General features: G+C 35.9%; 2 protein-coding genes and 3 long non-coding RNA genes across 9 annotated transcripts; 3 read left to right on the top strand and 2 right to left on the bottom strand.

Annotated features, from left to right (window-relative positions):
• Nucleotides 1–12,602: 12,602 nt before the first annotated feature.
• Nucleotides 12,603–15,002, top strand: LOC114271861 (peroxidase 44). Its single transcript, XM_028213505.2, has 2 exons — nt 12,603–13,099; nt 13,997–15,002. The coding sequence occupies exons 1-2, from the start codon at nt 12,902–12,904 to the stop codon at nt 14,771–14,773; spliced, it is 975 nt and encodes a 324-aa protein (XP_028069306.2). The 5' UTR covers nt 12,603–12,901; the 3' UTR covers nt 14,774–15,002.
• A 9,343-nt stretch (nt 15,003–24,345) lies between these two features.
• LOC145804177 (uncharacterized) lies at nt 24,346–26,561 on the top strand. The gene is made up of 3 exons (XR_014345803.1): nt 24,346–24,575; nt 25,497–25,549; nt 26,314–26,561. It is a non-coding gene; the product is annotated as an uncharacterized LOC145804177 (long non-coding RNA).
• A 21,986-nt stretch (nt 26,562–48,547) lies between these two features.
• Nucleotides 48,548–51,845, bottom strand: LOC114303688 (histone H3.3). Of its 4 annotated transcripts, none has more exons than XR_014346535.1 (8): nt 51,320–51,832; nt 51,042–51,118; nt 50,851–50,941; nt 50,639–50,720; nt 50,406–50,512; nt 50,129–50,268; nt 49,723–49,851; nt 48,548–48,833 (listed from the first exon to the last, which is right to left on the bottom strand). XR_014346535.1 is itself a non-coding variant. In XM_082898882.1 (8 exons), exons 2-8 carry the CDS (start codon nt 51,389–51,391, stop codon nt 49,842–49,844), a joined length of 579 nt encoding a protein of 192 aa, XP_082755008.1. In that variant the 5' UTR covers nt 51,392–51,430; nt 51,527–51,663; the 3' UTR covers nt 49,402–49,841. The 4 variants fall into 4 exon arrangements, 3 of the variants coding, with proteins under 3 accessions (XP_082755008.1, XP_082755006.1, XP_082755007.1); XM_082898882.1 differs by lacking the exon at nt 48,548–48,833 and having other exon boundaries at nt 49,402–49,851; nt 51,320–51,430; nt 51,527–51,663; XM_082898880.1 differs by lacking the exon at nt 48,548–48,833 and having other exon boundaries at nt 49,821–50,268; nt 51,320–51,430; nt 51,527–51,845.
• Nucleotides 51,846–52,947: 1,102 nt separating this feature from the next.
• LOC145804549 (uncharacterized) lies at nt 52,948–53,690 on the top strand. The gene is made up of 2 exons (XR_014346536.1): nt 52,948–53,147; nt 53,264–53,690. It is a non-coding gene; the product is annotated as an uncharacterized LOC145804549 (long non-coding RNA).
• A 3,718-nt stretch (nt 53,691–57,408) lies between these two features.
• Nucleotides 57,409–62,018, bottom strand: LOC114271860 (uncharacterized). 2 transcript variants are annotated; one of them, XR_014345802.1, is made up of 3 exons: nt 61,934–62,018; nt 60,943–61,072; nt 57,409–57,953 (listed from the first exon to the last, which is right to left on the bottom strand). It is a non-coding gene; the product is annotated as an uncharacterized LOC114271860 (long non-coding RNA). The 2 variants fall into 2 exon arrangements; XR_014345801.1 differs by lacking the exon at nt 57,409–57,953 and adding an exon at nt 59,758–59,928.
• Nucleotides 62,019–72,089: the final 10,071 nt, after the last annotated feature.

Raw genomic sequence — 72,089 nt, 5'->3', positions numbered from 1 at the left:
CGCTCGAGCGACCAGACACAGAAAACTCTCGCTCGAGCCAAGAAGTTCTCGATCGAGCGAAGAAAAACCCAGACCGCTCGAGCCACGAAAAGCTCGCTCGAGCCAGAAACTACAACTCTCAGGTCCAGAACCGGGGCAACACTACTCCTCGCTCGAGCGACAAACTCCTCGCTCGAGCGAAGGACCAAAAATCTGGGCAGCAACACTAGGCTCCCAAACGCAACCAACCTGTAACAAACCTGCCCAACACATCCCATAACTCAAAATACAAAGTAAAGAGGATGCAAACTAGGAAATAAACAACTACCAACCTTCACGGACACATGTCCGGATCACTGTACAACAAGGGTAAACCCGGGATCGCTATAAGTCTTGTCTTATTTGGTTTGAGGCCGTAGGTAATCTCGTGATTATTGGCCGGTTATGGTCTTAACCCATAGGGGCGGGTTCGGGTCGCTTTGACAGAGTGGTATCAGAGCACGAGTTAATAACTCACACACTTGTCCAAAAAGAGCAATAAGTGTCTAGATAAGATCTAGGATGCATTCATGTGATAAATATAAATCTGAAGGCATCAAGAATATGCTTAAGTGTTTCAATATGAACAGTTATGTGTTATAAATTCGTGAATTGCTTGCATTGTAAACCATTGGAATATGTATGCTCTCTAGTATATGCATACTTGTGAATCTTTTGTATAAAGTCTAATGCAAGTTTAATCAAATGGTGAACTTTATTTATTTTCTAATGATATGAAATGACAAGTTCCCTGAAATACTATGTTTTGCATGAGTGAATGACTGTCTAAATTTTCTTCGAATGCAATTGTAGTATCCTTAGTAGAAGCCCTCGCCCGGGGGAAACAATACCGTGGCTTATGAATGAGATATGTTACCCGGTACCGAAGGTTCCATTATGGAACTTGTTATGCCTGACCAACATGATATGTTACGCTAAAGGAAATACCACACATGATTTGAATATGAGATATGAATTGTTATGCTACTGTGTACAATAAAATTTGTTTTGTTATAGTGCACGTACATGAACATATGAACCATGAAAAGTTGCTTATGTGCATTCGATTCTGCTAATGGGTGCCTATGTGAAACATGAACATGATTTGAGTATATAATTACTTATTAAATGTTCAGCATGCGATATTTGATAAGTATGCAATTATCTGTTACGTATGTGATTTATTGCGTACGATATGTGAAATGAGAATATAACAATGTGCCTATGTGCAAATGTACCCATGTGTATCTGTGTTTATTTTGTATTGGACATCCCAGTAATTGGCAAGGTTTAATGAGAGTTTGTGTAGAGGGTGGTTAAATTAAGGGCATATGAATTGGAAAGCTCTTCCACAGCTCGATTTGATAGACTGGGAAGAATGGTACAAGAAATGACAGAGATCTTAAGACAACAACATCAGTTGCTGCTATGGCAAGAACTTTTGCCACCACCAGTGTAAGAAACGCCGGGGGGTCATTGTTGAATTTCAGGAGCTTGTTATAGGTGTGGTAAAATGGACCATATGGTAAGGGATTGTTCCCGAACTGAGCAATGTGAATAAATGTTCTGCCTCAGCTAAATTCGTACCAGTGGTAGAAATTACTACTTAGGATAGAGTAATTACACTCATCCTAGAAAGCACTCAGAATACTATGATTGTTATCCCGGGTATCTATATTGTTTACAAACGAATGCTTGTGTGTTGATTGATTTTGAATTAGTACATGTGTACATCTTTGCTTGATTCGAATCGGCATATCCTTTCGTATCTGCTGCATGTGTATTTAGATTGGTTGGACCCACAAGATCGAGACTGTATTCATTGAATGTGTATGTCCCATTTGGGGAAATTTGTGAAATGCGTATTGGGGTATCGATTAACTCTGCACATGCACATGTACATCTGAACCTATGCTTAGGGTGATTTGTTATATTACTGTTTCAATGACTAAACCACTGGAAGTATGATTCTGTGATCGTGTGACTGAGTTGAGCACCCTAAATGATGAACTCTATAATTGTGAGACCATGTGTTTTGATTGGTAGAAAGTTGACTGGATTACGTGACTACATTGGGCTCAACTCATAAACCTATGTTTTTGTGGCTAATTTGGAACTTTTGCGTAACAATCCTATACTATGTGTACCTGAGGAACTCTGTTTAATGTGTTACTGTGCACCATGTTCTTGCATATAAGACTTATTTGAGAACTGCTATACTAATTATGATACGTACCTCCCGATACAAATAACTCTATGCATATGTGACTACCCCCGAATTTATGTAGACAATACCGTATTGTACCTGATTTGAAACACTTTGATATGAACTATTGTGGTGAATGATTCTGATATGACCTTGAGAACTGATGAACTTAGGGCAGTTGAGAAACCATCACCCATGTACCTAAGCAGACGAAGTATGCCTTACAGAACTGAATGTGCCCTGTTTGAGAAAATTTTTATCTGATTCGATCTGATAGAACCTTTGTTTGATTTAATTTGGCAAGGCCTGTGTCGGGATTGGTTTGATAAGACCCTCTATCTAATTTAATTTTGTAAAAAGAGATTGAGGATTGCTTGTAAATAAATAGCCAGAATATTCTTGGCAGAAAAACTGATAGACCCAAAACTTGAATTTGTTTAGAGTACTTGACCTATTTGAAAGACCTTTTGTGGGCTATGACAGATTGATCTAACCATGAACACCATTGAGAACCAACCCCCAACTATCGAGGACATATGCGTTGAAAATGAGCCGAATTGTACAAATCCCGTGATTAGGTGTCTTAAGGAACGATGCTTGTGTATTGTCCCATCCTTGTTGGTTGACGCTATGGGGACCGATGATGGCAGATTGATTTGATTATAAGCAGTACTGAATATTTGTCTTTGACTGATCAGAATATGTTTTGTAAAGGAGAGTAGTTGCTTCAATGTTATCAGATTTTGGGAAATCAGGTTAAAGTAAATGGTATTATGTTTGTTTTAATGACATTCTTGGAGCGTCCCTTCGTGCTAGGGGACATTAAGCCTATGTAGCACCCTTGTTGAGATATCTCTTTTGCCACCGACGATCTTGTACGGGTGGGTTTGTCTAATCGATCTCGGGCCGGCCACCGACGGTCGTGAACAGGTGTGCTTTGGTCCCGAGGCGATTATTTGTTTGCTTTGTCCCAAATGTCATCTCTTGAGATCATGTAGATGTTATTAACATCCAAAGAAGCTTTGAAAAACCCTGATTATTCGAAAGTGTGTGGATTCAGTACGTCTTGTGTAAATAACTGCTCAGTGCCATTATATTCTGCAATTGGGGCTCTGAGAATGTGTAAATTGTGTTTAACGCGTGTTTGACTATTTTTAATACTACCTTTGACGCCGTGGGGATTAATACGTGAATTGCCTTATGCTTTCGATAACTATCAGATAATATGGAGAGACTTGATGGAACGGGGAATTGAATGAATTGAGAACACGTGTATTGTGTTAAAAGTTGACTGCTTCGATGTTCTTGTGCTTTACAATTGGTGCTATGGGGATATATGAGTTACGTATGTCGTGTGGTGGATTGTTTTGTTGTTATCCTTTGTTGGTTCGGGAATGTGTATCTGGATCCACTTTGTGTTCCTGAAAAACTTTTGATTGACCTTGGATGACTATGATGAGTCACTAAACTAAGTACTGAATTGGGTTGTAAATTGCGGGATTATTGAAGAACGAATTGAACTTCTGTGACAAGGAAATGAACCGAACTTCTAGGGTAAAGTTAGTTAGCATTAGAAATAAATATGTTGGCGACCTATTGTAAAGAAGAAATTGTTGAATTAGTGCCTAAATGTTTTCGGTGCCAACAAGGCAAAGTTGAATAACAGATATTGGCAGAACTACTACAATCTCTGCCTCTATTTCGGAATGGAAATAGAAATATGTGACTACAATTTCGTTGTGAGGCTGCCTTGGACGCCCAAGTATAAGTCCCGTTTGGGTTATTGTGTACAGAATTACTAAGTTTGTTCATTTCCTCCCTGTGAAATTTTCGTATGATGCTTGTAGACTAGCCACTGTTTACATCAATAAGGTTGCTTGTTGTATGGGGTCCCAGTATTTATTGTTTAGACAGAAATCCTAAAATGTGTTTGAATTCTGTCAAGCCTTCAAAAGGCGATGAGAACTAAACTGGGATTCAGCGCTACTTTCCATCCATAAATCGATGTATAATCAGAAAGAGCTATTTAGACTCTAAGAGAAATGCTCCAAATGTGTATTTTAGATCTTCGGGAAATTGGAAAAATCTATCCATCATTGGCAAACTTTGTTTACAACAATGGCTCACACTCTAGTTTCGGTATGGCACCATACAAGCCTGTATGGAAGAAAAGGTAAGTCCTTGACTGATTGAGAACAGAGTGTTGCTCGATTTTGAGACTAAGTACATGGCTATCAAAAAGGATTGGAACCGTTGAATGAAAGGAGTTCCGAATTGTGTTCGACTAAAGGTAAAATAAGTTTGAGGGACCAAACTTCCTAAAGGGGGGAAGACTGTAATACCCCTGTTCTGTAGTATGCTAATTGGTCCTTAATACGAGTATGATGATGTGTTTAATATGATTTTATGTGCCATTTTGTGAATATATGTGATTTCGAAGTTCTATCTGTTCACCGTAGGAATATCTGTTCGAATAATCTGCTTTGGAAATTAAATTGGAGGCCTTATCGGCCACAAAACCTGAAATCGATTACGCCATTGTGATTGGCATAATTTTTAGAACCTACGGTGAAATTTAATTGAAAATAATTCGGGTCAGATTAAATCGATTAAATTGATGAATTAAATGCCCAATTATTTTATATTGAAATAATATGTTGAGTGGGATTAAATAGGGACCTTATTATAGTCAATTCTCCTTCCTTATATCATTTTGGCTGATGCTGACTCAAGAGTGAGAAGAGAGGGTCGGCCTTAGGAAGAGAGAATGAGAGAATTGCATAATTTGACTTAAAGCTTGGAAATTTTGGAGATTTAGCTTAAGAGTTGACTAGAGCTTAGAAGATCAAAGCTTCTAGGTGAGTAATTCTTGGATTATAGTTTGTAATTTTATGTGTTCAAGCTAATTTGGTGATCAAGTGTAAGATTGAAACGAATTTGTGTTGGATTTGTTGAATTGGAGCTTAATATGTGCATGCATGTAAGAACTTACTTTGAAATTGCATGTTTGAACACAATTGTGTATAATCCATGTGAAATGTTAAAGGAAACCCATGTTTTGATCACCATTTGTGTTATCTAAGTTGGGAATGTGGCTAATTCATCACATGCATGTACAATTTGAGAAGATATGAGCTTGAATGCATGAGTTTGTTATGTTGGTGTTGAGTTTGACATATTTTGGGACATGCATGTAGATAAATCAAGAAATTGAGCTTCATAATGTTATAATCTTGCATTGGCGCCATGTTAGTATAATTATATTTGAGATTTGAGCCATTGCATGCAAGAAATGTTAACTTGAAGGTCGAATTGAGCTCAAGAACACAATCTGGGAAACCCAGAATTTTGATGTCCACTCGAGCGGGGTAATGGACGCTCGAGCGGGAAAAACGTGCTCCCAGTACTTTTTACAGACTTGGTGTCCGCTCGAGTGGGTTAGTTCACGCTCGAGCGAGGGAGCTACGTAGACAGGCTTTCCGCTGGAGCTCCCTAACTCACGCTCGAGCGTAATTTTGAAGTAACCAGTACTTTTGCAGGCCTCTTGGGTTCGCTCGAGCGGGGTAATGGACGCTCGAACGGGGACCCTGTTCTCTGAAATTTTGTATGCTTGTTCTGTGTTTCGTTTTTCGTTCTCTTTCGCTTGTAAGCACTCTTAGGCATATGTTAAGCATTGTAAATGAGTTAATGAGATAAGAATAAAGCCTAAAAAGGAATATGTGAATCAAAGAACGGATTGAACTGTTAGTGACCCCTTGTGTGTTCATGAAATGTGTAGGGTCAAGCTCCAGGGCAAATCCACAAGCCGATCACTGTGAGTAATATCGATATTTGAAAGCTTGTCAATGTCCAATTGTTTATTTCCCTTATAAGCTTTATGAGTTGTTAATTGGGATTGTGGACAAAAGTTTGACATGATAGAAATGAATGGACCGAAGGTCGTTTTGATAGAAATGAATGGATCGAAGGTCGTTTTGATAGAAATGAATTGACCGAAGGTCGTTTTGACATGAATGAGTGGGCCGAAGGCCGTTTTGACATAAGTGAATGGACCTAAGGTCGTTTTGACACGAATGTATGGGCCGAAGGCCGTTTTGACGTAAATGAATGGGCCGAAGGCCGTTTTGACATAAATGAGTGGGCCGAAGGCCATTTTGACACGAATGTATGGGCCGAAGGCCGTTTTGACGTGAACGAATGGACCGAAGGTTGTTTTGACAGAAATGAATGGACCGAAGGTCGTTTTGATAGAAATGAGTGGACCGAAGGTCGTTTGGACATGTATGAATGGACCTAAGGTCGTTTTGACATGAATGAGTGGGCCGAAGGCCGTTTTGACACGAATGTATGGGCCGAAGGCCGTTTTGACGTAAACGAATGGGCCGAAGGCCATTTTGACAGAAATGAATGGGCCTAAGGCCATTTTGACATAAATGAATGGGCCGAAGGCCATTCTGACATGAATGAAAATCTGAATGGGCCAAAGGCCAGAATGTTTGGAACTACAGTCACTTGATTTGAATTTCGTATAGTTATATATCTGTTAAATAGAAATATGAATTGGGCCCAAGGCCGTTTGGAACATGTTGTTCTACATTGTTATGTAACTTCTGTATTTGATTTGATATTATTCACTGGGCTTTCGCTCACGCTCATTCATGTGTTTGTAGGTAAGCCAAGAGAAGTCCAGACCCAGCCTCAGTGAAGTCTGTATGGAACAACTAAGGTTTTGAGAGAATCAGCCCTTGTGTCTCACGTACGAGACCCGCCTTCACCTTTTTATTATGTATTTACATTTTGTCAAGTTGGCGAAGTTTTGAATACATATGTATATAGTTTTCATGGGTTGACTTAGAATGGATGATCCTGTCTGTATAGAATCTTATGTCATTACACTTTCTGTTGTGAGTTATTAACATATGTACATATGGAATGTTATGGTGTGCATATAAGCACGGCTCTATGGACAAAGTTTTAAATTTGCTTCCGTTTGGCCCCTTTTACTCTGATGAGTCTTGTCTTATTTGGTTTGAGGCCGTAGGTAATCTCGTGATTACTGGCCGGTTATGGCCTTAACCTATAGGGTCGGGTTCGGGTCGTTACAACCAATGTATATTTGGTTTCTCTCCCAAACAACTTTGCTGGTTTCCATCAAGAAGGATAGTTGTTGTAATATTTGGTTGTACTCTCTCTCTCTCTCTCTCTCTCTCTCTCAGTGGGGGTAGAGGAAGAATCGTTGATTGTAATTTAGAAGCTATAAATAGTGCTTTATAAGTTCTGAATATTCCAAACTTAAAGCCTGTTCCTTGGTATGGAATCAATTTAAGACCTTTTTGGGAATATACATGTTACTTGTCCTCTTAGCTAGGATATATCATTTTCTTATTTCTTTCTGCCTCATCCCCCATTACAACTGCTAGAGGCAACTCTTAAGCACTACTTGGTGCAGTGTCCGTTGGTAGGTGTCTATTAACCCCATTCTCCTTTCCTCATCAAAGTATCCTATGTAAAAATGATGTAAAAGAATTAGCCGCTATGTTGGTTGGTCATAACACTAACTGTTTGGTTCTGCCCCTCTCTTATGCTAGGCAAGCCTATGGTAGTAACTTTTCGGGCCTACTCCAAGAATTAGATCATCTTGATTCTTCAGCAGACGCTAAAGGTAATTTTTGGGCTCTTTCTATTAACAAACAAGTGTCCTGTTTAGTCATGCAATAGCTTTTTATTATTTCAGATTGAATCGTAAAAAGATCAAGTGCTAAACCCTAAGAAAAAGAAAATCACTTTGGATGTAGCTGTTCTCAGTATGGTTTCACATTTGAATGTATATATGCATTGACAATTTTGATTTAACATGTTTTATTCATTGCCAGTCAAGTTGGCCAAAGAATCCATGTTTCCCCCCTAGAAAAAAAATATAACGTTTGAAAATATGAGAAATTACACATTTGGTAAGAAGAATTTTATTCATAACATACTAAAACTTATACAAACTTCGATTTACATATTCACTAAACAAACTAAGATCATGCAATTGAAGAATTAAAATATGTGTACTCTTTATCTTCAAGTAGGACTTGTGACAATTGACGGAACGTAATTCGGACCCGTAGGTAGAGAGTTAGAGCCGAATATGCCTTAAACTTACTCAAAAAAGAGCTTTCCGGGAGAAAAAAAATTCAAAACAGTCCCCAAACCACTGTGTGACTCTCATGGACAGCTTCCCCATAACAAATAGGACTTGTGACAACTGATGGAACGTAATTCGGACCTGTAGGTAGAGAGTTAGAGTCGAATACGCCCTAAACTAAGTCAAAAAAGGACATTTTGGGGGCAAAAATTCTAAACAGCCCCCCCGAACGACCGTGTGACTCTCACGAATAGCTTCCCCATGACAAATAGGACTTGTGACAACTGACGGAACGTAATTCGGACCCATACGGCGCTAAATAATTGGCTTTTGGCGACAAAAAAATTGGTCAGCAAAAATATATTATTTAATTAATTTTCCAACCTATTGGCGACTAAATATTTAGTCGGCAAAGGTATACATTTGGCGACTAAATTAGCTTTAGTCGGCAATTAGATTTCCCGACTACTCTTTCGCTACTAATTTTCTGACCAAAAAATTTAGTCGCTAAAGACTACAGGCGACAAAAAGATGACTTTTGGCGACTAAAATTTAGTCGCCAAAAGTGAAAATTCTTGTAGCGAGTAGTAGTGGTGATGGTGGTGTGGCGGTGGTAGCAGTAGTGTAGTTGTAATGGTGATGGTAGTGGTGGTGGCATGATGGTGATGGTTGTGGTGATTGTGGTGATTGTGGTAGTGGTAGTGGTAGTGGTAGCAATATGGGTAATAGTAGCGGTGGTAGTGGGTTCAATAGTACATATTAGCACTTATGTTTAGTATTTATAAATTTAGTCAGAATTAAATAAGTTTTATATGATTTAAAAATTTTCTTAACTTCTGGCTTACATTTTAGGAGGCATTTAAATTTTTAAGTGATATTAAACGAGCTTAATTAATTATCACTTAATACATTCAATTTTAAATATATAATCAGGTTATCAAACACCTCCTCAATTTAAACATGAATTTTAAAAAATTTAAGAGAGTCATTGGGTGTATTTTCAGTGTTGTTTTGATAATCTAAACTAATATCATTTATGAAAAAAATTAAATCAATTTAATAATCTTAATATTTTTATTTTATCGCATTATCTAAAAAAAAAAAATATAGATGACAGATATGTTTTTAAAAATAGGTCATCTAATTTTATTTTGATAAACACCATAAAATGAAAATACTACAATTATTGGATGATATATGTAAAGAGTATTACAAAATGAACGATTCAGATTATCGAAACATGACATGTGATGGACTTCACATGAAAATTTTATGAAGTTCAAAGTTGCACGAAACTCAACCCTTTTTTAAACTCTAAAAATTTCTACCAAATGGATTTACCTTTTTGTTTTTCCTTTTCTGTATATATATAATCATCAAGGTTGGCTTTGGCCAAAGCCGGCAAAGAAAGCTGTATAGAATATGTGTTACCCCAGAGAAAAGATTAGTGAATGAAGACCAAATGTGTGATCTTAGTAATAAGCTTTATAGAATATGCATCCACACTATTGGTGAGGACTTTTGTCACCCCATGCAAAAGAGAAAAATGTTTAAGAACACTAAAACTCAACCCTTTTTTAATCTCTGAAAATGTCTACCAAATGGATTTACCTTTTTGTTTTTCCTTTTCTGTATATATATATATATAATCATCAAGGTTGGCTTTGGCCAAAGCCGGCGAAGAAAGCTGTATAGAATATGTCTTACCCCAGAGAAAAGATTAGTGAAAGAAGACCAAATGTGTGATCTTAGTAGTAAGCTTTATAGAATATGCATCCACACGATTGGTGAAGACTTTTGTCACCCCATGCAAAAGAGAAAAATGTTTAAGAACACTAAGACCCCTTTTGGGAAGTGAGTTATAATTTACTTTTCAAATTATAATCCATTTTTTCTTTCACAAAAGAACAGCTTATAAGCAGCTTTTAACTAAAAAACTGATTATAATCATCTTCTCAAAATAGCTCTAAAAATAAAGCTCTAATGAGAGTTCTACTTATGTGGTTGTGGGTCCTACTCATGAATGATTTGATATGTGTCTTGGTTTTTTTTTTTTGCTCCAAGCTACATCATTAGAACCATTGTTAAAGTTTTAAATTTAGAATCATGAATCATTGCTCTGCAAAAGATTAGTTTTTTTCTAATCCGTCTAAGAGGGAAGTATAATAAATAAAATAAACGAATTGACCAAAAAAAAAAGTAACAAAATGTGGAGAATTTAAAAAAATTATGACAGACATGAAAGAATGTAAATTAATTATAATTTGATCAAAAAAATTATTAAATTATTAAATTACATGTCAATTCTCTCTTCTGTCTTTCTTTTCCATGTGTAAATCATATCCCATCGCCAACAAACCTACCTAGGGTCGACTAACCCCTGCCTATCCTTTCGTGGCATCGACTGGTCCCTTTTGCTGTCACTAACCCTTTTTGGTGATGTTATTTCATCGAGACTCGAGTTGTATGTGTGACATTTTCAAATACATGCATGGTGTTAAAGTATCAAATTCAAACGGATTATTAGAAATGAGTGGAGAAGTTTCTAAAAGTATAATAACCAAGTTTAAATGATTTAAAGAGATATGTGAAACAAGAATTTAACATAGAGTAGAGAATTGAAAAATAAGCAAATTCGAATCATCTGGAGTGAATTGTTTATAATGTACTATGTAGTATCTCGAAACAATATCATTTTATAGCACTACATAGTGCTTTACAAGCAATACATTATACATTATATAGAGAACTAACAAAATTTTTAATATGTGATGACAAATTTTGTTTTACTCAACATGAGTTTGTGGTCATCAAACCAGTAGTGTGCAACAATTAATTTACATTGGATAACATGAAATATAGTTGGATTTTGCAAAAATAAAATTCAACCAATAAGAAAGCCAATGCTTAGCAAGGTACAAGAAAATATCATTGAAATGGATGGCCAACTCATTAATGATATATGTATATATATTGGCTCTAAAAATCTCTCCCTAACATTAAACCAAGTCTTTAATTTGTTAAATTTTCTAATTTAAAAATGCAGGTGCTTATTTTATTTAGCTTATTACAAGCTTCCATTATCGGTTTCCAATAAAATATTTGATCCAACAAGGTTTTTTTTTTTTCACCCAATTGCAGTGGTGATCAAATATATATATATATATATATATATATATTTTTTTTTGATCGGCAAAGAAAATCTTTATTGATGAAAGTAACCAAAAAAAGATACAGAACATCAATAAAGAGGAGCTTGGAGCTAACAGAAGCTCCAAGCGCCAGTTGGTGAGAAACCAACAAACAAGACAAAAGAAACAGAAAAAGAAAGGCAACCGTAGCTAACAACCAAACTGCAGAGGAAAAAAAACGGAACAAAGCAGACCTAACACCAAAACTAGGCAGCAGACTACACAACATATGGACAACCACAGCTGACTGATCAGCATATACAGCTAGCAGACTACACAATTTGGGGCACTTCTCTCCTGAATCTAGCAGATCTAACACCAAAACTATGCTTCAAATTTGCACCAACATTATCACCAAAACTCAGCACAGATGCAAAGTTGGATGAAGTCTACAGGAGCCCAGATGCAGAAACTACCACCATACCATACCTTATATCAGTATAACCACACCACTGACTACACCTCTGCCCTCAGATCAGAGGCTACACCACACAGATGCAGACCCAACAGCAATAGCAGACCTTGGATCCAACTGACTACACCTCTGCCCTCAGATCAGAAACTACCACCATACCTTATATCAGTATAACCACACCACACCATATATATATATTTCAATTTCCTTTTCTTTTCCATTTATTTGATGTGTTGCTATATGGCTTATCTTTCATCTATTATATCAATATATAAAATCTCACATCACCTCAATAATAGGTGAATTTCATATGATATTTGTACTCTCTCTGTAATATATTTTTTTTGTCGAATTGATCTCTGAAGTTTCAACTGTATCAATTTTTGTTATTAATTTAGTTTAATTGATAATATACGTTAAGAAATTGATAAAAATCAAGTGTAAATTAGTAAATTAAAAAATGAGTGAACCATTTCAATTGAATGTCTATAACACTCATATATTTATATATATAGATTAGGATCTTCTCCAATAATCCCTCTTACAATAATATTACAATAATCATTTATATATATATATATATATATATTCTACATTATGGTATTAGGAAATGATTGTAACACAGCTGACAAAAATTTGATCATACCAATTCCTTTCAATATTTTGACTCATTCATTACATTAGAAAGTAGAGAAACAAAAATCTCCAAGATATTGTTGTCCAATATACATGTTCTCTTTGGTGGTAAGCTTTGACCTTGCACGTTGCCAAGTTGCCAGCTGCTTCTCATCACATACCACTTGATTCATCTCTCTCTCTCTCGCGCTCTATATATATCATTCTCAAGCTTTGTTGCGAATCAGACAAACATCTCTCCCACTACATATATCCTCAAGTTCATATCATTCAAAGCATAGATTGGCTCATTTTCTCACAAGACAATGCTAATGAAGATCTCATTTGTAGTTCTTTGCCTTCTTGTTCCCATTGTCACAGCCCAACTTCGAGTTGGCTTCTACAGCTCTACCTGCCCACATGCCGAACAAATTGTTCGACAAACGGTGCAGAAGCGGTTCCGCACTGACCGCTCAATAACCCCGGCCTTGCTTCGTATGCACTCCCATGACTGCTTTGTTAAGGTAACAGTTTTTGTATGACTTATGTAAGGCTCTAAGTAACAGTATTTAGAGATGAATCCATGCCTGTCCCAGTATCACAATATTTAGAGTATCATGTCATAGATATTAGGAACTCTCAAATTCTATCTTGAATTTTATAAAATTGTCAACTAAGAAAAAGAATTTTATAACATCTGAATATAGTGTACCTTGGCTATGAACCAATGCTGGTCAATACACATTGATTTTTATTCTTACCGGTGAACCGGGATGCATTGATATTGAGAGGCCCAGAACCCAAAACGTATTAGTAGACATTGATGAAAAACAAATAATATTATACAAACAGATATTTAATACATAATGATGTAGCAAGTTTTGATTATGGGATAATGTATACAAACTAAATTATTGTACAGGATTTTTATATAGAATAATTTGGCTTTTTGTGTTCATTTCATTTGCAATCAAAACATTCACCATTCTATAGTGTATTTTATAAATATCATAGTCACATTATCCTTATATATATAAATTGAAAATACTACATAAAATTTTATTTTTTACCTCGTTTTTCCATTTTTCCCAACCAAAGATGCAAATGAATGGGTTTCATATATATTTATAAATGTAGGTCCCATTTGTTTGTACCAAAGAGGAAAAAACAAGTAATAAATAGAATTATACATAGCATTGCTGATTAAAAATAAAATAAAATTATAAGCATATCATTTTTCATAATTTTATTACTTTTAAATTAAAAAAAAAAAAAACTACAAACCAATATTACTTGTATTTCTTTCAACAATATCACTATCCTATCATTCTTGCCATAAATTCCACAATCATATAATATTCTATAAGTCATTTAGCAAGATTACAAGCTATAATTCTTTTAGCTGGTGAAATTCTTTACAGGGTTGTGATGCATCCATACTCATAGACTCAACACCAACCACACAATCGGAAAAAGATGCTTTTCCGAACCAGTCTGTCCGAGGATTCGATCTCATCGACGAGGCCAAGTCAAACCTTGAGGCTGCTTGCCCCAGAACAGTCTCCTGCGCCGACATCGTAACCCTGGCAACTCGAGACTCAGTGGTCCTAGCAGGTGGGCCCAACTATGAAGTCCCAACAGGCAGACGCGACGGTTTGGTCTCTGACCCAAACCTCGTGAACTTGCCGGGGCCATCCCTTTCTGTCTCACAAGCACTTCAATTCTTTACAGCCAAAAAACTCAATCTCCATGACATGGTCACCCTTTTGGGTGCACACACTGTTGGTGTTGCTCACTGTGGTTTTTTCCAAGACCGGTTATCAAACTTCCAAGGATCAGGGAAACCTGACCCGACAATGGACCCGACCTTGGTTTCTAAGTTGTTCAAGCTTTGTGGGACCCAATCAAGGCCATTGAGTCAAGACCCAACTGCATTTTTGGATCAAAACACATCTTTTGTATTCGATAATGAGTACTACCATCAAATTAAGTTAAAGAGGGGTGTGATGCAGATTGATCAAGAACTTGCTTTAGATAAAGCTAGTGCTCCAATTGTGTCTGGTTTTGCGAGTAATGGGAATGGATTCCAACAGGGTTTCGCGAAGGCGATTGTGAAGATGGGGGGAATTCAAGTTCTTGTTGGACATGCTGGAGAAATTAGAAAAAATTGTAGAGTTTTCAATTCAGCAAAGCAATAGAAATACAGGTCCAGGGTCTTGTAGGGATTACCGCCTTTTTTTTTTTTGTTGTGTGTTCCAAACATCAATGGTTTAGTTTCCAAATTATCGACATTTAGGTTCCTATATTGTAGTTTGTTTCTTCTAAGTCCTAAAGGATTTATATGTGAGGGTGTCTACGGTGTATTCAATTGAATTGATGAACTGTAAACTTTTCATAATTATCTAACGATTAAATGTTCTTTGTTTATTTGTTTGTTTCATTTGTTTTATAAAGATATGTGTTGATAAATGAGTGCAGATTCACACTTCTATATTTCGTTATTTCAGGGTATCTATATTTGTTAGCAGGCACATTCTATGTTATAAAAAGGAAAATGATAAAAAAAAAAAGCCAAAAATGCGTGTGTGTGTGTGTGAGAGAGAGAGAGAGAGAGAGAGGGAAGGGGTCGAGTCCTGTGCTAAGAAAGCAAGGGGGAAGGATGGATCATGGAAGCAAAGCAGAAAGAATTTTCACCATCTTTGTGAATAATCTTCTGGAGAACATGAACCCAAAAGGTCTCTTTATGTTGTTTACAAAGTTTGGGATAGTCAAAGAAGTATTCATCCTAATGAAGAAGAGGAAACTAACAGGGTCAAGATTCAAATTTGTTAGGTATAGATGCCTAGTATCTGCGGAGGTGGAGTTCAAAAAGCAAATGGGATCTAGATGGAGAATAAAGAACAGAAAGTGAAAAAAACAAAATTTGAAAAGGCGAGTCAGAAGATAGAGTTAAAAGGAAAGTCAGGTATGCAATCCAATGAAGCTAGAATATGCAAGGAAAATCATCCATTGAAGTCAGTGGCAGAAGGGACATCGTTTGCCAATATAGTAAGTACGAGGAGGATCAAAGGAAAAATGACGTGATTATACAAGCTAAAGAAGTTCGGAATGGTTGGTTGTATGAAAGTTTGATCGTTAAACTTAAGTCTTTTTTCTCATTTGAAGATTTTAAGAAGGAATTCCAGAAGAGAGATTGGAAGGATGTGCAAGTCAGAGCAAGGGGGGAAGACTAGCTGTGCTATCCTTCACAAATGTGCAAGATATGAGGGAGAGAAAAACTAGACTGAAGGATTGGATTTATGAATGGTGTGATCCCATGATGGAATGGAAACCAGGATTTCATGTTCAACAAGAAAGATGTATCTGGATTAGCTACTTCGGTGTTCCATTTAATCTATTGAATACAAAGACTTTCAGAGATATTGGATCAATTTGGGGAGAGGTAATTCAATTCGATAATGTTACATTAAGTGGAGAGTCCTTTCATTGTGGAAAGATAAGAATTATAATGAGGTGTATATGGAGATTATAAATAAAGTGATTGTATTGAGGTGCAATGGTGCTTCATACCCAGTTAGAGTTTGCAAAAATGCTGATTTATCATCATGTTCGGAGGTGGTTTGCTACAAGTGTAAAGGTTTAAAGCATAATGGAGCATCTCTTAAATCTAGTGAAAGTGGAAATCTGGTTATCAGCAGGGCAGGGATGAAAGTTTTGGAAGATGATGAACATTCATCAATGGCCAAAAAGACAAGTAATGATGATTTGGCTATACACAATAACAAATCTGGGTGTCATAAAGATAAGCAAGTGGTTGAGGATGGGGAAGCAGATTGGGAATCTGGAGTAAAAGAAACTGACATTAGTATAGGTATTGTAAAAGGTGGCGTTTTGCATGGAGAAAAGTCAAGCGTGCAAGAGGAGCAGCAATGTAGGAGAGAGAAGAATGATGTTCTCAATGAAGTAGGAGGAAGCATCCAAACGGTAGGATTAATTAGAAGTCTTAGTGGGTTTGAAGGCAATAGGCCATGTATTAATTTGGAAGTGGTTTTGGGGAAGGCCCAGGAAGGTGTATTAGTATGTGAGCCAATAATTAATAAACCTATCTATTCAGCCCAAGACCAGTTGCATAATGTAAATCTATGTGGAAACCCATCTTCTTCTAATTCAAAGATTATCATGACTAAAGAAAGGAATATCAGAAAGAAGAGTAGATTTGTGAGGAAGAGTATAGATGGAAGGAGGAACAACCAATTTCACATCCCTACTAGAAGTAGTTTTCAAAGGGGGGGCATTTTTAAAGCAGCAGTAGTTGCAACTTCGGTGTCTCTATCCCAAATTAGCAAAATCGAGTAGAAGAAGACAGATGAGAAAATAAGCTCACGTGACTTTATAGATTTGCAAAGATTTGGGGATCAACTATGAAGGGAAGGAGAAGGAAACGATTATCAAGATTTTGGAACTCGAAGAGCATGATTTCAAAAGGGCCATTATTAGAGATGAGGCTGATCAAGCTTAATGGTTAGGTTGAAGGTGATTTACTGGACCATTTTAAAGTATTAATGATTATTATGTCATGGAATATTAGAGGTCTGGGAAGACCTGAAAAAAGAAAGAGAATCAAAATTTTGGTGAGAAATATGAGGGTAGACTTCTTTTTAATTCAAGAAACTAAAAGAAGCTGCTTGGATGAGAGGATGATTAGATCAAATTGGCCTTAGGAAATGATGGATTTTATTGTAGTCGATGCTGAAATGGTGGGGGGTTACTTTCTGTGGAATCCTGAGGTTTTCTCCATGAAGGATTGTTGTTGCAACAAAAATATCATCCTTCTTTTAGGTGTGTCTAATAAGCTGGTTGGTTGTTTCATTGTTAATATGTATGCGCCAAATGAGATTGCTAACAAGAGAAAATTATGGGACTCAACTGTTAGGCCTAAATCTGCATTCACCAATCCCTAGTGCATAAGGGGAGATTTTAATAAGATTAGGGGGATAAGGGAAAGAAAGGGATGCTTATGGATGGATAAGGGTGTGTTAGACTTCAATGAATTTATTGAGAAAATGGAGATGACTGATATTCATATGCAAGGTAGAAGTTATACTTGGAGTAATGCACAAGAGGGGGTGAGATGGAGTAGAATTGACAGGTTTTGTTTGAACCATTATGGTTAGAAAAATTTGACTTCAAGCTATGTGGATTACCCAGGATTGTCTTTGACCATTGTCCATTAGTAGTAAGAGAAGATGCAAGGGATTGAGGCCCAAAACCATTCAGACTCATAAATACATGGGCTCTGCATCTGAATTTTGAACAAACAGCAGTAGCAGCATGGACTGAGGTCCAAGATGAGAGGTGGGCTAGTTGCAAACTGAGGTTAAAATTCGCAGCTTTGAAGCATAAATTAAAGAAGTAGAATCAGGAGGTCTTTGGGAATGTAGATCATCAATTGAAGCAAGCTGAGGAGATGCTACATGGTTTTGATTTAGAGGCAGAAAAAAGGGAATTAACTAAAACAGAAAAGACAAGAAGGTGTGAAGCTAAGTTGTAACGCCCCCAAAATATCAAAAAGAAAAGAGATTAAATAGATAAACCCAACGTGCAATCTCACCCTAATAGACCAACTCATTCAATTTGACATTTCATCTCCGGGGGGAGATTTAACAAAAGAAATGTTCACATGCGATACACATTCATCCTCCTCCTAAAAGATAAATTCGTAACAAGTGCAACAATAGGAAGAGAATAGAATAAAACAACAAAGTAAATGCCCTAAGGATACACATTCCAAGGCTTAAGGTTGGTTACAAAAAAAGTTATCAACCAACATATAAAGCCCTTGGCTTGCATTAACATCATACAAAAAGGAAGAGCCTCTTGCTCTCAAAACATTTCCACGCCTTCAACTAGGAGGAGCCACTGCATCTTTTCCTGCAAAATTTCACTAGGGGTGAGCATAAGGCCTAATAGAGATATCTTCACAAAGTATATACGTTTAAAAGCAATCTCATAAAATTATATAAATGCAGTGCTATTTCATTTTCAATTGTCAAAGTTTTTCATCTCTTTTGAAATCCAAGCAACATTTCATTTCAAGGTTTATTTTCTTCATAAAAATCGAGATTTAAAGGGTGGGGTAATAAATACGACTCAGGTAATTCTCTAGAGTTAGTGTCTGCAAGTAAGCGTATCAAGCACTACCAAAATCCTACATTATCGGCTACTAATCAGAGGGCTTAGGCACCTACACGCGCGTGTTTCTGGTCTTACACCAAGGACACTCAAGCCAACTTAATTTCCAATACACACCCCCTAACCGAACTTACCAAACATATTTACCCTGAATGTTTCCATCAACATCATTTGTCTTTCTCAAAATCAAGGATTTATTTCAAAGTTATGATTGCAGGTGAACAAAGTTCAAAATAATGCAAAAGAATCAATGGGAATAGGCTATATATATATATATATGCTTCTCTCCTTTATGCAAGGTTACCAACATCTCTCACATTTGTTCAAGTATAATTCCCATGATTCAAAATTTTCAAAATCATAGCATAATACAAATCCATGTGACATATGAGATTCCTACATTTTCACAATCAACATCTATCATTAAATTTTTCCAAAGTGCCAATATGCACATCCCATGTTTCCGTAATTGTTCAACCAAAATTCTCTTTTCCTTTCATGCATGCCTCAATAATGTAATAACCCAAAAGGTTTTCTTCATATTCTCAAGAGATTTATCATCAATTTCATAAATGTCATATCAATTTCACTTTTTTTCAAATGTCTCCAAAAGTTAGGGTTTTATCAAAATAAGGTTTTTCTTTTATTTACAGAACACTACAAACAATAACCCCAAATAGTTCATAGTAAACACAAAATAATTTGTCTTGGACCAAATCATGAGGGAGAGTACATTTCTCAAATTTTCTTCTAGATTCAACATCAAAAATTCAATCTACACTAGAAAGTATAATGAAAGAGACAAGATGTGCTAGGAAACATATATATAACTCAAAGAACAACTCTACAAATCAACGGTGTTAAAATTCAATCTCCACCGTATACCATGTAGCCCTATACGAGCTCTCCAAGATTAAAGAAGGCAACAAGGTTGAAATCTCAATCAATAGTGAAAGATTAAGGATTCTAGAGAGAGAGAGATGAGAGAAAAAAAAGATGAGAGTTAATGTAGAGAGAGAGTAAAGTAAAAAGTGATGGAAAAGTGGCTAGACTTAGCTTTTGAAGTGATTTGATTCAAACTTCTAAGCTGACAGTCAACAGATCGCTTGAGCGACCAATCGTATGCTTGAGCAAACAGCTAAATTTGAAAGATCGCTCGAGCGATAAAACTTGCGTTTGAGCCAAAAACACCCATTCCTAGAAACTCCACACCCCTCTGTAAAAGATCGCTTGAGTGATGAATTCTTCGCTCGAGCAAAGCATTCATGCTCCAAGAAGTTCAGACTACAAACCAAACTACTGGGAGGTCGGATTCATCGCTTGAGCAACCAAAGGACCGTTCGAGCGGTCTTGACCAGAATGAGAGACTAGAAACTACCAAGACATCAGCCAACCTCCCCGATTCCTCTCCAACACCCAAAACCGTAAGGTGACATCTCAGAATACACCAGAATGTACCTAATGTAACAACCCCAAAGGAGAACAGATAACAATGCAAACTTCCAAGAGTTAAACAAAGAAGAAGACACGCAAGAAACAAAGGTTACCAATAATGTACTCATTAGCTTTAAAAGAATCGGGGCATCACCAAGGGACTAGTATGGAAGCTAAGGAAAAGAAAAGACTCATTATGGTTTTAGAAATCTAGATTAGATTAAGCTCTGGTATGGGAAAAAAATAGCAGATTGTTTTACATTTGTGCCAATAAAATGAGAAGTAAAAACTTAATTGATTCAATACTTGTGAACTGTGTCAGAATTGTAGAACCATTTGCAATCAAACAGGAGGTTTGTAGGTATTTCTCTAATTTGTTTTCTGAAGACTAGGTTAGAAGACCTAAAATGGCAAGACACTTCAAAACTATCAGCATGGAAAAGGTTGAAGAAATGTTGGAGGCTCAACTGTGATTGGCAAAAACTTCCACTAAATTACCTGGGGTTACCCCTGGGAGCTAATCCTAAGAGGAAGAAGAGATGGCAGCCTATTGTGGATAAGGTGAAGGTGAAATTATAACCAAATTAAACCAATCCAAGGCTTAACTTCCATCAAATGAGATCGAATGTATGAATCCTTATTCTCCACTCGACTTTATCCAAGGCCATTTCATTAGTCAAGTTAAGAAGATTCATATCTTTATTTACTACACTAGTTCACGTCAATCTAGGTCTATCCCTTCACCTAACACTACCATTTATCGTCACTATATCGCATCTCTTCACTATTGCCTCTGTTGCTTTCCGTTGTATATAACCAAACAATCTCAATCTATTCTTTCTCAACTTATCTTCTATCAGTACTACTTCTACCCATTCTCGAATATACTTATTCCTAACTCTGTCTTTTCCAGTCTTGCCATAAATCCACCTTAAGATCCTCATCTTAGCAAAACTCATCTTATCTACATGTTGTTTTGTAATTACCCAACATTCTGTCATATACAACATCGCTGGTCTAAGCCATTCTATAGAACTTCCCTTTTAGTCTAATGGGTACTCGTTTATCGTACAGTACTCCAGACGCACTCCTTCACTTAAACCACCCCACCTTAATTCTGTGGACCACATCAGCTCTAATCTCCCCAGTCGTTAAGATAATCGATCTTAAATAACAAAAATGTTTACTTTTAGGTAGTTCTTGGTTCTCAATCTTCACTTCTCCTCTACTTCTATTGTGACTGCTACTATAATTACACTCCAAACACTCTGTCTTAGTTCTGCTTATCCTAAATCCTTTAGATTTAAGTGCTTTTCTCTAAATCTCTAACTTAGTGCTAACTCATTCTCTAGTCTTATCCACTAACACAATATCATCTGCAAAAAGTATACACCATGGCACATCATCTTGAATATTGCGTGTCAACTCATCCATAATTAAAGCAAAAAGGTAAGGACTTAAGGTTGATCTTTGGTGTAATCCTACAATAATTGAAAATTCACTCGTCTCTCCAGTAGGTGATCTAATATTGGTCACCACACCTTCATATATATTCCTAATCACATCAATGTAACATTTTGACACCCATTTCTTCTCTAATACCTAGATTATATCCCAAGGCACTCTATTATATGCTTTCTCCAAATCGATAAAAATATATGAATGTCTCTTGTCGTTTCTCTATGCTTTTCTATTATTCTCCTCAAAAGATAGAAGGTGAAATTATCATCATGGAAAAGGAAATTATTATCCTTTACTGGTAGACTGATTCTCATCAAGTCAGTTCTATCAAGCTTCCTTATCTTCTATCTTTCTATTTTCAGGATGCCTAAGGATGTGGTGAAACATTGAGAGGTTGCAGGTTTTTTTCTATGGGGAGGACTTATACTTGAAGAAGAAAGTACATTTGGTGAAATGGAAAGATGTTACCAAGTCTAAAGATCAAGATGGGTTGGGGATAAGAACAATTAAGGATCTAAATGAGAGTATGTTATTAAAATGGTGGTAGAGATATTGATCTGAGAATGGTTCATTATGTCTATTGTCTGCATTCTTTTTTTGGTGGGGATAGGATATGCCAGACATCAATGAATTTATTAATAAAATGGAGATGACCGATATTCCTATGCAATGTAGAAGTTATACTTGGAACAATCCACAATAGGTGGTGCGATGGAGTAAAATTGACAGGTTTTTGTTTGAACCATTGTGGTTAGAAAAATTTGCCTTCAAGCTATGAGGATTGCCCAAGATTGTCTCTGACCATTGTCAATTAGTTGCGATTGGGACCTAAAACGATTCAGATTCATAAATGAGTGGGCTCTGCATCCTAATTTTAAACAAACAGAAGTAGCAGCCTGGACTGGGGTCTAAGAGGAGGGATGGACTGATTACAATCTAAGGTTGAAATTCACAGCTTTGATGCATAAATTAAAGTAGTAGAATCGAGAGGTCTTTGGGAATGTAGACCATCAACTGAAGCAAGCTGAGGAGATGCTACATGGTTTTGATTTGGAGGCAAAAAGAAAGGGAATTAACTGAAACAGAAAAAACAATAAGGTGTGAAGCTAAAGGGACTAGTGTGGAAGCTAAGGAATACCAGATTCTTTCACATTTGTGCCAATAGAAGGAGAAGTAAAAACTTACTTTGATTCAGTACTTGTGAATGATATTAGAATTGTAGAACCATTTGCAATCAAATAGGAGGTTTGTGGGTATTTCTCCAATTTGTTTTCTGAAGACTAGATTAGCAGACCTAAAATGGCAGGGCACTTCAAAACTATCAGCATGGTAAAGGTTAAAAAAGTATTAGAAGCTGAATTTTCTAAAGAGGAAATCTGGTTAGCTATAAAGGATTGTGGAGGGAATAAAGCACCAGGACTAGATGGATTTAACATGGCATGCATCCAAAAATGTTGGAAATTCATGAAAAAAGATTTTGTCCAATTTGCTAAGGAGTTTGAATGGAAAATTGGTTAAGACATTAATAGTTCATTCATTGCTCTGATTCCCAAAAAACATAGTCCATCTGAACTTTTAAATTACAGGCCCATTTGTCTTATCAACTCATCATACAAAGTTCTAGCAAAAAAGTGCTTGCAAGAAGGATGAAGATGGTACTTCCTAAGATTATTAGTGAAGTTCAGATTGCATTTCTAGGTGGCAGATATATTCATGATGGAGTTCTAATAGTTAATGAGGTGATGGATGGATGGATGGATGGATAGATGGAGGAAATCTAAGTGGAAAGATGGAATTGTAAAACTGGACATCCAAAAAGCTTATGACTCAGTCAATTGGGAGTTTTTACTGTCCATGATGTCTAATTTTGGATTTGGTCAGAAGTGGGTGAATTGGATAAAAACTTGTATTTCAACAACAAGGTTATTAGTGTTGGTGAATGGATCACTACAGAAGAGTTTACACCTGGAAAAGGGATAAAACAAGGGGATCCATTATCACCATTCCTTTTTATAATAGTGGCAGAGGGTCTAAATCTATTGTTGTCAAGAGCAAAAGAAAGGGGTTTGATAAAAGGGGCAATGGTAGGCAGCCAAGTGGTTAGTATTTTTCACATTCAATTTGTTGATGATGCAATAATTTTTTGTAAGGCTAAATGGGAGGAGATTTTTGCAATAAAGAAGATCTTAAGATGTTTTGAAGTATTATCAGGTTTAAAGATCAACTTTCATAAGAGTGTCGTTTATGGGATAGGGGTTGATGATGAGATAGTTAAGTATTTTGCCTCAAAGCTCAACTGTGATTAGCAAAAACTTCCACTAAAATACCTAGGGTTACCTTTGGGAGCTAATCCTAAGAGGAAGAAGACATGGCGACTTATTGTGGATAAGGTGAAAGTGAAATTACAACAAAACCAAACTGTGAGAACCCGAATATAAAAATTAAGTAAATAATTAAATAATAATATTACAATCTCAAATATTTTGGTGGTGAATTCTAAGGTGCAAATTAAATATTATTGGAGGATCTTTTAATTAATTTTTAAACCTAAAATAAATTTATGGTGAAAGTCTTTAATTTAGAGATAAGGTTTATTATTAAAAAAAAAAAAAAGAGAGAGAGAGAGAGGAGGGTGTGACTTGAACTCTAGACCACAAGGTTAATATATAAGACTCCTACCATTTGAGTTGCATATAACTTATATATATGTTTTGTATATTTATCTATTTATTTGATCTATGTATGCCCACCACTAGTATAAAATAAAATAAACACAAACCCTACTCTATTAATTGTTCACCACATAGGGCAACAACAGCAGCCACGGGAGAAGGTTTGAGAGAAGGGAAAAAAGAAGAAGATGTTGCAATCAAAGAACTTTTGGGTGTGTTGTGTTGTGTGTGATCATCAAAGGTTAGCCCTTCTTGGTTTTCTTCTCTTCTTTCTTTGTTCTTCATCCTTATTCTATTATTATTTTATTCATTCATGGAGGTTGTAGGTTTATATATTTTGTATATATATATACTTTTAAGAAATTTGAGGAGTTAAATTCACGTATAAAGATTGGGTATTATTCTTAGTTAAAAATTCTGCGCATAATCACGAACTTTAAAAATCAAGAAACCATATCCAACGGATGAATTTTAATCTGAAATTTTTACAGTAGATCAATTACATATTGAATTGCATATCTGAATTTTTTCATAATTTTTGGGAGTCAAAATCCATATAAATTGAGGTATTCAAATCTGTCCAGGAAACCAGTCCGAAACAGTAAATTCGGGAGTGTTGTTCTCATTGGGTATAAATCCAAAAATTATCAAATTAGTGTCATTAGAACCGGTTATGAGTCTAGTTTCGTACGTTTTTGGCCTTGCATTGATTGCTCGTGTATATTAAGAGAACCGTTAATTTCTTTAAAGTGCTGCAGAAAACAACCTGTTTGGATATAATAAATTGTAGAAAATTATTTTGATAAGCAAATCAAGTGAAACCAATTGGGTTTGAAACTTAGGATATATTAGATTATATCTGGAGGTTATTGGAATTTTTCGAATAGCGTGGAGTGGGTTTTGTAATTTTCAAAGTTAGCGAATAGATTGGGAAAACTTGTTTAAAACACTGTTTCATCTTAAAGTTATTTTTAGTTAAGTTTCGATCGGAATCTATGTCTTGGGTGATTTTAAACCTTGAAGAATATGAACTTAGGTAATATTTAAGAGTAACGGTGAGTTGGGTTGAGCCGTGTTAGTGCGCTTTAGTTTGGGGTTACTCAGTTTGTATTCTTTAGTATTTTTAAATTAGCAGTGACGTGTAGTTTTCATATTGGTTCAGGGCACTAGTTGGACTTTCATACTCTATTCGAGGATTATATTATTGCGTTTCAGGTGAGTAGTTTCATGCTACGTATTTTTATAAATGTTCCCCTACCCTGAACTGTTGGAAAATTAAATTGTTGTTTCAAGACTAAACTGTTTTGATAAATTATTATATTATCAATTGAATCAAATTGTTTCTGAAACATGTGTGAACTTGGCATACTGTAAACTATTTGTTTTGGTCTCATGTTTATAATGATGAACTACCATGTTTTGCGAAACTGATGTGTATTGATTATTGGGACCATGTGTGTATTTAGTCCAGGGAAATTATTCCACTGTGTGTGGTGACTCTGGCCACTAGGGAACAGATCCGGGTTGGGCCGTGATGACTCTAGTGCTCAACGATTGTAAGGAACAGACCTTTAAAAACAACTAGGTGACCTTCAATCGGATCGTCTTTGAGAAAAGGCCCAGGTGCCACCCTGAGGATGACTCTTAGTTCGGTATTGGATCCAACGGGGCTTATAGCCTGAGAAATGTGTGGCAGATTATTTGTTTTTCTTGGTACCCAGAAAATTATTGGTGTTCATGTTATAATCTGTTTTAAGTGAAAAATGTCGTTTATCATGTTCTTGCGAGACATGAGTATTTTAAGTGTTGAATTGTGGAACCTTCTTTTTGAAACAGATTGTATTTACCAAACTGTATGCCAATCTAGTTTCTGTGATATATAACTTATTTTGGAATTGAACCCTGTTTTCAAAATTGTATTTACTATCCATGTTGCTACTCACTGAGCTATCAGCTGACTTAGTTTTTATCACTTCCAGGTGTTAGAAGGACTTAGAGTGGACTCATGGCGTAGCGGGGACTCAATTGCATGGACCTCTAGGGCATTCCTTTAGTTTAGAGTGTTATGTCAAGTTTGTGCATATTTATATTTATTCTTATCGAAGTTCATTTAGGATTATTTTTGATATGTGGGTTGTTTATATCCCATAAGTTTGGATGGTTTTTGATTACGGTTGATTTTGCCGTTTATAATTGTGACATGTCTGGATTGAGTTTTGGTTATTTATTATTGGACTATTGTTCAGTTGTTCAATGTGATTGGATTCGTGTTTAGGCTTACGTGTGCCTTGGGCTAAGTCCTTGTGGGCCACGGCCGGTCATGCCCGGATTTGGGGTGTGACACAAACCAAACTGAACTAAGCCTTAAGTCCCATCAAATGAGATCGACTATATGAATCATTATTCTCTACTCGACTTTATCCAATGTCATTTCGTTAGTTAAATTTAAGAGATTCATATCTCTATTTACTACACTAATCCATGTCAATCTAGGTCTACCCCTTCCCCTAACACTATCATCTATCGTCACTGTATCGCATCTCTTCACTACTGCCTCTGTTGGTCTCCGTTACATATAATCAAACCATCTTAATATATTCTTTCTTAACTTATCTTCTATCGGTACTATTCCTACCCATTCTCGAATGTACTCATTCCTAACTGTGTGTTTTCTTGTCTTGTCATGCATTCACCTTAGCATTCTTAACTCAGTAACAGTCGTCTTATCTACATGTTGGTTCTTAGTTGCTCAAACATTCCGTCCCATACAGCATCGTTGTTCTAATAACCGTTCTATAAAACTTCCCTTTTAGTCTAATGAGTACTCATTTATCGCACAGTACTCCAGACACACTCTTCTACTTAAACCACCTCGCCTTAATTCTTTAGACCATATTCGCTTCAATCTCCCCAGTTGTTGAGATAATCGATCCTAAATAATGAAAATATTCACTCTTAGGTAATTCTTGGTTCTCAATCTTCACTTCTCCTCTGTTTCCATTGTGACTGTTGCTAAAATTACAGTCCATATACTCTGTCTTAGTTCTGGTTATTCTAAATCCTTTAGATTCAAGTGTTTTTCTCCAAATCTCCAACTTAGTGTTAACTCCTTCTTTACTCTACAAAAAACATACACCATGGCACATCATCTTGAGTATTGTGCGTCAACTCATCCATAATTAAAGCGAAAAGATAAGAACTTAAGGTTGATCTTTGGTGTAACCTTACAGTAATTGGAAATGCACTCGTCTCTCCAATAAATGATCTAATAGTGGTCACCACACCTTCACATATATCCCTAATCACATCAATGTAACATTTTGGCACCCTTTTCTTCTCTAACACCCAAATTATATCCCGAGGCACTCTATCATATGTTTTCTCTAGATTGATAAAAACTATATGAATGTCTCCTGTCTTTTCTCTATACTTTTCTATTACTCTCCTCAAAAGATAGAAGGTGAAATTATCATCATGGAAAATGAAATTATTATCCTTTGCTAGTAGACTGACTCTTATTAAGTCAATTCTATCAAGCTTCCCTATCTACTATCTTTCTATTTTCAGGATGCCTAAGGGTGTGGTGCAAAGCATTGAGAGGTTGCATGTTTCTTTTCTATGGAGAGAGAGAGAGAGAGAGAGAGAGAGAGAGAGAGATGAGGGGGGGAAGGGAGGTAGGGACTCAAACTTGAAGAAGATAGTACATTTGGTGAAATGCAAAGATGTTACCAAGTCTAAAGATCAAGATGGATTGGGGATAAGAAGAATTAAGGATCTAATGAGAGTTTGTTATTAAAATGGTGGTGGAGATATAGATCTGAGAATGGTTCATTATGGAAAAGAGTTTTGGGGAGTAAATATGGCCATGACCGGAGGGGGGGGGGTGGAGCCCAAGTGTGGTGATTAATATATCTATGTCTATTGTCTGGCAATATATACTATCTGTTGTTTTAGATAATTCTAATCTGCATTCTTTCTTTGTGAATAATTCTAGAATTTTAATTGGGAATGGTGAGAGAATATAGTTTTGGTAGGATAGACGATTGATGAATGGAATTTTGAAGGAACCTTCCCCTAGGCTCCTCAGTTTATCTGAGAATAAAGATGATTCATTGAAGATATTTTCAAATATCAGAGAAGCAGCAAGGGAGTGAAGATTCTTTTTTAGAAGGCCTTTAAGATCCTGAGAAGAAGAAGAGGTCAGAAGATTTATTGAGCCATTGATTGGGACCCCTAACTTAAGGCACAATATTGAGAATCATGTTCAGTGGTTAGCAGACTCAATTAGAGCCTTTTTAGTCTCATCTGTCAAGAGATGTTGTGAGTTGGCTCATGGATCAGCTATCAGTACTACTAAATTGTGTGAGGCAATGATGTACCACCAAAAGTTAAATTCTTTGGTTAGTTAGCCTGGGAGGGTAGAGTAAAAACAACAACATACCTTTAAAGGGTGGGAATTCTGAATTCCAATGTGAATAATATGTGTCTATTCTACAGTGAGAAGGAGGAATCTACTAATCATATCCTTCTTTATTGCCTTTTGGTATGGAAGGTTGTAGGACAATCTTCACTGTATTTAAATTAATTAAATTCTGTTGTGTACTAAACAACAACTAGAATATAATTAATTTAAATGCAGTGAAGATTGTCCTATAATCTTAAGACAGATTCGTCCTCTCCACGGTGCTTTCAGAAATTGGACGTCTATCTCCCAGGATGAAATGATTTACTACAAACAATAGCAGCACTACAAATTGTTTGCCTTACGAATACACTAAGTGTTTACACTCTTTCTTTTAGAAAATAAATGTAGCAAAATGCAGAGATTTTTATCAGAGGATGGAGTATGAAAATTGGAGTTAAATCCAAATGGAAGGCTAGTCTATTTATAGATGTAAAGGTGGCTATTGGTTTTGAATTGAACAGGTACGAAACCTGTTGGTTTTGAATTCAAACATATTTGAATCTGTTGGGTTATATTTCAAACAGATAACAAAACGGGAAGGGCCCTGTTTGGGTGTGCAATAATACCAGACTGGTTTATTTCGGGAAGGGCCCTGTTTGGATGTATAGTAAAACCAAATCAGTTTAATTTTGAATTATGGATTTTATTTTACCAAAAAATAAAATTAAATTCAAATTTTTTTGGCCCAAAAAGATTAGTATTGGACCGAACAAGCCCAACCCAACCTCACACCACACACTCGCACCCAAACCCAGGCCCAGCCCAGCCCGCCCGACCGGACGGACGGCGGCGGAGGCGTGCGCACGCGCGTGTAGTGATTTTTGGGTCCAATGGGTCTAGCCCATTTTGCCCATAACCTCTCCCTCTAAAACACTTGGGTACCACAAGTACCAAACCCAAGCCTTATAAACCCTTTCAAAACCTTCCACTAAATCAATGTGGGACAAGCCATTTTACAACCTTAAAGAATTTCCACCAAAACTCCATTTCCATAGAGCACACTTTGGCTTCAATTTCCCATTCACTCGGTAATGGTTTTGAGCAACCAAATATACCACGTGAATCACAACGCGACATAGAACGCGTTACCACTTTGACCCGTGAAAATCGACGCACGGGGCCCACCTAAAAAATAGACCGAACTTAGGATAAAATTCTGGTTTTACTCAGAATTTATAACCATTTCCAACAATCCCCCACATGAATGGAATTTGATGACAACGGAAATGCAACAAAATATAGATTTATCGAAAGAGTATAAGTCGAAAATATCTTGCATCAGGATAGGTAGTTTTCGGCCTTAAACCTTCCCTAGTGATAACCTATCGGACTTACTAGCTAACTAATGGATGCGATGCCTTGAATTGTTCAGCCGTTTGTGTAAGCCAAGACAATAGATTTCACACAAAATATCTTCTAACACATCGTGGTTCTTACTGTTGTCTTCATTTTGGCCTTGAGCGCGCCTGGTTTTCATAAGTGTTTCTAGAGAATTTAGCCTCTTCATTCTCATAGAACCGGCCCCAGTTCAACACTCATATAGGTGATTCTTATTGTGAGTATCTCCTTATACTCGTCTTGATTTATGCCTCAATCAAGATATAAGTAATCATTAAAATCAAAGCTTATCCTTATACCTCTGCATACAACATATGTTACAGATATCACTTTCACCATAAGAATGGGTAGGAACTTAATCCTTTGGTGATTTCTGGCGAGCCATACATAACTTAGTTGTCCCTTTGAACTTAGTTCTTGGAATCTCCAGTCATATATGCAGGGTTACCATTATGACGACTCTTATGTAATAGGCTTTAATCCCATCCTCTTTGATGAAATGTAAGTATATTTTACTAACATTTCACTTAACTTTTTCCTTTCCCTTTCCAAATCTCTTCTCCAATCCCTCAACCAAACACAGTGTAAGTAATTGAATATGGTAATAGTTTAAGCATTTATAATTTGGCATTTAGGTTACAAGTAAGATGAGTTCTCAAGTTCAATATGTCAAGGTGTTTTGATGATACAACTTTAATAAACTACATCCTACTATATAGCAAGAGGGAAATCATGGAACAGTGGTACAATCAAAAAGTTTTTACACATCCAAGATATAGTTTGTAATTTTAATAATTAATGCATATAAAGTTTATCGCATATTTGTAAATTTTATTTTATTTATTTATTTATTTATTTTTTAATTTACACTCAAGTGGAATTCCTCTATAGAAAAAGGATTTTATAAAAGAAAAAGATTAATTCTAATTTAGTTTAAAAGTTTTTGAGTTATTTTTTAAATTCAATGATGTCACAATCTATTAGACTGTCTAAAATAGTTCTCTTACATTTATTTTCTAATTATCAATCAATCATTTCTTTTGTACATCACTAAATCTAAAAAATAAATATAGAAAGTGAGTTTATATACTCCCTCCGTTCCAAAATAATGGTCTCTTTTAGGAAATCCGACTTTTTTTAGTAGTACAATTATCGCACTTTAAAAACATTGATTTTTCCAAATTATCCTTTGATAGTATATTTTTTGGAAAATATCAATGTCATAATTGTACTTTTTATGTTGTTAATGAATTTAAAAGAAAGACAAAATAAAAAAAATTATATTATTTTTGTGTTTGATTTTTAAAATGGGATTAATATTTTAAAATATTAAAAAATAAAATAAAAGACTAATATTTTAAGAAGGATGGAGTATTATTTTCGAAAGAGAAAAACTCCTGAACGGAGAATACATATATAAATAAATAAACTAATTGTGGGAGAATGGTTTAATTGGGCTTAGTTTCGGCCCAACTGCCAGAATCCAATTTGTTTCGTTTGGTCTCAACTAGAACTGGCAAATGCATGGATTTGAGCGAGTTTAAATGGTAACTGGTTAAAAAAATATTAGTTTAAAAATACTTATTTAGGTAACGGGTTGGATATGGGCGGGTAATATACAGATCACTCTTGACCCTTTTTGTCCCATCCCATTTATTTGTTTATTGTGTGTATGGCTTTTCACTAATTTTGTTTCTAAAACATAACTACCGATAAGAGTGTAAAAATGGTCTGCAGCTCATGGACGGCCCAAAGTCTTCCCGTGACTCGGGGTGAGCCCGGCCCGAGACCCTGGGCTTGGGCCTGGGCCATCATAAAGATTTGGAAAAAAAATCATCCACTACACAAACAACAAAAACAACAACAAAAAATTCAGTCTTGGTCTGACCATACCAAATCAATCCATAAACTAGGAGTGGGCGCAGATCGGTTGCGGCCACGGAACTTCTAATTCGCCAATTCAGCCGCCATTCGTCCACCGAATTGGCGGATTGAAGAAAATCAATCCGCATCCGTCCGCCAATCTGGCAGATTGGTGGATTAAGGGGATTGATAGATTGGCAGATGGATACGAATCGATTTGGCGGTTTAAAATTTTATTAATTTCAATAGGGGGAAAATATTGTTGGCCAAAGAATTATGTTCTTTCATTTGAAGAATACCACAAGATTTAGCACAAACAGGATACAAAAAAACGCTCGAATAAATATCAAAATCCCTCATCCAAAACACCAAAATAATTCCCTCCTAGCAATTGTCTTGCTATATGAAGTACATCAGTTGTAATATCAATGAGTATTCTAGTAAAAATAGAGCAAATGCAAAGATTGCTGTTGAGAATATTTTTGTAGAGCCTAACTAGATTGGTATATCCATTAGATGAGCTGCCTCCTTAATAGCATTAATTAACTACTACTCTTTTGAACCTTGCTTACAAGCTGACCTAGTAAGTACCTCATCTGAGGTAGAGTCTGACTCTTCTATGGCTAATTTGTGCAGTAACTTACATAGTAAGTTTTTTATTGGTCAATAAATTTGCACTTGATAAGCTTAAGATTTGAAATTATGAAATAAAGTAAGTTTTTTATTTGGTGTGGTTTAGCGGTTTGGCGATTCGGTTGCGGCCAAAGGAATCTCAAATCCGCTATCCGTTCAAAACTAGGTGGATTGAAAAAAATCAATCCGCAGCTGTCCACTTGTCATCACGCATCTGACCAAAATGCAGGGGATCGGTTTGGTTCTGTCGGTTTGAGCGGATCGGAAGATCCGCTGCTCACCCCTACCATAAACTACAAGAAATAAAGCCAATTGATCAACTGCAATAAGATATGTAGATCTATTATCAATTAAACAATAAAAATCTCAGATTTAAGGTGATTTATGAGGATTCTATCTGGATCAAATATGAAGATGAGAGTCAATCAATCATCTTTATTAGAGAGAGAGAGAGAGAGAGAGAGAGTATTGAGTAAGAGCTAGGGTTGAGAAGAGGACTATCATCCACACCAATGTGAGTGAGAATGAAGAAAAGGAATTGAGAGAGACCTAGGGCTGGGAAGTTTTCCCCAAATCTTTCAATCATCTTTTGATTTTTGGCTCAGATGTTTTTTTGAGTTGGACATCATTTAGCAACATCACTTTTTAGCTTTAAAGTCAAAAGTTCATTAAAAAAATCAAAAAGCCAACAACGTATACCACTAAATCAAAAAATTTATTTTCTTTCTATTTTTTATACATCTTTTCATAAAAAATCAAAAAGTCATCTCAAACATATTAATTTTTTTACCTCATATTTTAGTCAAAAAATTAAAAAATTGTTAAAATAATATGTTCCTAAACGAGGCCTTATTGTCATTTTTGGATATTTAATATGTTAGCTTACTCAGCTCATTTAAATCCAGTTAAAAACAAGTACATTTGTAGTAACCCAAAGGCAGCCCATTTACAAAATAGAGGGCCCAAACCCATTTATTATGAACGGATCTGGGCCGGTTATTGGGTTTGGCCTTGAATTGCCGGCTCTAGTCTCAAGTAGCAGTGCCTCAAGGTTCACACACATGTGAACAACAAACACTATCTTATTGGTCTATTTAGTACATTTGTGGGACTACTTTATTGATTTAAATTTGGTGACGTGTATTGTTTTCCTTTATGAATAAATTTATTCTCTAAAGCTCTATAACCCCGACCCAAAATCAAAAAATAATAAAAATCTGTAATCTACAATCCCCCAAAAAATAAAATAAATAAAAAATAAAAAGTTAAATCTTGTTATTAAAATTCAAAATTTGTCGATAGTTGTTATGCCATTCCCAATATTAAAATTTCTCTTATCTATTTTAATTTGAAATAAAGATATCTTTCACCATCATTGATATTATAATAAAAATAAATACAAATGTCCTAAAAATGTATATAAAGTTTCAATCACAATGGTTCATAGTCCTATGATCAAAGCCAATTTGGCAAAAAAATAGCACAAAAAATTCATAACCAACCACCTCAAACACTAATAACCGAGATAATTACAAATTTGACCACCTCCAAAATCTCATTAATTAAGCATCAAAATGAATTATAACTGAAATTATAAATTTATATTTAGAGCATATAATACATACTATTTTATTTTGTAATAAAAAAATAGGTAAATTAAACTAAACCTTTATAAAACTCAACATTTAGTCATTTCTAAGTATGATCTTATTACACTAAACCCCTTTTATTAGGATTCTATAAGGAATTTAAACAAAATCGGTTCATGTGTGAAACACATAATACACTTATTGATTAATATTCTTATTTGGTGATTTGCTTTCTTTATTGTAATGGTAAAGTGTAAACGAAATCATTAGACAAGAGTATCATCGTCAAAAAAAAATTAAGGATAAATTACAAATACATATTCTGAGGTTTGCTTAAAATAAAATGGTCTCCTGTGATTTAAATGCCCCCTTGTCATATTTCTTGTTTAATAGAATTAATTCAAAAAATAAAATTCCTATACAATAATATAATTACTTGAATTATTAATTGAAATAAAACTTTGACATAATTTATTAATAAAAGGTCCTATTTATTATGAAATTAGAAATTTCAAGGGACGGGATATAATTTTCAAAACTATGTGGTTGATTTTTCGGGGTTCAAGTATTTTGTTTTTGTAGTTAAGTCCTTCTTGACCTTTTTTATCTTAATTCTTTTTTAGGTTATTTTGTTCTTGTTTTGTTTATTCTTTTCTTTAAAAACCCAAAAAAAATAAAAATAAAATAAAAAATGTAAGACTAAGAGGTTGGTTGTATATATGTGAGTAGCAAGTAGAGATAGTTTGTACATTCTAAGGTAGCGTTTGGTAGAGTTTTAGAATTATGATTTGAGAATATAGTTGTATTTTAAGTTTGTGAGTTTTCAAATTATGATTTGAAAAGAGAAAATTTGTTTGGTTATAAGTTTTGAAAAGAGTTTTGAATTTTTTATGTAACATATGAAATAAGAAAAGTTGTTTAGTTATAAGTTTTGAAAAGAATTTTCAAAATTTAATTTAAAAACTTATAGCTCATAACCAAACAGACAACTCAAAACTCTATTGAAAATTCTATTCAAAATTCATAACCAAACTCTTTTTAAAATTCAATTCAAAAAAATAATTTGTCATTTTGGTCTAAAAAAATAATTTCTATATTTAAAAATTATATAAAAAACAAATATATATATATATATATATATATTTTTCCCAAATAACAGGTGGGGCGATTGGCAATGACAAAAAAATAAAAAAAAGTATTGTTCCAATCAAAGGGCCAGACATCCAGGAGATGTCTGAGGGACGACCCAAAGCACAAATTCAAAAATCAAAAACTCATATTGCCAAACATGCATTGGAATGTGGTTTCAAATGTAGTATTGGAATTAATTTTTGAAAACTTAAACCAAATAAAACATTGGAATGTAGGGATGAAATTATAATTTGAAAGCTATACCAAACACGATCTAAATCTCTCTCGATGCATTGCATCTTCTAGTACTTTTAATTTTATGTTTTTAATGAAAAATTCACTTTGATGATAATAAAAGAGGGGAGGGGGGAGGGGATGACTTACGTGTAGATTTTAATAGGTAGAGTTACTTTCCAACAGATTTTGTGATAATTAATGGCATTTTTCATCAGATACTATTAAAAAACGTTAGTAATTATTAATTTTCAGCGATAGTTTAAATAGTTTGTCACAAAAAAAAAATCACTAATTATTAGTTTTATCGACAATTTAAAAAAATCTTCACAAAAAAAAAAAAGTTATTAATTTTCAACTTTTAGCAATAATTTGAAAAATTCATCTAGAAAAAAAGTCACTAATTGTAAGTTTTAGTGATAGTTTATAAAAATCGTTACAAAAAAGTCGCGAATTGTCAATTTTAGCGATGTATGCAAAAAATTATTATAAAAAATTATTTTTAGCGACGATTTTATTAGGATTAATTTTCAATAGGACTTAATGGGAATTAAGTTCAACTATGAGGACCTATTGGCAGTTTATCCAAAAAACCAACCATTTGGGACAATTTATATATTTTAAACAAATCTCAATAGTATATTTATAATTTATTTAAAATGTTTAATAAATGTGTCATGTGCTTCACACATGACCTGATTTTGTATAAATCCTTATTAAAATTCTAACAAACGAGATTAATTGTAATAAGATAATACTTTAAGGTGATTAACAATCGAATTTTAAAAGTTAAAAAGACAAAATATAAATAAATCATAATTTAAATAGATTTACGATAATTTATCCTAAAAAAGTAGTAAAGTTACTGGACCATATCTATGGATTGTTCTCTCCCTTCAGTAAATAAACAGAATAAATAAATAAATAACAAACGATACTCGTCAAATGCACTTCCATTTTTATAATGGGTCACTACAAGATCTAGAGTTGACGATTTTATTAGGTTTTTTCTTAATTATTTAGAGCATCTCAAAAAAACTTTTTAAATGAGATTTGTTAAACCCTAATATCCCTAAGTGCTATTTCCAAAAATTTATTATAGAGTCATGGGAAATATTATAGCTTTAATTATAAATATTTATAAAACTTATTATTTTTCCAAACTTATTATGTTGGATAATTATTTTTAAAATTTTATGCTAATTTAAAATTTTTCCATATATGAAAATGTCATACAACTGACAAGTGAGAGAACGTTGTTCACATTTACACTATGTTTGGCTGAAGAATTTGGAAATGAAAAAGACAAAAGATATATGTGAAATATAAATAAAATATACTTATATTTCACATAATTTTACATACGCTTTCTTTTTTTCTTTACAAATTTCTCTCCAAATTCCCCAACCAAATACAAGCTTACTATACACATGACGTGTGTTTTCTTCGGTTAGTAATGGGTTAATTATATTTTAGATAAATTATAAATATATCCTTTAAAAATTGCTTAAAATACGAATTACCTTATGAGGTTTAGAAAATTACATTTCGGCCCGTCAATCACTACAAGAATCTGCACTTTTAGTGACTACTTTTCGCGACCAATATAAAAGTTGGTAGCTAAAGTTACCTTTTCGCGACCAATATTAATTAGTCGCGAATGATCATTATTTTTGGCTACCAAATATGAGTTGGTCGCAGAAGGTCATATTTTGGCGACCAAAAAATTAGTTGGTCGCAGAATGTGGTATGCTTTTGGCGACCAACTACAAATTTGGTAGCGGAAGGTCACATTTTGGCGGCCAAAAAATAAGTTGGTCGCGAAAGATAAAAAATAAGTTGGTTGTGGAATTGGCAACCAAAATTTTAGTCGTCAAAAACTTACTTTCCTCAACCAAAAATATTTTAGTTGCCATATATTGAGTTTTGGCTACTAAAACAATTTAGTCGCCGAATGGAAAATAAAAATTTATTTTTTTTCTTTAGCGACCAAAAATTTGGTCGCCAAAAACTTATTTTCAGCAACCAAAAAAAAATTAGTCGCCAAATTAGTACTTTTACCGACTAATATTTTAGTCGCCATTGATTGAGATTTGGTGACTAAAAAAATTTGTCGGAGAAGGTACCTTTTCTGTGACTAGTCTGATCTTTTGGTCGCCAAAAATTTGGGAGGGAAATTTGAAACGTGAAAAACGAAATATTATTGCCCAATTTGAATTTTAGGTGTAATTTCATTATATATATATATATTTATTTATCTGTATCTCAGCTCAGATACATACACCAAGCACCAAACAAATAAAAAAAATTCGCTTGCTCTCCCTCTCTCTCTCTTTCACCGTTGCTCACAATGTATTCTCTGTTTCTCTCTTTGGTCTCTGTTTATTTCTCTTTCTCTTTGACATTCACATAAGCACAAACCCTAGGCCACCATTCAAAATCACCACCACCAAAAATGTCTCACGCCATGGTCGTGTCGCTCTGTTTCCCCACTGTGAGGTCGGCGGCAAACCGGCCAAAGCAGAGAGCAAACACGAAGAAGGGGCTAATATGAAACGAAACAGGAGCAGCGGCGAAGCAGCAATGGGTTTGGCAGAGAGAGGAAGGATGTTCGGTGGTAGTGTGTGGAGCCGCCTACACTCTACCATTACTAATCTTCTCAATCTCAGACCTCTTGCATCAGATAAGTACGCTCTCTCTCTCTCTCTCTCTCTCTCTCTCTCGTTTCCCCAATTTCAAACCCTAACTATAATTTTCAATTTCTCAAATCTTTGCCCCTTCATTGTCCAACCTCACCATCTCGTTTTTCAAAAAACATTTCAATTTTTAAGTGGTATTGGTGGCATGGTGTTCTTATTCTCTCTCTCTCTCTCACTCTCTCTCTCTCTCTCTCTCCCTCTCTCTCTCTATATACACTACTAAAAAAATCACTTTTTGCGACCGCTATAAACCGTCGCAAATAATAAAAAACAGTCGCAAAAGACTTTTTACGACGGCCCATGCGACGGCAAATGGGGGTCGCGAATGTGGGGGTGGCAAATACTTTTTGCGACCGCAAAATAGCAGTCGCAAACTATTTGCGACCGCCTAATCTACTTATCGCGACTAATATTTTGCCGTCGCAAAAAAATTAAAAAAATACCTACAATGTATTAGCGACCATCTTGTTACCGTCACAAAAAAAATATAAATAAATAAAATACCTACAATGTTTTAGCAACCTATATTCTCATATATATATTATAGCGATCCCGGGTTTACCCTTGTTGTACAGTGATCCGGACATGTGTCCGTGGATGTTGGTAGTTGTTTATTTCCTAGTTTGCATCCTTTTTACTTTGTATTTTGAGTTATGGGATGTGTTGGGCAGGTTTGTTACAGGTTGGTTGTGCTTGGGAGCCTAGTGTTGCTGCCCAGATTTTTGGTCCTTCGCTCGAGCGAGGAGTCTGTCGCTCGAGCGAGAGTTGTGTTGCACCTGGTTCTGGACCTGAGAGTTGTAGTTTCTGGCTCGAGCGAGCTTTTCGTGGCTCGAGCGGTCTGGGTTTTTCTTCGCTCGATCGAGAACTTCTTAGCTCGAGCGAGAGTTTTCTGTGTCTGGTCGCTCGAGCGACCAATCCTTCGCTCGAGCGAGAGTGTTTTATATCAGCGGACAGCAGCGATTTTAAACTTAACTTTTTCACTTTCTTTTGCATCCAAAACCTAAATCCGAGACCCTCTCACTCTAAACTTACACTCTCTCTAAGATTTCATCTCCCTAGAGTGTGAATCTAGCCTAGGGCCTTTGTTAAAAAGATAGAGGGTGTTGAGAGCTTCGTTTTAATCTGAAAAAGTTTGGATTTGGAGCAAGTTGATCTTGGAGTCTTCATCTCCTTTTGGGCTAAAACTTCGAGGTAGGGATATCCTACTCCTCTCTATGGGTTTTGTCTTTAAATTTTGGTATTTTGAGATGTTGGGCTTGGTTTGGTAATTTTGTGAAAGTTTGGGGCTTTTGTGTAATTTTACAAAAGTTGGGGTTTTATTCATAATAAACCTAGATGCATGTTTGGCATAGAAAAATGGAATGATTGTTGAATCATTGATGAAAATGGGACCTAAGGGTTGAAATGGTAATTATGGAAAATGGCCTAATTACATTGTTTAATTAATTGGGATAATTAATTGGTGAGAAATGAGGAAATGAAATGTTGATTGAACATCCATTTGTGCATTTATTTTCTGTTTTAGAAATAACTGCTTTGGGCTATCGGTGGAGGATAGTCGTGATTGTTGTAGACAATGCATGATGATTAGGTAAACGGAAACTAATCAATGGAATGTGTCATGGAACTTGACGGTTGATAGAATACATTAATTGTGTGTATTGTGTGATTGTATATAGAACCAATGTGTTTATATACGTTATGTGTAGAGGAGGAGATAGGGGATGTACTCCGCGGTTTAGGGGAAGATAGGGGATGTACCTCTAAACCGGATAGGTATTTGGAGGAGATAGGGGATGTACTCCGTAGACAGAGCTCATATGCTTGTCTAGAGAAGTGAAGATAGAGCTCATATGCTTATCTTTGTGAAGTGAAGTGTGGATACAGCTTGTATGCTTATCTGTGGATATTGTTGATATACATATCTGTTGTAGAGTGTGGATACAGCTTGTATGCTTATCTGTGGATATTGTTGATATACATATCTGTTGAGAATGTGGATATAGCTTTTATGCTTATCTGAATGTGAGATATAGTTTTTATACATATCTGTGGAAATGATGATAGAGCTAGCATGCTTATCTGTTGAAAAAGGGAAAATGAAAAGTAATTGGGACTTGTAAGTCATTGACATAAATATGTAATTTATGTGATTGTATCAGTGTTGACCAACTATCAATTGCTAATGTTTTAGTCATTGTCCATGGTTGGTTTAGTGTATTTCTACTGGGCTGTGGCTCACCCTATATGGGAATATCATTTTCAGGTACAGGAAGCATGCCACCTCCAAGGACATAGCTGGGAGGCTAGTGGCGGGCATAGTTTTGTCGTTTTACTTTTGATGTATTACATGTAATTTCAAGCCAAGGGCTTAATGTGTAAACGAGTTAGAACTCTTTGTTGTAACCAAGTGTTAACTTGGAAAGCTGTAAGCCCGTAGGGCATTTTGTTATGAGGTTAACATGTAATACTTATGTCTTGGAATTCTAATGAATGAAAGGAATGCGGTTAGTTTAAATGAAAATGCATGTCTTATCTGATGGGTTTATTGTTATTATTTTGAGGGCGTTACAACTTGGTATCAGAGCGTACCGGGTTCGAATACTTTGGGTACGTGGGAAGTGATTAGGATCACAATGGGTTTGTCTCGCTTGATAGAGACGTAGATGTAGTACCATATGCTATGTGTTTATTTGATAACATGCTTATGTGACTATGTGGGTATGGGATTTAATTTCTAGGAAATTGATTGGATCCTTGAGTTTCTGGGAGTCTTGTTGGAAAAGTACTTGATCAATGCTATTTCTAACCGGAACTCTAGTAACGCCTCGGGACTATCATTATCCGGAAATGAAATTCGTAAGTGCTTATGTGTTTATGTGCTTATGTGGAGTGAATTACAGTTGTCCACGCATTAGGACGTGAGTGTTTAGTTTCGGCACACCTATGAATGTGCTAACGTTCTGTGTTACCTTTATTAGGATGTCAGGACGAGGAAGAGGTGCTAGGCGTGGTAGACCTGCGAGGCAGGAAGTACCGTTACCGGGTGAGATTCCGGCAGTGCAGGAGGGAGTTGGGCAGGCCAATGTGGCCGAGCCAGTGGGTCAGCAGGCTATGGGTGCCTTGGCCAGAGAGATAGCGGGAGCTTTGGGTATTCTTAGAGCTGGGAATCAGGCAGCTGAGACAGGGCCTTCCTTCTTGAAGAGGGAGTTCTTTCGGTGTAATCCGGACGAGTTTATCGGGGATCCTAAAGAGCCGCTTAAGGCAGATGAATGGCTCGAACAGACAACGAAGACGTTTGAGATGCTTGGCATCGAGGACGGAGCACTGAAAGTGACCTTGGCATCCTTTCAACTGAAGGGAGATGCGGGTCAATGGTGGAAGTACGAGAAAGCTCGTGTTGGTGGTACTTGGGAGGCGTTTATGAATGCTTTTCAGGAGAGGTTTTTATCAGCAGCAGCTAGGGAGAAGCTGAGGGATCAGTTTAGCCGGCTTAATCAGCAGGGCTTGTCAGTGGCCGAGTTTGAGGCTACTTTTACCAGTCTGTCTAGGTTTGCACCTGAACTGGTGGCGTCTGAGGAACGCCGTTGCTATGAGTTTGAGCGGAAGTTGAGGCGGGGCCTCAAGTTGAGAGTTGGTGGGTCTTATATTCGAGACTATAGACACCTAGTGGATGCTGCAGCTCATATGGAGCTTATGATGCAGGAGGAGGATGAGGGTCAGAGAGGCTCCAAGAGGAGCCAGGATAGTCAGAGTGATGGCAGGAGACAGAAGGGTAATAACCCTCAGCAGTCTCAGGGTGCAGTCTCTAGATCGACCTTTCCAGTGCCTAGTGTAGGCTCGGGGAGAGGCAGTCAGGGAGAATTCACCTGTTACAAGTGTGGCCAGCTGGGTCACAAGGTATCTGTTTGCCCGCAGAAGGGTGGGGGTCAGAAAGCTGCTTCTTCTTCAGCTAGACCGCAGAGTCAGAGTTTGGGCAGGGGGCAGCTCTTGACTTGTTATCAGTGTGGACAACCTGGGCAGATGAAGAGGTTTTGCCCACAGTTGGATGCCACTTCGGGAGCGTCTGGTTCTAGGCAGACGCAGGGTTTTCAGCCAGCTCAGTCTGTGCAGGCCTCGAGGGCCAATCCGGGAGCTTCGTCATCCCAGTCTGTGCAGCAGTCTTTTGCTCCGAGAGGTGAGCAGGTAGACCAGGGGCCTACGGGGCGCGTGTATGCTGTTACCGCGCAGGATTTAGTACCAGCTCCATCAGTAGTGAGAGGTACTTTTCTGTTTTGCAACTCAGTTGCTAGTGTGTTGATAGACACGGGTGCATCTCATTCTTTTGTATCTGCTGCATTTGCATCTGTTTTGGAATTGGAGTTAGCACAGTTAGCATCTCCTATTTGTGTGGTATCGCCTTTGGGCGGTGAGTTGATCCTGAAACAGGGTGTTAGAGGATGTGATATTGAGGTCGCCGATTATAGGCTTCCTTTTCCGTTTGTTGTCATGCCCATGAAGGGTTTTGATGTTATTTTGGGTATGGACTGGCTATCGTCATACCGGGCTGTTATTGATTGCTACCGCCAGAGGGTCACGTTATGTACCTTGAGCGGGGAGTGGTTCTATTTCTTGGGAGACCGGGTTGGTAGTGTTTTGCCACCGGGGTATGACTCGCGAGGGCGAAGTGAGCTTAGTAGTCTACTTGCCAGCTTTGAGAGTGGTGAGAGTGGTGAGACCCAGGTTGTGTTACCGAGGGTGGTTTGTGAGTATTCGGATGTCTTTCCCGAAGATCTTGTTAGTTTGCCACCTCACCGAGAGATAGAGTTCTCTATTGATTTAGTGCTTGGTACGGCCCCGATTTCTATGGCACCTTACCGTTTTGCCCCAGCAGAGTTGGTTGAGTTGAAAGTTCAGCTCCAGGAATTGCTCGATAAGGGCTTTGTTCGCCCTAGTGTTTCACCGTGGGGAGCACCGGCACTCTTTGTTAAAAAGAAAGATGGTGCCTTGAGATTGTGTATAGACTACCGGAAGTTGAATCGGGCTACGGTTAAGAATAAGTATCCTATGCCCCGTATAGATGATTTGTTTGACCAGTTGAAGGGTTCCCGTTGTTTCTCTAAGATAGACTTGAGATCGGGTTACCATCAGTTGAGGGTCAGGGAGGAAGATATTCCTAAGACGGCATTCCGTACGCGGTATGGCCATTACGAGTTTCTGGTGATGCCATTTGGGCTTACCAATGCACCGGCAGTCTTTATGGACTTGATGAACCGGATTTTTCGGGAGTTCTTAGACCGATTTGTGGTTGTTTTCGTGGACGATATCCTTATCTATTCGTCTTCTGAGGAGGAGCACGAGGCACACTTGAGAGTGGTGCTTGAGTTACTTAGAGCCCATAGGCTGTATGCCAAGTTTAGGAAGTGTGAGTTCTGGCTGAGGGAAGTCAAATTCTTAGGCCACGTGGTATCCGGGGAAGGGGTGTCTGTTGATACGTCCAAGGTTGAGGCAGTGCAAGATTGGGCACAGCCTAAGAGTGTGTTTGAGATCCGCAGTTTTCTGGGATTAGCTGGGTATTACCGTCGGTTTGTGAAAGATTTCTCCAGGTTAGCGTCACCGTTGACTAGACTGACTCGGAAGGGAGTCAAGTTTGTGTGGAGTGAGACTTGTGAAAAGTCGTTCCAAGAGCTGAAAGTTAGATTGACCACCGCTCCGGTATTGATTATTCCGGAGAGAGGGTTGGGTTATGCGGTTTATTGTGATGCCTCACGAGAGGGTTTGGGTTGTGTGTTGATGCAAGAGGGGAAAGTGGTAGCTTATGGCTCACGTCAGTTGAAAATACACGAGAAGAATTACCCTACTCACGACCTAGAGTTAGCAGCAGTGATCTTTGCCTTGAAAATCTGGAGGCACTACCTTTATGGTGAGAGGTTCGAGGTATTCTCGGATCATAAGAGTTTGAAGTATCTGTTTACCCAGAGAGACTTGAATTTGAGGCAGAGGAGATGGATGGAGTTCATCGAGGATTATGATTTTGAGTTGCACTATCATCCGGGAAAGGCCAATGTTGTGGCCGATGCCCTTAGTAGGAAAACCATTAGTGATGTAGCTTGTATGGCCATCCGGGAATGGGAGATGTTGGGAGCACTGGGCGAGTTTGATTTGCTACTGGGCGAATCTGTCGAGGCTGCGGCCTTGTTTTCTGTTGTTGCGCAGCCTACACTTGTGATTAGAGTGTTAGAGGCACAGAGAGGTGACCTTGAGGTAGAATCCCTCCGAGAGAAGATCTCCAGTGGGAAAGTTGAGAAGGGTTTGACGGTGTATCCCGACCTGAGTGTGAGATACCGAGACCGTTTGTTTGTACCGGAGGCTTGCCGAGAGGAAGTACTCCGAGAGTTTCACCATTCGCGCCTTGCGGTGCATCCGGGAGGTACTAAGATGTATCAGGATTTGGGTCGCCAGTTTTGGTGGCGGGGTATGAAGAGAGATGTGGCTGTTTTCGTATCGAAATGCCTTACTTGCCAGCAAGTGAAGGCCGAGCATCAGAGGCCAGCGGGTTTGTTGCAACCCTTGCCTATTGCCGAGTGGAAGTGGGAGCATGTCACTATGGACTTCGTTGTAGGTCTTCCGAGGACTCAACGGGGTAGTGATGCTATTTGGGTGGTTGTAGACCGGTTGACTAAGTCGGCGCACTTTATTCCTATGCGCATGAGAGATTCGGTAGATCATCTTGCCGACTTGTATATTCGGGACGTAGTGAGATTGCACGGGGTCCCAGTGACGATTGTCTCAGATAGAGATCCTCGTTTTACTGCTAGGTTGTGGCAGAGTTTGCAGAGTGCACTGGGCACTAAGTTGACCTTTAGTACGGCTTATCATCCTCAGACTGACGGGCAGTCCGAGCGTACTATTCATATCCTCGAGGATATGCTTCGGGGTTGTGTCCTGGACTTCAGTGGGACGTGGGAGAGGCACTTGCCATTGGTAGAGTTTGCCTACAACAACAGTTTTCAGTCTAGCATCGGTATGGCACCGTTTGAGGCCTTGTATGGCCGACCGTGTAGGTCTCCAGTTTGTTGGGCCGAGGTGGGTGATGCACCTTTGTTGGGTCCGGAGTTGGTTAGGGAGACGACGGAGAAAGTTGAGCTTATCCGTAGAAGGCTTGTTACAGCCCAGAGTCGACAAAAGAGTTATGCCGACCGTAGGAGGAGGCCTTTGGCGTTTGAGGTAGGTGATCATGTCTTTCTGAAATTATCACCTAGGCGAGGCCTGATGAGGTTTGGGAAGAGTGGGAAGTTGTCCCCTCGGTTTATTGGTCCTTTTGAGATCCTTGAGAGGATAGGTGAGGTTGCTTATCGGTTAGCCTTACCGCCGCAGTTGTCCGGAGTGCATGATGTGTTTCATGTGAGTATGCTTCGGAAGTATGAGCCAGATCCATCACATGTGTTGGATTGGACTGATTTAGAGGTAGATGAGGATGCCTCGTATGAGGAGAGACCGGTTCGGGTCTTGGATAGGCGGGATCAGGTCCTGCGTGGCAAGACCATTCCTTTGGTGAAAGTCTTGTAGAAACATCACGGAGTGGAGGAAGCCACTTGGGAACGTGAGTTGGAAGTCCGAGAGAAATATCCGGACTTGTTTATTGATATGTAATTTTGTATTTAAATTTTACATTTTGTTGAACTTAAGAGCTTTTATATATGTCTTAAGTTGTGAAACATTGAAAATGTTTTGGTTATTGGAAGTATGTTTTGGAACTTGCCTCATATGGAAGTTGAATGTAACATTATATGTGTTAAGTATATTGTTGACATTGGAAAGTTAGTGCATAATGTTAGTGCATGTTAATAATACATATGTTTGTGATATGTCTCTTGTTAAAGGGATGGGATGACCGGTAATGGGTCGAATTGTTGAATGTTAAATTGTAACATTGTTTAAAATGGAGGAAAATCTGTTTTTTTGAAAACTTGTGCTTAATTTCGGGGGCGAAATTCTTTAAGGGGGGGAGGTTATAGCGATCCCGGGTTTACCCTTGTTGTACAGTGATCCGGACATGTGTCCGTGGATGTTGGTAGTTGTTTATTTCCTAGTTTGCATCCTTTTTACTTTGTATTTTGAGTTATGGGATGTGTTGGGCAGGTTTGTTACAGGTTGGTTGTGCTTGGGAGCCTAGTGTTGCTGCCCAGATTTTTGGTCCTTCGCTCGAGCGAGGAGTCTGTCGCTCGAGCGAGAGTTGTGTTGCACCTGGTTCTGGACCTGAGAGTTGTAGTTTCTGGCTCGAGCGAGCTTTTCGTGGCTCGAGCGGTCTGGGTTTTTCTTCGCTCGATCGAGAACTTCTTAGCTCGAGCGAGAGTTTTCTGTGTCTGGTCGCTCGAGCGACCAATCCTTCGCTCGAGCGAGAGTGTTTTATATCAGCGGACAGCAGCGATTTTAAACTTAACTTTTTCACTTTCTTTTGCATCCAAAACCTAAATCCGAGACCCTCTCACTCTAAACTTACACTCTCTCTAAGATTTCATCTCCCTAGAGTGTGAATCTAGCCTAGGGCCTTTGTTAAAAAGATAGAGGGTGTTGAGAGCTTCGTTTTAATCTGAAAAAGTTTGGATTTGGAGCAAGTTGATCTTGGAGTCTTCATCTCCTTTTGGGCTAAAACTTCGAGGTAGGGATATCCTACTCCTCTCTATGGGTTTTGTCTTTAAATTTTGGTATTTTGAGATGTTGGGCTTGGTTTGGTAATTTTGTGAAAGTTTGGGGCTTTTGTGTAATTTTACAAAAGTTGGGGTTTTATTCATAATAAACCTAGATGCATGTTTGGCATAGAAAAATGGAATGATTGTTGAATCATTGATGAAAATGGGACCTAAGGGTTGAAATGGTAATTATGGAAAATGGCCTAATTACATTGTTTAATTAATTGGGATAATTAATTGGTGAGAAATGAGGAAATGAAATGTTGATTGAACATCCATTTGTGCATTTATTTTCTGTTTTAGAAATAACTGCTTTGGGCTATCGGTGGAGGATAGTCGTGATTGTTGTAGACAATGCATGATGATTAGGTAAACGGAAACTAATCAATGGAATGTGTCATGGAACTTGACGGTTGATAGAATACATTAATTGTGTGTATTGTGTGATTGTATATAGAACCAATGTGTTTATATACGTTATGTGTAGAGGAGGAGATAGGGGATGTACTCCGCGGTTTAGGGGAAGATAGGGGATGTACCTCTAAACCGGATAGGTATTTGGAGGAGATAGGGGATGTACTCCGTAGACAGAGCTCATATGCTTGTCTAGAGAAGTGAAGATAGAGCTCATATGCTTATCTTTGTGAAGTGAAGTGTGGATACAGCTTGTATGCTTATCTGTGGATATTGTTGATATACATATCTGTTGTAGAGTGTGGATACAGCTTGTATGCTTATCTGTGGATATTGTTGATATACATATCTGTTGAGAATGTGGATATAGCTTTTATGCTTATCTGAATGTGAGATATAGTTTTTATACATATCTGTGGAAATGATGATAGAGCTAGCATGCTTATCTGTTGAAAAAGGGAAAATGAAAAGTAATTGGGACTTGTAAGTCATTGACATAAATATGTAATTTATGTGATTGTATCAGTGTTGACCAACTATCAATTGCTAATGTTTTAGTCATTGTCCATGGTTGGTTTAGTGTATTTCTACTGGGCTGTGGCTCACCCTATATGGGAATATCATTTTCAGGTACAGGAAGCATGCCACCTCCAAGGACATAGCTGGGAGGCTAGTGGCGGGCATAGTTTTGTCGTTTTACTTTTGATGTATTACATGTAATTTCAAGCCAAGGGCTTAATGTGTAAACGAGTTAGAACTCTTTGTTGTAACCAAGTGTTAACTTGGAAAGCTGTAAGCCCGTAGGGCATTTTGTTATGAGGTTAACATGTAATACTTATGTCTTGGAATTCTAATGAATGAAAGGAATGCGGTTAGTTTAAATGAAAATGCATGTCTTATCTGATGGGTTTATTGTTATTATTTTGAGGGCGTTACATATATATATATATATATTCAAGTATTATATACAATAAATATAAAGTGATATTTACAAAAATTCTGATAGATACAAAATTCTGATAAAAAAATATTGTATTGCAGCCAAGTGATGCTACCTGGAAAAGCAATCCATTTTATCAAACCCATTCCCAATGACAACTAGTGAAAATAGGGTTAAAACTACTTTTCGACACTCTGTCTTTTTTTAACTACTTCCAGTGCAATTAAATGAGAGATAAGAGAAGCAAGTGTTCTATTATATATATTTAAACATGAGTGGAGCGAGTCTCTAACAGCAAGAAACAGATTCTGATAGATACATACAACAGATTACAGTAAAACCCAAGGAGCTGGAAAGTGCAGTGACAAAAAAAGAAGCACCTTCAGACAGCATCCCAACTCATTTAAACACTGCACTACTCAGACTTTGTGGTCCTGGGTTTGGCTTTCCTTGGTGGTGCAATCAGCATACTGCTTCACACGAGTTTGATTTGTTTCAAATATGAACGGCATTCCTTTTACCTGAAAGTGCCCCAATTGCAGTAACTAACACAGGATTCCACATATATTTTGTGTGGGATGATTATAACAATAAGTGAAAGAGTTAATTTGGAATAAGTAGTCTTGTAAGGGCATATGCATCCCTCATAACACCATAAAATTGATATATCGTGTGTTGGGGCATTGCTGCGCTAGTGACCTATTGCCTTAATTTTCTATGTATTTATAGTTGAGAAGAGGTGGCTATCACTATAATCTCTTTTAACTTTTTTGATTATAGTGAAAATCGCAGTATCTGTGAACGTAGCCCTAGCTTGGGGTAAATCACATAGATTTCATGTTCTTTGTGTGTGCATGTGATTTATCTTTCTTGTGCGTTGTCCTTATGTGTTTCGTGTTTTACCAATCTTGATTAGGTATCACGGATGCCTAACAGTAAGGACATAGCTAGGCCATAAAAAAATCTTGGATTGGACGTCCCCCTATGGCATTCGAGTTGCCATTCTACCTCCCCAAGCTTATTTTGATCCTTATTTTGCCTTCTTGTTACATGACCATTTCTCTTTCACCCAGTTTTAATTATCTTGCGGCTGGGTCATTTCCCTTTCAAAAGTTAAAGCACTTTTTAAAGTGAACAATGAATGCAGGCATGGGAAAGATAATCAATAAGGTTTAACACCAAGACAACAGAGGACTGATGCTGATAATCTAGACATTCAGATTGTTTTTAATTTTAAGAAAAAAGAAATAATGTAATCACCAAAAACCAGGTAAGTCGAGCATTGAGAGGAGCAAGTCATCAAAAAGAGAAATCTATTTTGCACCTAGATTCGAGAAATTCAGCAAGTAGAGCAAATAAAATAAAAAATAAAATTGATTAGTCTAGTGTCCAAGGAAGGTAAAAACATACCTCAATCAAACAACTTGAAGTAAGGTTTACAACCTGTTTAGGTACTATTTCCTTGTTGTTTACGAAGATTGAACACTTGCCAAGGTTCTTCAGATAAGAAGATCCGCTTTGGTCCATCTTTATAATTGCCTAATAAATGCAATAAAAAATTATACTCACTTCAAGGTAGAGATCAATAGTATGCCCACCAGTTGGCTACCTAAATACTAAAAAGTACATAAAAATTATGTAATAAGCTATAACGAACAACTAAAGCTGCATCCTTGTTGAAACAAAAGATTGCATTAAAATAGTAAAGGCACTAGGAATTACATAAACTAAAATAGAAGGCAAGAATGAGAAAGAGAGGTCATCAGATACATATATCAGACATAGGTGCCTACTGAAAGAAAAGACATTTAAATACCTGTTCCATGAGATAACATTCACATCTACATTATGTGCCTTTATGGATGCTGCTGGTGACTTCCCTAGACGAATATCCCATATTGCAATATTCCCATCCACAGAGCAAGAGGCAAATACATGAGGTTCTGTGGGACTCCACTGCATGGATAAAAGTTGGAAGAGCCATTCTTAAAAAAAGGTAAACAATAGAAGTTACTTCAAATCATTTGTGTTACAATAGAAGTTACTTCAATTCATTACATCTAAATCCAAAAAGCAAAAAAGAAGATACATACTTGTAGATCTTCAACACTTCCGGTATGTCTGACAAAGGGATTAGCATCAACATTCCATGTCGTACCAGACGTAGGTTCCCACAAATGAATGCAATTCTTGCAGTCCCCTTTGAAGATGAAGGGTGATAGCAAAATATCAGAAAATCAATCTCCATATATACTGACTGATTACTAGATATCCTTGGAAAAGAAATTAAATGAAACACAACAAAATGAAAACAATTAAACAATACCAGTTACAAACAGGCCCACCAGGTAGGCTTCTGCAGCCTCCTGAAGCGCCAGAACCGCATGACTCTGGAACCTCAAGTCAGTCTGCTCCAAATAAGAAATAATAAAAATAAATTAAATAAATAAATTAGCATCATAAATATGTATAAGTTGAAATTGAAAGTAAGATTACGCCAACAATAGCACCAAATCAGTGAAATAGATCGAACAATACCTTGAAGTCTTGAGCAATTTCACGAACAAGGCGTTGAAAAGGCAACTTGCGAATAAGAAGTTCGGTGCTCTTCTGATACTTTCGGATTTCACTGATCAAAATAAGAGATGTTATGATCAATTAGGGTTTGGTGATGCAACATAGTGAACAAATGGATTATGAGCTAGCTAATTTAAGGGAGGAGCCATTACCGAAGGGCAACAGTCCCAGGGCGGTAACGATGGGGCTTCTTGACTCCACCAGTGGTTGGGGCTGATTTCCTTGCAGCCTTTACGGAAACAATCACAGAAAATACGATGCGAAATCATAATCAAATTCACAAGACCCAAAAAAATACTAATAAAAGTTTGAAAGAATTTCATAGTTAATTTCTTCTTTCTTGCAGTTTCTCGGCAACCAAACGGAAATAAAAATCGGAATAGAAAGACGAACAGACATTCATAATGGAATCAAAGCCAGGAATTCATACATTGGTGGCGAGCTGCTTCCTGGGAGCCTTTCCACCAGTAGACTTGCGAGCAGTTTGCTTCGTACGAGCCATTGGGATCTCAGATTAAGAGAAACAAGAACGCTCAAAACTCTGCAAAATCACGGAACAGAAGAGAGATCATGATCAGATCTGTGTGGAATGAATCGACGAAGAAATTAATACGACGAAGAAGAAGACGATCGCTACCGAGAGAGAGAGAGAGAGTCGGCGACAGCAATTAGGGTTTGGATTCTGTGAAGATGGAGATATACACGAAAGAAAGGGTTCGATTATATATATATATATATAGAGAGAGAGAGAGAGAGAGAGAATATCGTTAGGTCGGTTTAGGGGTTGGTCAGATTTGGGGGAAATGAGACTCCAGGCGAAATCAGTCTCTGTTAGGGCATAGGTATAATAAAAGGAGGGTGCTATTGCAAATATTAGTTTTTGCGACGGTCAAATAATCAGTCGCAAAAACATTAGTCGCAAAAAGCCAATTTTCTAGTAGTGATATATATATATATATAGTGCATGTGTGTGTGCTTGTGTGTTTGGTCTATCCTTACCAGGTACATATATAGTGTGTTTGGCCTCTCCTTACCAGGTATTGATGAACTCTACATCTATATATATATATATATATACACACACCTATGTGCTTGTGTGCTTGTGTGTTTGCTAATGGACTCCTCAGAAGTCATAAAAGTCATATCGTGAGTATATTCCTTCTCCACCGTGAACAACCACCATCAGCCCTCTTTTCCCTTTTACCCCTGTTTCTCCCCCCTCCCTCTCTCTCTATATATACTATATAATTGTTATATAAATTTGGCTATGGTGAGAGTATGTGGATGACCTGTTCGATGAAATTCCAAAATGGGTTTTGAATTAGAGAAATCATGATAGTCTGTTGGATGAACTGGGTTTGGACTGATTGTCTTTTGATTATATTAATAGATGTTGGAAATAAGAAGAAAACATGGAATGTTACTCTATATAAGCGGTATGAATTTATTGCTTTATAGTTCTGTTTAGCTTGGAGTGGACAAGTTAAGTGGATATAAATTATTCTTATATTGTTGGTAATTTTTTGGGTTTTCTTTGAGCTTCTATTAGTTGTTAGAAAAAGAGTAAGAGACATGTTCACCAGCAAATGTTCTAACAGCACTTAACATGGGAAAATGTGTTCTACACATTTGATTAGGTTTATTTGATTTGATTAGGATTATTTTGTTATTTTTATTTTTACGACAAATCTGGTCCGATGGCTAGGCACCACCAGATGTTCTAAAAATATTAGACTTGAATAATAGTCCTAGCCAAACCTAATTTAAAATAAAAAAAATAAAAATATAATATTTCTAAAAATCCACTTGCCTCAAATAGGAAGGTAAATGCTTTTGATATGTCAGGTAAGAAGCACGGACACTTATAAGAAAGTGTCATGTCCTTGTCTGTCTTATTATTATTTAAATTTTTTCGTATTGGATGCATTTTTTAAACTTAGAAGATATATGCGTCCATCATTTAGACACACATGTGACACATGGCAAGTTTAAAGAAAGTAACTTTGGAGCTAATGATTAAAGAAAGTAACTTTGGCTGTTCAACAAGGTTTCATTACTGACCTGAAAGTGTTTCCATGCCTTTTATTGTTCATAATCTGTTGCAAATCTTTATATTCTTCTGATTGTGTCATTTGGTCCAGAGTTATACACAATATATCCCATTAGCGATCAGTGATGTTGATTCCTGGCTGAAGACACCGTCGATATATGTTTTTGACTGCTTTGCTACGGGAATGATTGTCAATGCCTTCGTAGAGGTATTCAATTCTGTGTAGGGTGAATTCATAATAAGCATTTGATTTTGCCATGATATAGGAATTATTATTGTGTTTCTTCAGCTCTCTAACTTTTAGTATGATTGTCTATGCTATAGCTTCAGGATTGGAGTGCTTCTACTTCTTCTGGATCTTCCCCAAGGGATTGCATTCTGCTTGCAGCCTGTGAAGCACATGAGACTCTTCCTCAGAGTGCAGAATTTCCTGCTGATGTGTTTACGTCATGCCTCACCATTCCCATCAAGATGGCATTGAGATGGCGAGACATTTTATTCATTTATTTGATTTTCATTACCAACTTTAATTCTATTTTCTTTTGCAAACTCTTTTAGTGCTGGCCAGACTGCTAGCTTTGAGCCCCTATGTTTCTTTCTTGTCTTCGGTAATGCATCTTTTAGGTCCAAGCATCTTCATGTTTGTTAACACCCTTTTGTCATAAGATCCTAAGTATGTTTTGAGCTGAGTGTACGACATAATTTGGACTCTCATTAATTGGTTTGAAGGTAGAATTAAGGAAAGGGCTTATATCGCTCTTATGTTGTTGTTGAATGAGCTCCTGTGTCATTGTAAGTTTATGTTTTTTCTGCTATTAGCATAAATGATAATTGTGGCTATTGCCAGCATACTTTATGAAAATTGTCATACTAGGCAATAAATGAATCTGTGATTGTCAATTTTGGAGGATGATCACACTTGTTTCTAGTAATGCAGCTATATTTTTGTTTTGTATAACCTGAGATAACTAACAAAACCTTTGAAGCCAACACGGCATCTTAAATAATAAAAGTCTTGAAGGATGGTGTGTTGGTTTAAGGCAAGTTCTTCTTTTGGAGCCTTTTGGCATTTGATTATTTTCTACTGCAGAATGGACTTTCTGCAAATGTATGTTGAAGCTGTCCACCCACATTTTATTTTCCACATTTGCATTTAATATTGTTATATTTTCCACAAGAAAGGAAATTTGTTTATTATTGTTCCTAAGCTTTTTCTTTTTAAATGTTATTGTTCCTTTTTTTTTGATCGGCAAATGTTATTGTTCCTTAATTGTGGTTGGGTTGAATGAATTTTATTTGATATTGGATTGAATGTTTATAAACAAAAATTAATAATTCTAAAAAAAAAAAAAAAAGAAAGAGATTTGGCGACTAAAAAATTGGTCGGCAAATTCTACATTTTTGGGACTAAAATCGTTGGTCGGCAACTCCTCACCTTTTGGCGACTAAATTGTTAGTCGGCGATTCCTCGACTTTTGGAAACTAATCTATTTGGTCGTGGAATGTGACAATTGGCGACTAAAATATTTGGTCGGGAAAATATCACTTTTCGCGACCAAAGTGTTTTAGCGACAAAATAGATTAGTCGCAGTAATGATATATTTAGCGACCAAAAATTTAGTCAGCAAATCCAACTTTTCCCGACCAACAAAAATTTTGGTTGCGAATTACTTTTGCCAACCCTCAATTGGCGACCAAAGTAACGACCAAAAAAATTGGTCGCGGAAAACTTTTATCGACTAAAAATGAGCTTTTAGCGACCAATTTTTTGGTCGGCAAATGTGTTATTTCTTGTAGTCAATTTTCTAATCGCATAACAAATAGCTCATTTTATTAATAAATCGTCAAGTCAATTAGCAGTGTTTAGGGTTCATTTAGGAAGTGGTTTGGTTTTTTGACTTTTTGGCTATTTTAGTCTTGGGCTAAAAAGTCTCGTTTGGGAAGGGCTTTTTGGCTTTTTTGACTTTTTGTAAGAGAAAGAATGTAATGATTATGGGTTAAATGTGATATTTTGTCTTGTTGGGCTAAAAAGCCTCTTTTTTTTTGTGACTAAAATAGCCCCAAACCCAACCCAACCCAACCCAACCCAACTCAACTTGCCAAGCGAAGCCTTTATGATGTTGAAAATATATTTCAATTAATAAATCAGGTAATTTTATTATTGTATAGAACAACAATTAGGAATTTCTTTTTGTTTTTTTTTTTTTGTTAAATAAAAATTTTTGACAATGGAGTTTTGTAATTTTTAAAATTACAAGGGTTAATCTGTATTATAAACAAATCTTAAGAAGTGTGTTTATAATTTACTCTTATATTTTTAATCCCTGTGAGTATTGTAGCACACTACAAGAATTAACACTTTTGACAACAAAAAAATTGGTCGCTAAAAGTCAATTTTTGGTCAGCAAAAGTTATCCGCGACCAATTTTTTTGGTCGCTACTTTGGTCGCCAATTGAGGGTCGGCAAAAGTAATTCGCGACCAAAATTGTGGTTGGTCGGCAAAAGTTGGATTTCGTGACTAAATTTTTGGTCACTAAATATTTAATTACCGCGACTAATTTATTTTGTCGCCAAAACACTTTGGTCGCGAAAAGTGATATTTTCCCGACCAAAAAGTTTGGTCACCAATTATCACATTCAACGACCAAAAAGTTTGGTCGCCAATAGTGACATTCCGCGACCAAAAATTTTGGTCGCCAATCGTGACATTCCGCGACCAAAAAGTTTGGTCGTCATTTGTGACATTCCATGACCAAAAAAGGTTTTGGTCACCATTTGTTAATTTTCACGACCAAAACTTTTGGTCGGCAAAAGTGAGTTTCCACGACCAAGAGCTGTTTTGGTCGGCAATAGATGTATTTTTTGCGACCAAAACTCTTGGTCGGCAATTGTCATTTTTTGCGAAAAAAAATAATTTATTTGTCACAACTAATAAATTGGTTGCGAAAGCAGGAAAACAATACACCTATAATTCCTAATAATTCATTCAATCCATAATAAACTTATAATTTTAAAGCATCATTCAAATTAACTGAATCATTAACATTCGACACAATACATAATTCATTAACATTCGACACAATACAACTATTCTAAATTTTCATTCACAAGTCACATCCATCTAGCATAACAAATTGAAACAATACATAATTCAGATTTACAGCATCAGGAAAATAGCTTAATCCACTAAGTTGCCTTGATAGCCAATCAAAAAGATCCTTGCGCCTTTCCGTGCCAAGCTTCGCATCCATCAAAGCAGTAGTGATGTAAGGCACCTAATAAAGAAACAGAATTGGAAAATTTATCAGAGAAGCATGATAGTGGCAGCAACACTGGATTGCAAACCCGTATCTTTGCAAAAATCAATTAAATCCTATAAACATGTACATCGTATTGAGACAACTAGCTAGGGGTGGGCGCGGATCGGTTGCGGCCACGGAACCTCTAATCCGCCATCCGTCTGTCAGATTGGCGGATTGGAGAAAATCAATCCGCATCCGTCCGCCAATCCGGCGGATGCGGATTGAGTGGATGAGCGGATTGGCGGATAGATACGAATCGGTTTGGCTGTTTAAAAGTTTACAAATTTTCAACACAATTTAATTGTGTGCGCACTTCCTTAAAAAAAAAAAAAACAGGGCATAATTCAAGTTTGCATAATTTAATATTCAAGTGGGATAATTCAAGCGTGCATAATTCTGGTAGTGGCATAATTCAAGTGTGCTGTGCATAATTCAGTGGGCATTTCTTAAACAACTTGGGCAATGCAAAAATAACCATGTGATGAATTGTTGCACCGAATTCCATCCCAACAGCAGCCAGAAATTAATTGTTAAACAACTTGGTCAAATGAATTTTTGCATGAGGATTCAGGAATACAGACGTGAGAAACCAACAGCAGCCAGAAATCCAAAAAAAAAAACAAAAAAAGAGGAACAGCTTTCTAGAGCTCAGCCTCTTAACAGATTTCATTTGACCAAGAATTATTATTTCAAGGATTACCACTTCTGAATAATCAAGAACATTTGATATTTCGGTTAAAGAATTGGGACATCTAAAGCTTGCTCCCAAGTGACCCCAAAACTAGTATGCAGGCTGAAAACTTGATGGTAAATAAGACCTAAGATTTCTAGTTTCGGAAAGCAGTTAACACATAGTAGGAATGCAACTATGTATTCCAAAGGTGGGAAGGGATTCACATCCTTACATTATGGAAATTATTCCCAGGTAAATTAGAAAACTCCAGACAGAAATGGCTTCTTATAACCCAGTCAAGGGCATGCATTTAAAATCTCGCAGTGGTGAATCGAGAAGACCATAGCTAGGACCCTTCAACTCATGTTTCAGCCTATATTCAAACCCAGTCCCTATTTGAGTAAGGCTTTCCTTTGATTGCTGAAAGACCTGGGGCTAAAATAAAAGTAAAAATGTATATTTATTCAAACTTTGAATCTCAAATCTTGTGTCATTTGGAAACCAAGAGAAGATAACATCCAGCAGTGGAGTGCAGATCATTTTAATTTTCACTATAAGAAACAACATAAAACACAATTTTTTATTTCATTTTTGTTTCTTCTCCTTTATCAGCGATCAACCCCACAATAAATGAGGCGTTAGAAAGAAACCATAAACAGGACTAGCATATACTTTGTGTTTTTGGAGGATGCATTAACTGATGAGCAGGGATGTATTCTTGATTGTATTAATCAAAGCAAGAAAGAACACATATTGGAGCCTCTCATATGCATATATCATTCAACAATAATATAACTATTAACAATTTAGGCATAAGAATGGAACTTATAGTCATTATTTGTCTGCGCTGCTACAAGTAAAATTTGGACAGAAACAACCAGCAAACAGATCTGAATTCTTGAACCCATTATTCAAGAAAGAACCACAGAGATTCTTGAGCTCACTGAATTACAATGAAAACACTTCGCAACCACTCAATTCATTCCTTCAGTTCCTATTGTTCACTATAACTCTTCAATATAAGAAAGTTCTTCACGACTGTAATCAACATATGCATAGCTGCAATTAGAAACAATATGAAAGCACATGGATACACAAATTATTTGTTCAAGTAATTACAATACAACAATTGCAATCTAATTTTTCCTTCATAGAAAATAAATAAAACAGAAAAAAAAATTGCAGTTTAGTTTACTGGTTGATTGCAGCACCGGAATCAATATGAAATAATTGTAAATATGAAGGGTTTGTGAGAGAAAACTTGCTAGTCTTGTAGATACCTCAAGAAGGAGAAAGATTCAAGGACCATGGACGAGTTTGATTTTTGACTTATAGATTAGTCATTAGGGGCAAGAGCACTAGTACCTTCACTGAGGAACTAATTTCCACTTGGGTCATTTTCAAGGAAGCTGTCAGACAAGTTGCCAATTGTGCGTCATGATAATCAATGCTACCAACTTTTTTACAAAAATGTTCTGAAATGTTCATCCATTCAAGGTATAACACATTAATGCACACAATTTCAACACAATTTCAACAGTGAAAGCCCTAATTAATTAGCAGAACATAGTCGAAGCCCTAAAAAAATAAGCAAATCTCTACAAAGACAAGAAGAGAAGAGAAGTGAAGAGAAGAAGCTGAAGCCCTAATTACTGAAAAAATAACAAAATAAAAACATAGAACACAGTTGCCGATCACCGATCAAAGACAAAAAGTGAAGAGAAGAGAAGAGAAGATTACCTTTGAATCGATGCTTCGATCGCTGCTCGCCACCACCACTGTCACCGATCGTCGCTAGCCACCATTGTCACCGACGCCGATTGTTTCTCGTCTCTTCCATTCAAGTGTGAGCACATCTGATGCAACAAGTAATGATTTACTATCACATACTCCCACAACACGCAAGTGCACTCCCTGCTCAAAAATTGCTATCCCCAAATTAAATTTGTCAAAAATATAAGCATAAAATTATTTATATTTCATATCTAACCATGTTTTGTATTTGAAGAGGTCAATCTAATATTGAAACTTCAAAAAATTAAAAAATTCAAATCATAAAAAAGGGAACGTAAAGTTAAGATAGCCATCAAACAAAAATCCATCCTACGAATGGCAAGCCTTAATGAAGGTCATGTCATCAAATGCACAATTTACTTAGTTATTGAAGGGAAAATCTACACAAATGTCAAATTACCAGAATTACAAATTTTCAGATCAAACATAAATCCATTAACTTTACACATTCCCCGGTATTCTGTGCAACTCATCAGTTGGGCTTAGATGTAAGTATGCACAAGCGCAAAAGACACTCATAAATCATAGAAGTCCATGTTGTTAAAACCAAGACGCAGTCTTGTTGCATTATATTCCCTTTCCACTTAATTCAAATAGTATAACAAACTAATACAGTAATCACAGGGTGTTTGATATCCCCTTTAACTGAATTACCTCATAGAGTCTTCCATCTAATTCAGAGGCCCATGACTGACAATACAGTCATGACAACAAAAGTAAAATCAATGCTAAAAGGAATTTTTTCAATGATAATTGACAACAACAAAAGTAAAATCAATGCTAAAACGAGCCTAGAAAAAAATAATAATAAAAGAAAATAAAATAAAAACGGAAGGAAACCAACAACAACAACAACAACAACAAAAAAATAGTAAACCAAGACAGTTGCCATCATTGGATTGCCAACTTGCCATTTAAAAAGTACTTTTCAGAGAAACAAAATAAAAAATAAGGTTCTTGAATGCTCTATATAATTTAAATGATCTTTTGCCTTAGAGATATTCTATCATGTACTTTTCAGTTAGATTATATCACATTCAGGGTCGGCCCTAACTTGGGAATTAAAGATACCTCATATTGGTGCAATTTTTGAGAAATGAGGTTAGCATATTCTAAGAAGTCGGTTTTAGACTTGGGAATTAAGTTGTCAACGGACTTCTCATTGCCACTCTCTGTAAATAGTTCTTCACTGGATTTAGGATCGCCCTCGTCAGCAATTCTACAATAAGAGAAGCAATGGTACAAAACATTAGACACATTGTTACAAGAAATAATGCCAACCACAGAAAATTTAGACTTCTCAACTTCCAAACTCGTGAAAACAGAAATGAATGGAGAAGAAATGAAAATGGCAACATTATGTGGACGTACAAAAACACACTACTGCTCAAAATAATGGAGTTCAGAAACATGAACTGACAAAGAAAACAATGATTTACATAATAGTGTAAGCATTGTCGCAACTCATTAACATAAAAGAACAATTAAGAATTATCAATGGCTAAAACCAAACAAAATAATTCCCAATATCGAATTCCAGGAGAACATTTCGAGTTCACAATCTATCAGCAACTCATTAACATAAAAGAACAATTAAGAATTATCAATGGCTAAAACCAAACAAAATAATTCCCAATAACAAATTCTAGGAGAACATTTCGAGTTCACAATCTATCAGCAACTCATTAACATAAAAGAATAATTAAGAATTATCAATGGCTAAAACCAAACAAAATAATTCCCAATAACAAATTCCAAGAGAACATTTCGAGTTCACAATCTGTCAGCAAGTGGCTCCATGTGATGTTGTTTATATAAGAGATGTACAAACATGCTAAATTGCTAGAACCGATTTAAGTACTTGTTAAATATAACAATTACCAAACTAATATTTCAAGTGCACAATTCATATGCAAGAAGCACCATGTGATAAACTTAACGGAACAGTCAACATCATACCAAAAAAAATTCAGAATTTCATTTGAAATCCAAACTGAATTTGATAAACATGTACGATTGGAATCTCATGATATATAACAAAGACCATTTAAGCACTACAGAATCAGAACCTTGGCCTTGATTTATTGCAATAATAAGGAAAAAGGAAATAAAAATATTAAGACACAACTACATAAATGAATTATTTAAGCATAACTACATAAATTGTCCCCCATGCAATGGATCTGGAAAGACAAAATCAAACTGTTGTTCCTAATAGTAAGGAGAAAGAAACCTTCTCTTGGTTGTTCACTGTGTCTTACAAGGTGACACAGCTGATAATATGCAGGATCTTCCTCCCTTAATTTCTTCAGTATCCTCATCAGCTTTCTTGGCATTTCAGTATCACGCTCACACAGATTAACCTGATTTTCAAGATTTAACCCCCCCTCAAAAAAAATGGAAGAATGAATACAGCATCAGGGGAGGTCAGTTACAGCATATAAGAAAAGCAGCAGGAAAAAAAAAAGGCCTTTTAAGTATCGCTAGATGTACTTCACAAATTTAGAAGAGTCCATGTAGCATACAAAGCAACTACAGTCTATGTGGCATAAAATAACCTGAAGAAGAAGGGAATAAAACAAAGGAGAAAAATGGAACACAATTCAAACCACTATAGTAGTATCCTAATTCAAAAGCAATGGTCTCTTCCATCCCATAGCAGTTTTATCTGCAGAACTATCTGCATAGGATCCTGCCTTTTACCATTGAAATGAACATCATTACGATCCGTAGCCCACTCAAACTCAAACTGACTGACACTAACACATATAAAGCAAACTGAAACATTCCCTTCATACACACCTAGCATACTGAATCCTACATGAATTGCAAATACAGTAAAGTCCTTAACTCTTACATTATACCTTCTTTAACTTCCTTCCCACATCTTTAGTACTATTATAGTTTCTCATGTTTACTCAAAACTTCAAGAATTTTTTGATTTTGAAGGTCCAAGCTATATATAGTGGTGACACATAGGTTATAAAAGCTTATTCTAGTCTTGCCTTGCATCATCGAGACAAAGCAGAATTTAAATCCCTCAAAGCTTAAAAAAGGCATAGAAAAAAGGTGCACATCCACAGAGTCTCAGGAGAACACATTATATGAATTGTATGTATTTATCACATTTCATTAAAATTCATATCCTAAAGGAGAAAAATGAAATGGAGATTGAAAAGGTAGCACATAGATATATTTCCAGAATGAACAAAATCCCTCTTTACCTTTTGGTATACCAGCGACTATTACTGTTGCCATATCTCCAGAATGATAATCCAGGAACTTGTGAAAGCAGAGATTCAATGACCCTTGCAGGAACTATTTTGTTCACTATCCCCATTTCAGTTCCCACTGGTTGACTATCAAAATCTCGCCAAAACTTAATAACATGGAGACTCTCCTCTTCAGTTGATCTCTGCACAACAATTCTGGATGCATAACCCTTCTCTCTCATTTGAAGGCATATTTCTGAGGGATTGTTTGCTGTAATACAAAACCATATACAACCAGCCCCTGTCAAACAAAAGTTTGTCAACAATGGGCAATATTTTATCAATAACACTCCAACCATTCTCTCCTCCAGCCCAAGCCGAGGCAATCCCTTCACGACCCACTACATCTTCAGGTGTTGGCACATAAGGTGGATTCACAACCATCACATCCACCAATCCTTATAATCGCTTCTCCAATCCTGCCTGGTCGTTATAGACTTCTAGTGGACAATGAGAAAATTTCAGAGATTCCAGTTTGTTATGGCAATTTATGCCGAAACAAAAATATTAATGTGGCCTAAACTACAGAGTGCAGAAATTGGAAAGTAAACATTACTGATATCAAGCAAGTGATCAATAGCATAGAAATATTTACTATTATCTACATCCCTATATGATCGTTAAACAAACTTCCAATTTTGAAAAAATAAAAGTGGCCAACACAAGAAACATGTATTATTACTTTTTTGTTACATTAACAAGTTACTCCAAATTCCAATAATCAGCACTATTCCTTTTCCTCACAACAACAACAAGAAGCATGTTTTATAGCATGAGATGGGTTTAACTACATAGGTCCAATTTGTTTCCACTTAATTGCACCTTATTTAGATTAAAATTTGAATTCACATGCTAAGTAGTTGTACTTCAAAAGGTAGAAACTTTTCAAGTTTTCATTTTATTTTCTTTTTCAACTTAAAAATCTCAAAATACTAACGTTGGTTTTTAGAAATTTTTTTTTTTAAAAAAAAGATTCTATTGAAGCAACACTTATACAGCTAATATACAACACAATTGCTTCTCAAATCTAAACGAAATTGCTTGTCACTTCAGCAGCATATTGTGCCTTACGTTGAAAACCCCTCCCATTTCTTATGCATCTTCTTACCTCTAACTTTGTATTTTAGATGTTCAAAATTGAATGTTTAATTTTGAACTTCTAATCAGGAGCATTTACAAGTTAAACCTGAGATCATCAGCTAAACAGTTTGGGGAAATGCAGTGTCCTCTTAGATTTATAATACAAAATTAAAACTTTTAAATCAATTCAAGGTTAAAAGGGCAGTTAGGATTACCAGGAGAGCCAAAAGTAGAACAACCAATCCGAACAAATAGTATGCTTAATCTGCAATTAAAAATTTGACAAAATTTAGAGCTCTAGCAACAACTTCATGCACATGAACTGTAATACTAATCAATTGAAGGTTTTTCACTTTGACATTTTATCAAACACTTGGTGAATATACTATATAACCCAATTTCAACATAACCCATTTCCCTGAACCACCCATCAATGAAAATCTCTTATTTAGCATATCAAATTCTCATTAAAAAAAATTAACATCAATCAATTAAGCCCTAAAAGAACAAAAAAAAGTTGACATAAAGACAGAGCGAGAGAGATCAGAAATAGATGGAGAGAGAGAGAGAGAGAGAGAGAGAGAGACGCGCACACACATACCAAAAACACACATACCAGAAAGACAGAGCGAGAGAGATCAGAAATAGAAGCCCATGATAATCAGGAGTCGCATTGTCTACAGTTGAAACAACATTCAACTCAGGATTCAGGGCCATAGGATTTTGGCCTCTGCCTCCCCTTCCTCCACGACCACCTGACCCAGATCGACCTCCAATAGGTGTGTAAACCTTCGAATCAGCCATACCACCACCAACTCCATGAGAATGGACACTCCCAGCCATCGGAAGGGCATCAAGCTTCGATACCAGATTTCTCGCCCTAGCAAAAAAGAGGCTGTCTGGGATATACTTATTCGCGATCTACAACAGCTTCCTCACTCCCCTCCATTTCTACGATGTCTGACCACCGAGATTGGAGAAGATTTAGGGCAGAAGCTGTTAGGGTTGAAGTTTCCTCCTGGATAAGATCACACGGGATCAGATCCTCCCGATCCACACCAGACATGGAAGCCTTCATACGATTAAGCTCCTCTCTTAACTCCTCAAAGGGCTTCAACTGAGTAACTCGCCGAAACGGATCCCCCTGTGCAACCTCCACCGAAGCTAACCCCAACGATGCAACCCCTTTCTTTCTTTCATTCATTGCCAGAATATCACTCGTCAACCCTTCCATAGATTCCACAAAGGAAGAAGGGTTCAAATTGGCCTCACATACACAAAGGCTACTCACTGGTTCTAAATTTTTTTAATTTTTTTTTTCTGTTTCCCAGGTACAAAACGACGTCGTTTTTTGATTGGCGACCAAATTTTTTTTGTCACCAAAAAAATATATTTCCCCCCTCCATGTTTCACATTTCCCTCCACAAACTTTTGGCGACCAAAAGACCAAATTAGTCGCAGAAAAAGTACCTTCGCCGACAAACTTTTTTAGTGGTCAAATCTCAATCAACGACGACTAAAATATTAGTCGCTAAAAGTACAAATTTGGCGACTAATTTTTTTTGGTTGCTGAAAATAAGTTTTTGGCAACCAAATTTTTGGTCGCCAAAAAATATGTGACATTCCGCGACCAAATTTGTAGTTGGTCGGCAAAAGTATACCACTTTCTGCGACCAACTCATTTTTTGGTCGCCAAAATATAACCTTCTGCGACCAATAATATTTGGTCGCCAAAAATAATGATCATTCGCGACTAATTAATATTTGGTCGCCAAATGTCATTTTTTGGCGACAAAAATTTTTTTGGTCGGCAAAAATGGTCGGCAATTGTGTAAATTCTTGTAGTGGCATTTTGGTCCTTAATATTTAATTGTGTCAATTTGATTTCTAATATATAAAAATGTGTTTCAATTTAGTCCTCCGAGTGTGTTTATTAACAAAGTTAGATTGGGAGATTAAATTGAAACACTTAATATACATATGAGATCATATTGACACAATTTAAATATTAAAGGCTAACTTGAAACACTTTTTATATTTTGAGAATCAGATTGATATAATTTAAATAATGGATATTAAATTAAAATATTTTAATATATTAAAATCAAATTGGCAGAATTTAAATGTTAATAACTAAAGTAACATACATTCATTACTTTGATGATCATACTTTTAGGGAAAAAAAAAAAAAACAACTTGTATAAACTGCTTCAATTATGGTAAGGAAGATGAGATTGACACAGGTGCGCATAAAATAGAATCCTGTATTTTATCCTGAAATTGAGATGAAAATGTGGACTTGTGTGACTTTGAAGCCTTCCTTTCTAGTCCTCGTTTTGAACCTGCAAGCCTGTATCCAGTGAAGCACCCCTTCCTTTCTTGTACTTTGGTCTTGTTTGGGGATTTGATTATTTTAATTTATTTTTGAATTATTTGATTATTTTAACTTGATTAAAAACATTTATTTGAGAAGATAATTAATTTTTTATAATTAATTAGATAATTATAAAAAAATTTAAAATAATTATAATTTAAATATAATATTTTAATTTATTAATTATTTTAATTCATTTTATTTTTATTGACTGTTTTAACTTAAAAAAAATAATCAATAAAATCACTTCCCTACCAGGGCAAGCGGAGATAGACTATAAGAGAAAGATCCCACTGTTCACACTAAGGGGTTGTTTGGGGTGTCCTAAATAAGTATATTTTTTATTTTTTTAGACTAAAAAATTGAGGAAGAAAATATGGATGTTTGGGTTAACTTTTTGACTTTTTATGAAAAAATGTGTAATAAAAAATTATAAAAATTGATTTGTAGGGAAAAATTAGAATTGGGAGTTGTGCAGCCGTAATTGTTAACTTTTGGTGAATAGTGTTAACTTTTTAACTTTTTGAGTAATTTTTTGATTTTTTAACTTTTTTACAATATACCAAACTTGACCTAACACTCTAACATCACATCAATCACATGTGTATAATTTAAGGTTTTAACAATGAAAAATGTTTGGTGGCCACAATATTCGCAGCTCAAATGGCTCGAATTGACCAAAACGACGTCGTTTTGGAATATTCGCGGCTCAAATGGCTCAAATTGACCAAAACGACGTCGTTTTGTGTTGTTTTGTATCTAAAACGACATCGTTTTGATCAATTCAAGCCATTCAAACCTGAGAAATTCGGCCCCTCTACCATTGCTGTTTAACAATTATACGAAACCGTGTAAGGTTTCGCTCTCATTTTGATTATAACTAAACTATATATTTGTGTTATACATTTTTGACTTTCCACCTTTCAATCTTGACTTTTCCACTGGCAAATGTCCTCCAAGTGGATTCAATTTTTGTTTTGTTTTGTTTTTGTTTGTTGTTTTTTTGTCTTCTTCGCATGTGCGTATATTATATTGTAGTGCCTGTTTATCTACACGATAGGTGTGAAATATAAATTTAATTTTGATTTAAATATTTATATGTTATGCATTGCTCATTATTTCTCAAACTGAAAATCTTGCATTATATATATATATATATATATCAGAAGTGTTAATATATACTATGCATTTGTATATAATTATTTTATTTCAAAAAAATAAGATTACAGGATAATAGGATTATATTCAAAATCTGCGATTAGAAGTTGAGAAATTTAAAAAACAAAAAAAAAAAAATGAATTAAATGCATAACTGCCCATGAAAATGCTATAGGAATATTTTGAAAAAACCTAAAAAAATGATATATAAACACCAAGTCTGATCTTCACATATATCATCGTCCTAAATAGATTGCAGTTATAATTTGTATAAAATATGCTTCTCCTTTCTTGCTGTGAATGTAGACTTTTGTCACCCCAGAGGGGAAAAAAAAATTATATGAAAAAAAAAGGGAAGAATAACAAATAAAATAAAGAAAAAGTAATAATTTGGTATAAGTTTTGAAAATTTTTTTTTATAAACTTTCTCATAAATTCATAATTATTTTGGAAAGTTATTACTTATTTGTAATTTCGCCAAAAATAAATGGATTGACCAAAAAGAGTAACAAAATGTGGAGAATCTAAAATAATTACAATAGACATGCAAAAATTATAAATTTGTTATAAAATGGTGACAAACAAATATAGGACCTGTTTGGTACAACTTTTATGTGGTGATTATAATTTATTTTAATTTGGGAGTCTATATCCGATTATTTTGGTGCAACTTCTGCTTATAACTTATTATGCAGAAATAACTTAAATAAGTTTTAAAAAAAAAAATTAATTATTTGAAAGTTGAGGATATAGGCGACTTTAGCTTTTACTTTCTTATTATCAGCTTTTAATTTAAAACAAGCTCTACCAAACAAGGGCATAAGGTTACTAAATTACCCTTCAATTCCACTCTCCTGTCTTTCCTCTCCAAGTGTAAATCCTAACCCATCACCAACCACCCTACATAAGGTCGACTAACCTTTGCCTTCACCCTCCATGGCGTCATCTGCCCCTCCCTCGCCGCTACTAACCCTTCCTGCACGATATTATTTTAGATTGTGACTCGAGTTATATGTGTGACATTTTCAAATGTAGAGTGTTAAAACATTCAATTCAAAACCAATTACAAATAAGCATAAGGCTTTATGAAGTATAATAACCAAGTTTAAATAATTTAGAAAGACGGTGCAAAACAAAAGGTTCACATAAGCCATAAAACTAAAAATGAACAAATTATGATCCTCTGTAATGCACTATGTAGTGCCATGTCAACTCGGATAATAATTAAATTAGATATAAAAATGAATATATTATAAATTATACTTGTAATTTTGCCTCCTGTATCGAATTAGTTCTAAAGTTTCAATTGTATCATTTTTTATTTTTTACTTTTTCATGCTTTGTCAGTCTAATTAATAATATCAATTAAGAAATTAAATAAAAATTAAGTGCAAACCACGGCAAGAAAATACGCTTTTGACTACTAAAAAATTAATCACCAAAGTATCATTTTTAGTAGCCGATTGTCAATGGTGACTAAAATTTTTAGTCGCCCAGTTAGTCATCGAATGCTTGTTGGCAATAGTATTTGGTGACCAAATTTTTTTTACTTGCTAATTCTCTTCTCTTTGGCTACTAAAACAATGTTAGTCCCTAATTAGTACCTTTTGGTGACGAAAAGTCGCCAAAAGTTCTAAAATAATGAAATTCTCTTTCAACGATTAAAATATTTAGTCACTAATAGGTTTTGGTCGCAAATAATACTACATTCAGTGACTAAATATTTTAGTCATCGTTTTATGTGACTATTAGCTACCAAATAGTTTAATCAGCATTGTTTTTACGAGTAAACATTTTAGTTGCCAAAAGACTGAATATTGGATGCAATGTTTTTTTCATGACTAAAATATTTGGTCGGCAAAAGTCTTTTGTTTTTTTTGTTACTAAATATTTAGTCACTAAAAACTTTTGTTTATATTTTTGGCTACCAAATATTTAGTCCCTAAAAACTTTATTTATAATTTTTTTAATTAATTTCTTAACTACATGTATTTATTTCATTATTAGTACAACCTATACCCTATATATATAAACAAAATAATATATATACTGATTATATTATCAATCATTCTAACATTTCTCTTTTAACTATCCAGTCATTTTAAATTCAATTGAATACATACCTACCATAAGTCTTGATACTTTCACTACGAAAATGCAATATAAAATTGATATGATTGTGACAGTTGGCCAAAAAAAATAAAAATAAATAAATAAATAAAATTGATCGTAGCAAGCCTTTTTGTTTTAATATTTTAACTAATACATATCATCAGAAGGCAGAGAAAGGAGAAGCATCCAAGAGATATTGTTCAAAATACATGTTCTCTTTGGTAAGCTTCGACCTTGCACGTTGCCAACTTGCCAGCTGCTTCTATCCATATATCTATTGATTCATCTCTCTCTCTCTCTCTCTCTCTCTATATATATATATATATGGTTGGAAATGGTTATAAAATTTTAGGTAAAATTAAATTTTTTTTCTAAGTTTGGTCTATTTTTTAGATGGGCCCCGTGCGTCGATTTTCATGGGTCAAAGTGGTAACACGTTCTATGCCGCGTTGTGATTCACGTGGTATATTTGGTTGCTCAAAATCATTACCGAGTGAATAAGAAATTGAAACCAAAGTGTGCTCCATGGAAATGGAGTTTTGGTGGAAATATCTTAAGGTTGTAAAATGGCTTGTCCCACATTGATTTGGTGGGAAGTTTTGAATAGGTTTATAAGGCATGTGTTTGGTACTTAGGGTGTGCCCCAAGGGGTACCCAAGTGTTTTGGAGGGAGAGGTTATGGGCAAAATGGGCTAGACCCATTGGACCCAAAAATCACCACACGCGCGCACCACTGTTGTCGTCCGGGCCTGGGCACGGGTGCGTGGTGGTGTGTGGTTGGGTTGGGCTTGTTCGGCCCAATACCAAAAGTAAAATCCAAAATTCAAATTAAATCGAAAATAAACTGGTCCGGTTTTACTGTACATCCAAACAGGGCCCTTCCCGTTTTTTATCTGTTTGAATTCAAAACCAACAGGTTCATACCTATTTAATTCAAAACCTACAGCCACCATTACATCTACAAATAGGACAACCCTCATTTGATGTTTGATTCATTCAGAAATTTCGTATTTCATCTCTGCAAATCTGCATTTTATTTTTGTGAGAGAGAGTATAAACACTTAGTGTGTTCGACGAACGAATAAATTGTAGTGCTGCTTTTATTCGTTGATAGATCATTTCATTTTGGGAGATAGACGTCCACATTCTGAAAGCACTGAGGAGAGGACGAATCTGTCTTAAGGACACAGTGTCAAACACTGGACTTGATCAGATTATAATTCAAAGAAATTAATCAAGTAAGTTATTTAATTTATTTTCGGTGTTTTATTATTTATTTAAATCAGATTTTAATTTTGTTTTTGTAACAAAATAAAATCTGTTTTTATTTATTTATTTTTATTTCAAGTTTGATGTTTTGTAATCAAACAAATTCTCTCATTTCTTTTATTTCTTTTATATTCTAGTTATTGTTTAGTACACAACAGAATTTAATCTACTTAAATACAATGAAGATTGTCCAACATATATATCAGCTCAACCATTGTTGCCATTCAAACAAACCTCTCCCACTCAAGTTCATATCATTCAAAGCATAGATTGGCAAATTCTCTTAGAAAATACTATGAAGATCTTATTTATATTTCTTTGCCTTCTTGTTCCCATTGTCACAGCCCAACTCCGAGTTGGTTTCTACAGCTCTACCTGCTCGCGTGCTGAACAGATTGTTCGACAAGCCGTGCAAAAGCGGTTCAGCACTGACGGCTCCATAACCCCGGCCTTGCTTCGCATGCACTTCCATGACTGCTTTGTTAAGGTAAAGAGTTTTTATCAAGGTTCTAAATATCGGCCGGTATGTTCCGTACCGGCCAGTTCGTACCGGAATATGCCACCACCGAGTCGGATACTCACCAGTATACCGGTGAGAATGAATTTCGCGTCCGTAACGGCCTATTCCCGCTACGTATCGGCCTGAATCCGATACGTGAGCGATATATTTCCGATACAGCCGGTACGAAGCAAAAAATAATCGACCAAAGCAAAGCAAAGCAGCTGTAAAAGTGGAGCAAAGCACCTGCAAAAGTCATGCTCTGTTTATATATAGAGAAGGCATGCTCTGTTTATATATAGAGCAAAGCACCTGCAAAATATATAAACAGTTCGATTTTTATATATATATATATATATATATATATATATGTTTTGCCTCTGTTTGCTTTGTATAAAGCATGCTCTATTTTTTTTTCTTTGATGAAATTCACCTGTTTTTCTTCTGCAACTTTGGGTCAATATTTTGAGTGAGAGAGAGGGAGGGAGAGAGAGAGAGAGAGAGAGAGAGGTGGTTGCATTATGGTATGAAAGCCTGATATTGAAGTGGATATATATGAGGTGCATTGGGAGTCTGAGATTGAGATGGATAAGAAGAGAGAGGTACTTGGCTACATGGAGGTGCATAGGTTTATGGTGGATTTGTAGATTCAAATGTTTAAGGTTTTTTTTTTTTTTTTTTCTATTTATTTGTTTATACACCTATACCTCTATTTATATATATATATATATATATATTTTTTTTTCTCAATACAAGAAAAAATAAATATTCAAATCAATTTTTTTATTAAAAGTTTAACATATACCAAAAATAAATACATATCATTTAGTTGAAAATTAGTCAAAAATGTTCCTACATAACGAAATTTTGATTAAAATATAACAAATTAAAGTTAAAAGAGTCAAAAAAATGCATAAAATTTAGTTTTAGAGGGATTGTTAATGATTTTTAAAATTTCACGGTCGCGACGCCCGATTCCCGATACGTACCGGCCGATACTACCGATACCGATACTCCGCGATCGATACCGTTACGTCAGCCGATACCGCGATTTTGAACTATGGTTTTTATACTACTTCATGCAAAGCTTTGAATGGCATTTTCGAGAGATGAATTAATATTTGTCAAAATATAAATAATAAGAGTATCAAGTGATACATATCAAGAATCTACTAATGTAGTTGTAAATTTTCTAAAATTGTCAGTTCTGAGGAAAATTTTTTTATGACATCATAATTAGTGGTATTGGCAGCGAACAACTCATTCTGAACTGATACATATTGTGGCCTGGTCAATATACATTGATTTTCACTCTTATCAGTGAATCGGTGTGCATTAATATTAGGAGCCCTAGAGCACAAAATATAAATAAAATATTAATACATAATGATATAACAAGTTTTGATTTTAGAGTAATTACATACAAATATAATTAATGCACAAATTTTTATAGAGAATGATTTGTTTCTTTGTGGTTGTTTTATTTTACAAATGTTATTATCGCATTATACTTGTCATAAATTATGCATAATTTTTTTTATAAGCATATCCTTTTTCATGATTTTATTGATTAAAAAAAATAAAAAAATCTAGATGACTTCTATTTTCAATAGTGT

The sequence above is a fragment of the Camellia sinensis genome, chromosome 12 (genome assembly GCF_055761805.1).
Source record: "Camellia sinensis isolate YWXY chromosome 12, ASM5576180v1, whole genome shotgun sequence".
In the NCBI taxonomy this organism is placed as follows: Eukaryota; Viridiplantae; Streptophyta; class Magnoliopsida; order Ericales; family Theaceae; genus Camellia; species Camellia sinensis.
This window is presented reverse-complemented; position numbering and strand designations above follow the sequence as displayed.

Bases quoted from the DNA above. Each gene is read 5' to 3' on its own strand.
- LOC114303688 (XM_082898880.1), bottom strand. From the start codon at position 51,391: ATGGCTCGTACGAAGCAAACTGCTCGCAAGTCTACTGGTGGAAAGGCT. The intron at 51,119-51,319 runs GTATGAATTCCT...GTTTCCGTAAAG, and splicing joins GGAAGCAGCTCGCCACCAAT to GCTGCAAGGAAATCAGCCCC. The intron at 50,942-51,041 runs GTAATGGCTCCT...TATTTTGATCAG, and splicing joins CCTGGGACTGTTGCCCTTCG to TGAAATCCGAAAGTATCAGA.
- LOC114271861 (XM_028213505.2), top strand. From the start codon at position 12,902: ATGCTAATGAAGATCTCATTTGTAGTTCTTTGCCTTCTTGTTCCCATT. The intron at 13,100-13,996 runs GTAACAGTTTTT...AATTCTTTACAG, and splicing joins CCCATGACTGCTTTGTTAAG to GGTTGTGATGCATCCATACT.